A 64,711-nucleotide genomic window follows, 5' to 3' on the forward strand; every position below is an offset into this window, starting at 1 on the left:
TAAAAACTTCCGAATTCGTTACTGTTCATGTTTTGGTAATTAATATGAACAGTGAGCCAGAATCGTAAATTTGTCAAAAGTTGATAACTTTTTCGTAAATATCTCAACCTTTCAATCAATTATCTTCTTTTCACCTTCTGTTCCCATGGATAGCTAGAAAACCTACATTGAGCCCATGGTGTCGCCTCTATTTCCTTTAAAACTGGTCAATGGAGCTTGCTTAGGGATTCAAATCTGGCCTGCGAGCCCATAATCCAATCTATTTTTATCTGGCCAAAGTCTAGCCTAGCCTGATTCCAGGTCAGGCTTGGGTAGAGTTGGGCTGGGTATGGGCCTTTTCTTTTGAAACCCAGCTTGAATCTAGCCTGAGTCCGATCCGAATCTAACTCGGCCCCCCAGGGTACAGGTTTTAGGAATTTTTTCTTTAAAATTGACTTAAAATTTTTCTTGTAAGTATGTTTTTATTGTGAAATAGATCAATAGAGACTGAATTACAAAATAATATTTTATATAGATCACAAACACTTAGATTATTAAAAATTAATTAACCCACTTGGATTTTCATGAACAAGTTCATGGTAAGATTTTCAAAATATCGGACGAGTCAACTAAATATCGAATGAATCAACATTATGGATGATTCACAATGATATTCTACCTCCGTTTTTTTTGTTTACAATATGATATAAAGTTAATTTTCTTCTATGTCGGAATGTTTGGGTTAGATATTTTGATTTCGACTGAAAAAACATTAACCCCAAAATAATTTTTTTCAAGATTATCTTGAAATGTCTCGAAATACTTATGTCAAGATAGTCTCAAATTTTCTTCTAATCAAATCATTCCCTTCAAAATGAATTTTAAACGATTTCACAATGAGTTGCTCTGTAGATTCTTTTTGCAAGTTTATCATGAAAAAATATAAGAAAGAAAACTGGTTTTCGACCTCTCTTGATCCCCAAAATCCATTGATGCAGCTTTCTTATAAATGTATATAATAATAAATTTTGAAAAAAAAAAAAAAACAATATATATTACTAACAAAATAAGATATATTATCAAAGGATCGGATCAGCTCCAAAACCCAATTCGATAACTCTGGGTCCAAATCAAGGATTTAGGTTCCAATAAGTACCCAATTAGATAGTTTAGCTAATCACTTTTCAATCAACCATGTTTAGAAATGATAAGGGCCCACTTTGCTATAATTTTTTTATGGTTTTATTGCGAGGGGGATAAATATCCCATCGTTGGGTCCACACTCCACATTACCTGCTTTGTTGTATTTCCTATTTACTCTTTCCATTTTTTAATATTTTTTCTCAGACCCCATTTTTAATAAAATCCCTCAAATTTTACTATCTTTCCTCTTTTATTATCCTATTTAACCCATTTTATTATTTTCTCTCATCTCTCCCTTTCTTAATATATATATATATATGGGGACGGTTCGAGGGACGTGTTAGAAAACATATGAGAAGCCTATGTTTCTCGTGCGTTAGATATTGAGAAAGCAACGGTTGAGATCTACACTTGTAATTAAAAGAGACATTACCGCTGGTTTGGATGATCAGACTGAATGACTGCATATTTCAGTATAATTCGGTCTTCATCCCTCTTAAAGTTTTTATTTAAAAAAAAATAAATAAATAAATTTAAAAACAAAACATCACGTTTACTATTTCATTTTCGTTCTCTGTTCTCCAAAGCTTTTACCTGTACATACATATATTTTTTTTTATCCAAATTCAGTTTGATTAGCTATCAAATGGGGAACTTTTTGGAAACCCAAATCTTTGATCTGGATCCTGAGCAATTAGATCATGATGGATTAGATTTTGGGACTGATCTAAACCATTGACAGCCTAGAAAACCCTCCTTAAAAACCCACTCATTCACTGAATTTTGACATGGTTGAACTACTTTTTAAATCTTTATTTCCAGTATAACAAATCAAATACGTGATGTACTATGAACTAAAAGCATCAAATCTGTTACAAATTTATGAGAAATGCATTGAATGTTTAGAGTTCGTCCTTAAGAGGAAGACGATCTTTTGGGAGAGCACTTCATGAAAAAAAAATGCCTCCATGGCTATCCCACACAACCCCTTTTTAGCAGAGATGTCACAGTTCATCCTTACGATTTACTTTGTGAAAATTTATAAACAATTTGTCTCTTCCATGGCTATCCCACACAGCCCCTCTTTGGATTTTCTGTCGAGACGAATGGGTTGGATTTTCTGTCGAGACTCGAGAGAGAGAGAATTCAGTTGATCAAGAGAGAAGAGAGATGGTTTTTAGTCGTTCTGTCGAGACAAAGGGTTGGGTTCTCTGTCAAGAGAGAGAGAGAGAGATGATGTTAATTGAAACAATGAGTTTGTTTTATAAAAAAAAAATGAAGGAGTTTTCTCTAAAATTCTAAAACTTAAATTTTAATTTGGACAGCTGTAAAGTCTCTTTTAATTACAAGTGTAGATCTCAACCGTTGTTTTCTCAATATCTAACGCACGAGAAATATAGGCTTCCCATATGTTTTCTAACACGTCCCTCGAACCGTCCCCTATATATATATATATATATATATATATATATCTCAAAGGTTGGTAGCAATGAATTCTTTTATAGGAAAATCAAGTCTTTTTTGAATTCTCGTTGTATTCAATGTCTCCAAAACCCTAACATAACTTGAGGTTTGAGGGTTGAAGGAGATAAAATCTTTTGGTTGAATATTTAGTAGAAGTTGAAGGTTGAGTTTTGCTACTCTCTTACGACAGACCGAAGTCAAGGGTTTGATTATCATTTAATGGTAGTATCTTATGAAAGACCAAAGTCAAGGTGTAAGTCATCAGTTTGAAGACAATATTACTCCTTACCTCTAATTTTTACCAAAACATGAAGTGGTTGTTCAAAATTACTTAACTTTAAATAATTGGTGTGATTATATAACATTAAAAATAATAATTTAATTATATAATAAGACAATTTGTAGTCATTATCATCACAGCCCTTAAATTAAATGGAGGTCCGTACGGTGCACATGAGTACACATGTCACGCGAGTTTGGGACATCTCTATATAGGTCTAGTAGACAACAAATTTTATACCACCCTCCCAGCATTTTGCGGAATATTTGAGATACCCCTTGTGTTTTCAAACTGATGATATGTCCCTTGACCTCAGTCTACTCTAATAGATTAATAAACAAATCACTTAAATGCCCCCATCTTCAATTTATATAGTAAAAAACTCCTAATTTTTATCTTCAAAATTAATCATTTTCAACCTCTTAGAAAGAAAAAAAAAAAATTACCTTTATTTTCAACTTTAATATTTTACCTACTTTCATCTCCAAAACTCAACAATGAGTAGGATTTTTGGGTAAAAAAATAAAAGGCCTTCTAAAAACAGTTAACGTAAAGTTGAAAATTTTCTAGAGGTTGAAAATGAAATATGAAGAAAGATCAAGGGTTTTTAGCTAAAATTGAAGATGAGGGCATTTCCATTTTCTATGAGACGACCGAAGTCAGATGGGTATGTCATAAGTTTGAAAATATAGAGGGATATCTCAAATATTCACCACCCCAAAAGTATAAATGGATTTATATCTAAAATGATCTTAACCATCCAATTTATTTAGATTAGATTATTGTGGCACCAAATGTTAGGTTTGTACATTATTTTTTTTTTCCCACAATACCCCCTCATCCTAATAAAAAAAAAAAGAGGTATTTTTGTTACTTCAAAACTTTTGTTATGGTAAGAAGACACTTAGTAAGAAAAAGTTTAGTAACTGAACTGTCAAGTATAGAAAAAAGTCCCTTTCAGGGTGCATTTAGTAATTTTCTTTATAAAAAAATTATAAAGAATGTGGTAGTGGTGGCCTATCTGTAAAGGCAAACCAACTCCTGAATGGAAGATAGTAAAACCCAATTAAAGATATATATAATTATTTGGATTATATTCCTTTATATAACATGTGCAAATCTTTGCTTTTTGGGTTACGTATGCAAAAGAATCGATAGCAGACCAAACAAACTGTAATCACGGTGTGCTCATTATGGGCAGCTGTGAAGCCCCATGAAACGTACAAAGATACCTTCCCCAAGTGTCATGATTTTAAATAAAGAGATCCTATTGCCACATCCACTTTTACTAAGAGCACTCCAAGTCATATGACTTGCCTAAAACAATCAATATAGTTTATATATTTTATAAAAGAGATAATTTTCAAAAAAAATAAATAATAATAATAAAATAAGATTTCCTTTTTTCCCTTCTTTCCAGAAAAATGAAACTTTATTTGTGTTTTTTTGAGGTTATAAATCTAAGTCCTCAACATGTGTGATCAAAAGATACAAGAATGATATAGTGCATCTCATCTATGTTATTATGATGTATTTAACTTATCTCTATCATCCTCCCACAATTGCACGTCTTTCGAAAAATGCACATTATGGTGGTGTCAAACCGTGTTGATACTACCAAAGTAAGGCATGCCTTTATCTTTCCTAACTTATCTCTATCATTCTTCTTTGACTCATGTTGGAGTGACATTGTTCCACACATTGCTGACGTCGCATCCATGGCTTTGTACACACCCACGTCAGCAACGTGTGAAATAATGTCATTTCAACATTTTCCTTCTTCTTTTGACTCACATATCTTAAAGAATAATGATAATCTGATGCTCTTCTTTCAGATGCTCTTTGAACTGGAAGTTACAGAATCATAAATCTTTTTCTTATGTATCCCAAAGCAAAGGATGAATGACTTGGTGTGGAAGCGTGCAAAGAATGTCAGATTATCATGACTATATCTTAAATAGACTTAAAAATCATCATAGATCGGGATGACTCACCTCACTTATCTTGACATCGTTCATGAACAAGACAAGACACGGAATTACTCTGAATTTCGATAGAATACACACACACACACACATACAAAAAAAAAATACTACTCACAGTGTGCTCACAGAAAGATTATCATCTAGCAAGAATAGTAAATTCATTCTTTTGTACACAAATTCTGTAAATATACCCCTCTCTTCCTCTCTATCATCTTCTTTTACAATGATTGACTGCAAAAATTAAAATTAAAAAAAAAAAAATTATCTAAAACAAAACAGTAAGAAAAGAGTGAATGAGAGAGAGTGGCAAGAGAAAAACCCTACAAAAATAAAGATAACTCCATATGAGCAAAGCTTTTTCTTCCAATTCTCATTGAAGAATCATTTGTTCTGAGTTGGGTTGGGAACACTAGGCGGCGCCTTGCGTAAGCTTGTCTCCACAGCTTTCTTGGGCTCTTTATTCATTACTCCCTTCAATTTGTTTAGATTTGCAGAAACTGAAACCACAGAAAGTAACAATCTTCTTGAATGGTTTGTTTGGCTTAGAATGTTTGTTTCAGGATGGAAAGATAATAGAGAGAAGATGAGAAGGTGAATTAGAAGCAACAAGGCAAGGAGAGCAGCCCAAGCCTTGGATCTGTCCTTCATAATGGACATTGTTGGGGTTTGTTGAGTGAAACCAAGTTGGGTTAATAGAGATGGAATGGATGCAGTTGGGTTTATATATATGGTTATTGGCTATGAGGTCATTTTTTATCTTTTTAAGTTCAAGTAGGAATTGGGTAGTATACATGTGGTCATATATATAATTCAAGTGTCACTATAATTAAGAAAAACTTGGTTATCTTTTAGACATTTTACATATTTAAAAAAATAAAAATAAATAACCAATTGTATCACCAAATTTTGGGTGAACTTAATGGGTCTTGGGCAACTCTTTTTTTCTTACAAGTAGGGTTGTTCATGGATAAGGTCAGAATTGGATTGGGTTAGACCAATAATGATAGGATAAGGTTAGACCATGGTCGGAGCCTGGTTTTATTGGAACTAAATTGTAATTTTAAGGCATATATAGTAAGTGTATTAAAGGGTAAATTTCTTAGCATATTATATGTTTTACTAGATCATTGGGGAAATAATAATTAAGAAATAATATATAGTTTGTTTAATAGGTTGGAACTTGGAAGCAGCTGATCATGTGATGCTGATTTGACTCTGACTCCAAACATTAGACTATATGAGACTCATGTGACAAGTACATCACTCCAAATCGGCAAACTTAGTTTTTTATTTTCTTTATTTTTTGTCTTTTTTTAGATCTCTAATTATCAGCACTTCTAGATTTAGTTAATCCAGATAAATTTAGCTGGCAGTCATGACCATGTTACCTTCTAGCCTAGGACATGTTTTTATCTGTTACTGTTAAAAACAACAACATCCAATTTCTAACTATCAAATACATCCTCTAAATTAAGTTAAGCTAAATGCAAGTTTCCTTTGTGTTTATTTATGAAATGTCTTGTGCCATATGAGATGCTTCAAGTTAATCGGAATTAAAAATAATTCAAGTTTCCTTAATAAATTCATCATATTATGTTAAAAGGTTTTGTTGGGAAGGTGAACATCTTATATATTGAAGAATTAAACTCCTATGACTCATGAACAAATGTTATTTATATGAAACAATGAAATAGTAAAGACAACACAATCGCACAAAACACAAGGATTTATGTGGTTCGATAATATGCCTATGTTCACGGAACAAAACAATAACAATTACTTTTTTCTCATAAGTTTTTCAGTCCTAGAAATCTCTATTTATATAATTAAGAGTTACTAAAACATGTAAAACTCCCCAAAAATAAAAAAATTCTTAAGAAAATATTACATTATTGTCCTTTTTAGACCCTTGATGGGGGCGCTACCCCTACACCTCCGCAACTTTGTGTTACGCGACAGAATACAAGACATTTATACAACATTTTGGACTATGGGGGGGCTAATTCAAATGGCATATGGACAAAAAGTGTGGAGAGGCTAGGTCCGTTACAAGTGTTGAGATTTGTCTGGAATAGCTTTCTCAATCAAGTTTTTGCTCTTTATTAGTAATATTTTTTTAGTTTTGAAGTTCTGAAATTTCAAGTTGTATGCTCGCAATACCACTCCTAACCCATGAATTTTTGGCCTCATCTGTTATTCCCATACGTTGGATTCCAGCAATTTTGTGGTGGTGGTGGTGGGGTGTAATTTTTACCAAACAGGGTATCCATCATACTAAAATATATTTAAATACACTTTTATGCCCTTTTTCAAATTTGAATAAATGCCTATGCCTAAGGATATAAATGTAGATTTAAATCAATATAAGTGTAATATGTATTCTATCCTGAAAAATTCCATTACCCAAACTAAAAGGTGGCATCTGCAAACACACATCTATCATGAGAGCCTATTTGTAATTTAAAATATAAATTAGAAGGTTATTAAAGGATATTTTGTAAGTTTGAAAACTAACCATAGGGTTATGGGATTTGCAATTTTCTTGATTTTTTAACTAGAAATACCCTAATTTGATTGTATTAAATTTAAGAGTCATGATAATCATATTGAGATGGATTCTCCTAATCTAGGACTAGTCTTCACGTTGGTATTCAGTTCCCATTCTTAATGTACCTACTATTGAAGGTCCTTCTGATCTATCTTACTCCACATCATAGGATCGCACTCTCATTAATAGACTGCTTGCTCTCGGGGATATAAAATTGTCCCAACCTTCACAAGCCAAATGAAGGATGATGAATAGTAGATCGGTACTTATTTTTTGTCTTCTCTAGAAATTGATCGATTGGGTCTTTCGTTCCGTTTTCTTTGTTTCATGTGATATTTTCATACGCTCTTTGTACACTCCCATCACTGAACCGTAAGTTCTTTGCTTTGGGATATTCAAGAAAAAGATTTATGATTCTATAATTGCTAGGCCAGGGAGCATTCAAAGAGAGTATGAAAAAAAAAAGAGTCAGAAAATCATGATTCTAATTTTAAATATAAATGTGTGGAGGTGATCCAAATTTTGTTGTCAAACTCATTAGGGTCTTGTTAACTTGTGCCCTAAGGGCACACATTAAAGTGCATTGATTACACTAGAGAAATTGAATTTTGTACTAAAAATGCCCTTAATTTTTTTTTTTTTTTTTACCAAAATACTCCCAAATGCTTATTTCCTAGTTGTATTTATTGCACTTTAACGTATGCTCTCAAAACACACATTACAAGGGCCCTCTCATTATAATAGTAAAGATATGTTAAATATTTATAAAATGGGTATGACACATTAATTTTGACTTTTCGCTCACCCTATTTCCTAAAACAATCTTTTTTTTTTTTTTACATTGTATGTGCTTGTTCATATATAATAATAAAAAACATCCCAAATCAACACTTACACTGATTTTTGTGTAAATTATTAAATTTCACATGTTGAGAAATCCCACGCTTTGGATTCCAATCTACGAAAATGTGATTTTCTTCCCTTAAAGAGCCGTTGATTTTCCCAAGTTTCAAATATGGGTAAAAATAGAATATAGAAGAACATGAGCTTCATCAACTTGGCATGCTTTTTATATGAAAGCCCCACCCCCACCCCCACCCCCCCCCCACCCCACCTGCCATAATCCCATCATCACCTATCTTTACTGAAAATATAAAATTTATACTTCACTGAAAACACTGGGTTTTCTTCATATAATTAAGAGAAATTTTAGTCTCACTCCAAATTTTACTTCTAACACACCAATCCTTTTGTAATTAACCACATATAGATTACTGTGTTATAACTAAAAGTTGGTGTGCTAATAGCAGCTCATAATTAATTATAGTTGTTTCATCACTATTGGTTTAGTAGGTGTTGTTTGTTCTTTATTTGTTTAAAGTAATTTAGATCCCATCTCATCTCATCACTCTTAGTAAATACATTTGGTAGTCAACATTCAAGAAAGAAAATAGTATTTTTTTTTGTAAGATTTTATCAACTAGGAAATTGGGTTTGAATGAGGACTTTGCTTTGGAGTTTTGTATTTTAGCTATTCATGATATTTTGATTCAAGTACACGTGAATTCTTTTCTATTTTTGCAAACCTTGTGTTGTGTTAGTCATACTTTTAAAACTTGTAAAATGGATTCGAAACTCAACCATGTCAACTCAACTCGACTTGATAGGATCTTTTGATGATTCGGCCCAAAACACGATGGAATCAATTCACCAAATCAACTCATTAACTTAGTCTATTTATCTCAAAGCAAAGGATCTACAGTTATGTAAAAGGAGTCTACAAAAAAGAGAGTCAGATTATCTCGACTCTTTTTTAAAATATTTGTCAAAAATGATGTATTCTTATTTTGACATTTATTTATTTTTATCAAAATGAATACCTTTTTTATGATCATTTTATATTGAATTTACCTTTATACATTTATTTTGAATTTCATTCAAATAATATGGGGTTGAAGGGACCCTTCCCTAAAAATAGATCAATGAGAATAATTGTTGAAAAATTCATAGTTTTATTATGTATTTTATTCTTATGTTTTGTTGGGGGACAGGGTTTGAACTCAAGACCTCTTGAGTGTTGTAAAAAATAAAAATTTCCTTAATTGTTGAAATATAAGTTAAAAGTGTTATTCCATTTTTTTGTATAAGTTGAAAGTTCAAGATTTTCTTAGTTTTCTTGTTTATGAGAATTGTAGAAATAACTATTCTAAATTTTAGTCTCACATCGGTACAAGAGTGATGCTCATTTAACAAAGGATTCCTCTCTCTCTCTATTGCTTGAGTGTGAGTAAGAAAGAGAATGGGCCTCGAGCACACATGGAAGCCCAAGGCACCGTGGGACTGCAGCCCATTGTGTTTGGGATCAACTAGTTGGAAAACCTTAGTACGTGTGTCACATGCGATGAGAGCGCAAGGGAGTGCAAATCACGAATTTAAGCCTCATGTGGGTGTGCATGAAAGGCCCACTTTTGCTGTTGTGGATCTATTATTTTTGAGTGCATGGTTAACAGATAGTGACAAAATCAGATGCTTAAGACCAACTGCACTAAGGATTCATTCCTAAGTCACTGATTCTTCAAATTTCTTCATCTGTTTATATCATCCCCAAACAAATCCAATTTGGCCAAAAAATCAGCTATTCTGTTTGCTTCTCGCCACTGAAATTCAAATGTACAAGATAAAAAATTTGTGTTCATGATCTTATTTCGTTTATCTTTTCCACATACTTCCAAGAGGCTTTAATCTCTTTGTTGATACACTTTATTGAATAAAGTGAATCCGATGAAACAATCACTAATGGAAAATTCTTCAAGTGTGCAAATCTTAGAGCTTCAAGATTTGCCTGCAATTCTATGCAAATAATGTCATCATTATAAATTCTTGACCAACCTTCAAATCTAATCCACCATTAGCATCCCTCCCAATAAATCTTAAACCAACTCGAGTTGTAGTTAAGGATCCATCCGTATTGATCTTTATAACTCCCTCATATGGGCATCGCCAAAAGAAATGGGTAACATGTGGGCATTGGAAATGAGTGGTACAATTCCGATTGCTGAAAAATGGTATAACATCTTCCTTTTCAACTTCAAAATCTTCAAAAACTGTGACCATGCTTTCTTCTATTTGGTGCATAATAGCATTCTTCACCTCTCCGATTTCATTCTCACCATATAATACATACGAAAGCATTGAAGCATAGATTCAATAGTTTTTCTTTTACAAATAATCCTTTGTTTGATGTTGAAACAAAAGACGGAACATCAATTGTGGATTAGCAAAGCCTTCTGGGGGTTTGCTTAAGAATAAGAAAAAGAATCTCGTGTACATAACATAGAGTAAGATTTGATCTTGTTCATGGGATTCCATAAATACCCCAAGAAGGTTATAGAAGTAAGTCTCAAAAGTGACTGTTCATCATGTAACACTTATTGGTAAAAATAAATATGTGATACTAACTCCCAAGGGTAGGTGAGATGGCCAAGACAGTGCCTTACCAAGCAAACGGAGCCACCCTCTGTGATTTATCCCAGAAATTACCCAGTGTGTGTGAGGGGAGGGGACTGCACATGCCCGAGGATTAGTCGGGGTGATCTAAGATGTCCGAGTACTCCAGTTTCAAAGTAATAATAATAATTTAGATATTCCCCTCTATGATTTGGTCTGACAGGCCTTGACTTAGGTTTTGTGTGACACTAAGAAAATAACATAAATGCCCTTGTATTCAACCTCGAGCCAAGACACTTCAATTTTTCTTCAAGAAAATCTGTCATTTTCCTTGAAAATTTGCTATTTTCAAGCAGTTAACATCTAGGGGTAAACTATTTTTAACTTATGCAATTCATCATCCTCAATGTATTATAGAAAATCCTTGATTTTTCCTTGAAAATTTGCTATTTTCAAGCAGTTAACATCTAGGGGTAAACTATTTTTAACTTATGCAATTCATCATCCTCAATGTATTATAGAAAATCCTTGATTTTTCTACTCGAAGATCAATCATTCTTCAAAAATGCCATCTTGTACTTGAGGTTTGAAGGTTGAAAGAGATACAATCTTAATGTTGAGAATGAAGGTAAAAATCTTCATTCCTCAAGCTGTTGAACTTTCCGATAAACTGTTTTCCTGTGTATGCATAAGATTTCTAACCAGTCAGTATCAAACACGTGTACAACAAATATAATTATTAAAGCCTCATGTGAAAACACGTGTGGAAGGAATGATGCGGAATCGTGCAAATATTATGATTCCATCCAATTTCCAAATACAATTTCAATTAAGTTGCAAACAATGAGCTCTGAAGGCAGTATCAAGTGTAGAGATCGACATTTTGGAGACCCAGAGCGACCACACATTTCCATTGTTTTACATGTATTGAAAAGACATCCAAAAATTTCAAAAATACCCACGTTATTCACATGGGATAGCCTTCAATACACATGGACCAATGGGATTGTATAGTCTCCAAAATTGCACTCAAAAGTATTGCCCACTGAACATAGCAGGTAAAAGCAATTACCAATAGTTGAAGAAATTATAGATCAGTCAACAGTCGTGAAAGAGGTTTAAGGCCCATTCACGACCATGATTATAAGGAGGAAACTGCGTGGAGCAGCCTATTTAAACTAGGATTAAAAAAATATGATAAAATATTAACAAGAATTCCTCTTTAACTTGAGCATTGGAATGTCTGTTTGCGAGGACCCACCCAAATAGATGGGGAGGTCTCAAAAATATTTACTCGGTGAGTCTAGAAACTCCCTGAATTGACATCTAAATTTGTATGATTGAGAAAAGAACACACGTCACACGTAACCTATTCAATCTCGTTTTCATTTCCTTGTAGGATTCAATTGATTTTTCAACCAAAAAATCCATCTGTCTTCTACTTGTCAAAAAATCCTATCTTGTTCTTGAAGTTTGAAAATTGAAGAAGATACGGTCTTAAGCTTGAATAAGAGGGTAAAATGCTTTACCCTAATGTTGAAGATGATTGATTTTTAAGGAGAAAGTAAGCTAGAGGTTGAAGACAAGGGTATTTAAGTTATTTACACTTAGCCTCTCATAGTCAAATTCTTTTGAAGATATAAATATAAATACCAAAAGGGTATGTGCTCTGTTTTGGTAAGATTAATCTTGCAGTTGGTAAGCCAGACTATTTGCAAGGTAAAAGAAACAGTTAATCTTTTTAGATAAAGGATCTTAAAACGCCAATAATGTTTTAAGAAAAATATTTCTTCCAACAAAAGGGGCTGCCCCATTCTTCATCGCCGCCAACAGACCTGCCAATATATTCGTATTGAAAATGTTGTATCAGTTCAAGTCCTTGCTCATGGGTAAAACAGGTTTTGTAAGATCATTTAAGATTTATCATTCCTAAAACCATATACCATATGTTTGTCGAAACTCGAAAGCAAGTATTATCACTGCGGATCTTGATTTGCTTTGTGTGGGAACTGGAATTGGAGAGCATTAAACATGAACCATTTGTGTTACCTTTGGTTTGGAAAAAATTTAATGGATGATCCATGGGACTGGTAATGGTGGTTTGGTCTCCTCTCCATCGGTCTGCCTGAAAGTTAAAGCTTTTGATTGCTTCCTACAGTTCTCAAAGATATGCAAATGAAAACCAAAGCTGTCGCTAATGTTGAATGTCAGAAAATCGAAAATATTCCAAGCTGTGGTGGTTGGTTGGAGGTGGTTCTCACCCTAGAATAATATCATTAGGTTCTAACATATTTCAAATATGTGACTGCATCCAAAGACTCGACACAGATCTATATAGAAGCTGTCGATCGTCTTATACTTGAATTCAAAAACATGTCTCTTTCGATGTTAGATTATAGGCTATTTTATTTTTAAACCACAAATTATCTGTAGATGGAACTTATGATCATTTCAAACAATGGGTAAAAATAAAAAATTTACGAGACAGATCCAAGAAGCCAGTAAATGAGAGATTCAAACTGACAAGTATTGTTGTGTGTCAGCAAACAAATCAAACTGAACATAATTCTGTTCTGTAATGAAAAAACAATTCAAGTGTAATTACACTTCCCACCCATTAAAGAAACGAAAAAAAAAAAAAAAACAGAAAAGAAAAAAACAAAGGGCAGCACAAGTCTCTGAAACAGTATGAACAAAGGTAGCTATGACAAAGTTTCAATGTTAGATCCTATTTAAAGTTCATTCGAGTCTGAACTCATGCAACGATTTGGGACTGTAGAGTATGTCAAAGGGTTTGTTGTCCAAACTGTCCTTTAGAATTGTGATTTGACCTTCTTTGAGAAGTATATCTTCATCAAGGGCTTCTATCTTCTTCCTCAGTAAGTTCACCTCGGAGTTCAGTAACATGTTCTTCTCGCTGTATTGCTTCACTTCCTCCCACATAAGATCTCTCTCTTCAGAAACTTTTGGAAGTATACCCTTTGTGATCGTCAGCTCCTTTGTACATTCTTGCAAGTCACTTTTAAGATGGTTTATGGACTCATCCTTCCTCAGCATCTGTTTTTTAATCATAAAGAAGTGCACGACAGATTTAAGAAATTATTATTCTAAACAAAACAATCATAGTCATTATGCCAAAACATATTAATTTCAAAATTGAATAAACATGAATATACTCGGAGCCAATGAACCTGAGATGAATTGTTGACCATACAATAAAGATTAGAAGTGTGTCGGCTATCTAATAGATATTTAATGTGGTTGACGAGGTTGATATATGAGGGCTGTAAGAAGGTGAAGGGTAAGGGAGCTGTCACATCATATCTAAAATGAGAAGTGCTACCCTTTCTTTAACATGTCTGGTGCTTTGAAATATACGTACTTCACATGGCATTTACGGATACGGAGGAACAAATGTCAAACAGAAGGCAAGGAGAGGCCTTGTTCTGCTCATGTGAGGATGGATATCATTCATCTTCTAAAATTGAACTAAAAATGAATTTATTGCAAATTCGCACTTTGTTCCTATTAATCAGATTAGATGAACATTGACATTAGAATTCTATAAATTCTCAGATTTCAAATTCCATGGCCTTTTCAACTCATATGCCCAACTCGTTATGTATAGCTCCTAATGTTACATGATTGAATAATTCTTGCCATGTAAGGTATAAGCACGTGCAAAATAACATACATGCAATGGAAATATACAGAACTGCATGCATACATATAAAATTTGCATAAGTTTGTATGTTTACATCAAACATACATATCTACAGAAATAGAAGACCTACATTACAAACATGTGCATAAATAAATGAGATTAGATGCAGATTCATTCAGCAGAGGTAAGGATGCACACTCACCTGCAGTTCAAGATCCTTCATCTTGTGAGATATGGAGGAAAGGGCATCTAGTGAAGCCTGGACTTCACATCTGAGGATATCATGACCCCTTACTGCTGTTGCCAACTCAGCTTCTAATTGCTCAACTTCCTGCTGTTTGGAAAACAGCTTTTCTCGTAGTGCACTTGTCAGTAGAGTTTCTGCCTTAAGCTCAAATCTAATATTGTCCTATAGAAGCAAAATTTGAACATCAATCCCAAAACAACTAAAAGTCAATATATCATCAACTAAGAACCCGAGTTCAGCTTCATCTGGAGAAAACAAAAAAACAAAAAACAGTTTTAAAAGATGAAATTTAAGCACCAATTTACCTCGACCTGACTATTCAGTTTCCCTGATCCACCCCCTTCAGTAATCTGTGACTGAGATTCCAAAGTAACTGGGATAGATTTCTCGTGCAACAACGAAGAAACTGTCAGCAAAGTTCTCTTCAGATTTTCAAACCCCCTCTTCAAACTCTGAACTTTCATATCAGATTCTACTAGAAAATAACTATCTAAACCATTTCTGTTAACTTCTTGTCCAGGTTCGGTGCCTGTTTTCACTTTAATGAGTTCCAGGAACTTTGCACATAATCGACAGCTCTCATCGATCAACGACAACCCTTGATTCTGTAAGTAATTAACCCGAGCCTGTAACTCCTGATCAAGCTTGAAGGATGTAAACCCATCATCGTTTCCGCTGCCACGTAGGCGGTCTAATAGATTAATATTCTCGTGCCGAAGTGTCTCAACTTCAAGCCTGTATGATTCCACCTCCCTTCTCAAACTATGTTCCACACCTGTCAACCTCACCAGCTCCATTTGCAATTTACCTACAACATTATCAAACTTCTCTGAGGATTGCTTTTTTTCAATTTCGTCGCTAAGTCCCTGCCTCATCCCAATAATTGTCTTCTCTTGTTCACTGCAAGTCCTTCGTAATCTAGAAACAGCTTTCTGCAATTCCTTGTTTTCCTTCTCCTTCTCTTTGTAGCTTCTTTGGATGGAATCCCGTTCTGTCTCTGCCTCAGTAAACCGCTCCCGCAACTCCAACAAGGTTTGCTGAAGATCCTGACTTCCTTCTCTTGCTTCTTCAAACCTTGCCATCAAATCCTTCAGTTGTAGCTCTGAATGTGTTATCCTGCTTTTGCTCTCAACCTCCTTACCATTGAGGGAAGAGACTTCTCGTTGAAGGGAAACATTCTGCTCGGCCAACTCCCTTACCCGCTCCCGTAACCTCTGCTCTTCTGATTGGTATTTCTCAAACTTGAATGACCAATCACTTGATCGTCTGTCTAGTTCCTTCTCCAGTCCCAACTGCAACTCATTCTTCTCCCTCTCTAGTCTCCATGTCTGTGAGTCTAATTCCACTTTTGCCACTCTAAGTGCTTCTTTAGCAGAGGCCCTATCAGCAATTCGACATTGCAATTGGGCCGACACTTCAAGAGCCAAACTTCTCCTTTCTTCAGTAAGGTTTCTAATTGTTTGAATCAAAACCGATACACTGAAGTTACTATCTCGAAAAAGGTTATCATGTTCAATTTCCTCTGAAATTAGCACAACCCTATCCGCAGCTTCCTTGGCTTTTCTACGTAATTCAGTATCAACATTTTCTTCAGTTTGCACTGAATAAGTGCCCACTGGAACGTCTTCAAGAAAATGGCTATGTTTCTGGCAGCCTAAGATTTCCTCCCCACGATACTCATTTAGGGTTCTGCAAGGACCATCTGAAAGACAATTTTTTTGCGTGAACCCATCTGAATTTGAACTTTGATGGTGTTCTAAGTAGTCCTCGTGAATATCTTCTACAGTTGTTGGAGTGTCAGGGTCCAAATCCCGGGAATTTATATTAGGCTTCTTGGGAAATACCTGTGTGAGTCTCTCAATCACATTCTTCGCAAGTTTCTGTGGAGATTCGGACCCAAATTCATTTCTTGCTGAGAGGCGAATGTGGCAATCTCTCATTTCCCTAAATGAATAAGACCTCGGCGCCTCTTTAGTACCAGTTGGTGAAGTTGGTGCTGTAGATTGAACTCTTGGGGGTCGCCAACGAACACTATTGCCATTACTGGATAGTTTTCTTTGAGAAGAACTGTTCTTTGGCCTCAAGCTCCTGTCCTGCTGTTCCCCATCAATATAGAGGTCTAGGACCTTGTTTGAGGCATGATTTAAGCGTGAAGACCCACATTTGAGTGGGACAGGTGGAGAGCTATAAGAAGAGTTCCCAGATGAATCGATGTAACCTTTTGATGAAGAACTAGGAGAATCTAGCTTCTCTACTCCACATGCCTTCCGAGTAGCTGCCCTTTCACCTATCTTAGCCTTGGATCGATGCCTCTCTGGAGTAAGGGAACGACGGCTGTACAAATCACAAGTGCAATAAAATTAACAAATTAATGAGAAAAGAAGTATCCTCCAAAGAAGAAAAACAGATATACCAACTACATAATTATTGATTTGGGGCCAGAAATGTAGTTAAATAAAAAACCTTACCAAACTGGATAATCAGACGGATGGAGCGGAACATTGCTGCTAGTTGTAGAAGGAGATATACTTCGATGGTCACACGAAGAAATCAAATTCCTTTCCCCAAATGATGCTGATGAAAATGAAAGGCTCCTTCTAAGACCTAAAGTTGGAGGACAATTTTGGCTTGAAAACTGTTTTTGAGATTTGGAAAACAAGTCCTTTGGGCTCCGAGAGCCGTTCTCAAGTTTGTCACTAACTTGATTGTTCACTCCATTTTCCCATGGAGTCTCCCAATAAGTTTTCTCATCAGTTGGCGGTGAAGGAACCGTCTTGTTGTTTCCGTTGTTAGATGTGGAAGATCTAAAGAAGAAGAGCTTCCTCATGTGTAAATACTCAACAGAAAATGCTACAAATTCTTAAGACTCCTGGTCCTGGACATACATTAGCATTGAAACCCAAAAGTAAGGATGAAGGAAACTTGTCTTATTAAGAAATGTTGTTAGCTACACAAGCGTCATCATGGAAAGCTTAGGGAACCATTGATATCAGATACAGTGTTATCTACGATTTCCAACAGAATCTAATCTTAAAAGACTTCATTAACAAAAAACAAGGGTTTCAGAGCCATTGACCCAGAAAGAGATAGAGTGGTTTCAGCAATGTTTACTCATTTTTGAATCATTTGAGATAGAGAAAAAGAAATAAGAGAAACAGGGTTCTGCCTCAATCTTATAAACAAATAGAAACTGCAGTCCCTGTCTCCTTGATTTCTAAGATAGAGAATACCCCTTAAAAAAATGGGATCATCAATCTATATCCCATAAATGAAAGGAAGAACTAGGTATGAAGCTCAACAGGAATCAAATGACCAAACTACCCTTAATCCTTCCTTTCTGCATCCCATTGTACCATTAAACTCTCTCTCCCTAGAATGAGGATGCCATGGTGGTGATGCTAACTACATGTTCAACTTCAAATAATTTAAGAAAAACTTAGAATTTTTTTTTAATTTTTCTTTTTTTTGCCTAATTCAAGAAAACTATAAGAAATCTCATAAGAACATAAATAACCTAATTCATCTTTTCACTGTTTCTCTAATCCAAAACTACAAAATTCCCTGAAACACAAAAGAATGGAAAATCCAGTACAGAGTGGCCTTCAAAATCTCTGAAATGTTCAACATATTTTGTTCCAAGAAAGTGTAACACAAAATTCAGTAAAAAAAATAAAAGACACAATTGGGATTTTTATCATTTTATATAAATTAAAGCTAATAAGATCATAAAAAAAGAAAAAAGAAAAAGGAAACCCAGTAAAATCGTCTTGAAATTGTCTACAATTCTAATTATTTTTATCCACTTCAAGAAAACTATAGCAAAATTCAGTTTAAAGAAAAGAAAAAATGGACCCCAATTGAGATTTTTTTCCTCAATTTCTATAAGTCAAACCTAACCTACTTAGATCATCTAAAGCAAAAGAAACAGAAAATCCAGTAAAATGGTCTTCAAGTACTCAAAAATTATAATTTCTGATCTTAATTTATAAATAATAATAAATAAAAAAATCTATAATCTAAAGTAACCCAAGATCATTTTTGTGAATCTCTTTTCTTTAACTAAAAATGAAAAAGAAATTACCTCATAAATTGTTAACAAACCTTTGAAACTCGTTTCCTATTCTCTCAAAGAACAAGTAGAAATCAATCCAAATCTTCGCGATGTTATTTCTCTGAATTAAGAATAGTTTCGAAATCCGAACATCGAATTATCGAATCAAACAAAAAAAGAAAGAAAGAAAGAAAGAAGTGAAGTTACCGTTAACTAGTAACCGATTTCCTCGGCTTTGAAATTCGAAAAATATCCGAATTTTCAGGACGTTTAAATGCAAAATGTGAGAAAATCGGCGATTCGATCGCGGGAAGCGAGCGCTCCGATTAACTTAGGCGTTAAAAGTTTGAAGTTCGAAGCTTTGCGGCGATGGATGAAAAGATTTGAGGATTTTTATTGGAGAGGACGAATTGATCGACAGTAGACTGTAGTCCCAGTGACTGACGGAGCGTTACAAACTTATAATTTAAAATTAGGGCATTTCACTCACACCCCTGATAAATTGGTTCAATAAGAAAGAGCCTCATCTACTTTATCAAATTAATGAAACCCCCTCTTATTAGTAGTTAATACTTAATACTGACTACTGTCATTTGATTTCAATTTTTTTTTCTTAATTTTGTTTGAAGTTTTACATTAAATAGATCTTCATGAAACATACAAAATACATATATTATAATTACAAAATGGATGCACAGATCAAACATTACAATTAAATCATCAAAATTATGAATATATTATTTTCTACTTGTCATTTATATTTGCAAATAGGCGAAATGGATCAAAAGTAATATCTAAAATTTTAAAATTATAATTTTATAGAAAAAAAAAAAAAGTGAAGTAAATATTAATCCTTCATGTGTAAAAACTTTGTGAAGATTTGGACACTAAGTTGACTGATTTCTAGATGGGTTAAGTTTGTAGTGCATTAAGATAAAGCAACCCTACTCAGTCTTGAGGACATAATAGAATCCATATACTAGAGCACGGGATTGTTAAAGTTATTTTTCAGGGTGGAAGGAATTTTCAAGGAAAAAGATCTCTACAATAAGTATATCATTCTCTATCGTAAAATCAATAGAATAGATCATAATCGTCATTGAAAATTTTAGGCACGTTAAAAAAGGCGAGGAAGGAGCATTTAGAATTGTAGAAGATAAAATTAAAAAAAAAACTTACTAATTGAGTCATAAGTTACTGCCCAAAAGTTAAGGGGCATTTAGAAAAAAATCCCTCTTGTATGGTGTAATTAAGTAATTTCTCGATGTACCTATTAGTTGTTTATGGATAAGATCAAATCTAAAATCCGATCAGTTTCTTATAACTTGAAGTCCGGATTGGGAATTTGGATTTCAATAAGGATTTGACATTATAGATTTTAATCTAGTATCATATCAGATCAATTATGGATCAACCATGTATTAATTCGATAGAGACAAATCCTATAAAATGTGTGAAAGTATATAATTATAATATATATTTGAAGTTTTGTTAGTTATTGTATATCAAATCGGATTGACCCAATCCAATTGCTATTTGATTGGGATTGGATCCTAATACTGAGAATTGAGATCTAATAAAAATCCGATCGGATAAGAATTTGTTCCTATGCTAATTAGACTAGTTTCGGTTCAATCCAATTCCTATCGAATCGACCATGATCCGATCCGGATCTGATCCATTGTCTACCCTAGTCGAATGATGGGTGCTGACGTTAAGGTTTTCGGGGTGATTAATAATAAAGGAGGTTTATGTATTTCAGAAAGTTGGTGGAGGTGGAGGTTTGCCTAATTAATGATATTGCCTAAAGGGTAATAATAAAAGGTCAGTGAATGTCGGCGGAAACGGCTCTTTTTGCTGCCTGGAGCCTTCCCTTACTATCAAGTACCCATCATTTATGAAAAAAATACGAAAATGCCATTCCTTTTTCGTACAAAAAGTTACTGACCAAGTGAAGACTTTTTTTCAGTATTTCGGTCTGAAATCCGAGGTATTTTTGTAATTTTCCATGAGAGTAACCTTCATTTTGAAGATGTAAATTTACTGGGACACCCTTTCACCTGAGTGCCCTACAATTATTAAGTTATTTAAAGGTTATTATTTATTGACGAAGTCCACTTAATTGCTGGCATGCTAATCCAATGTGGATTTTTTTCATAGAAAATGTGTGAAGTGCTAGAATGAGAATAGATACTTAGGGTTGTCAATGAATTCGATAAAATCCAAAATCCAATTCATTCCAATAACATTATATGTGAATTATAGATTGGGATTTCAATAAGGATCTCATCAGACAAAAAGATTATTGAATTGAGTAAATTTAAAGGTGATAAAAAACATTTTGATCTAAGGTTGTGGGATCAAAAGTCCATACATCTTTATTGAATATGCTCTTCATTTTAAAGAAAATTGTTGCAGATGCTATTAACTAAATTAACACCTTTAATTAACATTTTTAATTACAATAGTGATATATTTGAGATAAAAGAGGAAATATAATAAAAAGGGATATTATTGAAAAAAGATAGAAAATAGAAGGTTGAAGACAATAAAGTTGAAGAGTATCATTGAAAAATGAGAGAAGAGAAAAATGAATAAAATTTAATGGGTATTATTGTAAATGAGGTAGATGAGAAAATGTAATAAACTTAAAAGATATTTTCTTATATGTTATTATCATTTTTTTTTTCTAAGTACATGAAAGTTAATTATGTTTTGCATATTGAATTGGATTCGATTAACTCTAGATCCAATCCAATTGTTATAACATGAATTTAGATACTAATATTGAGATCCGATAAAATTTTAATCCAAAAAAGATCCAATCCAAATTTTATTAGATAGGTCTGGGTCCTAATCCGATCCTTTTTGGATTGGTCCCAACTTAACCCCAATCTAAACCCAATTATTTGAGAGCTTTAATGTAAACTTAATGCGTACCTTAACATAATTGAAATTACTGTATATTAGCATAAAGATATGGAAGGAGGAATTAAAAAATATATTTTAAGGGTATTTTAGTAATTTAAGTAAAATTTAATGGATTATTGGAATAATTCAAAATTTCAAGTTTTTAAAGGCGCGGACTACTTGCATCGAATTGACTTGTACAAATCATATGTAACATCACAATAGATAAATGACAAAACATTTGGCCGATTATTGGAAGGGCCACCAAATGACACACTTTTCTCCTCCCCACATGAAAATATCTTTCTTGTTTGACTCTTTTGAATTTTCCTCCATTTGCATGGAGTAAAAGCATCGAAAAAATAACTGATTTAAGAGAATTTCTATTGCCACATTGACTTTTCCTCATAAATTGGATGATTGAGAGATAGATACGGTTTTAAAATTCTTATGAAGATGATCAATTTGATTATTTGAATAGTTCTCTCGCATTTGGAAAATAAAAAATTACAAGTTGTCTCTAACTTATTAGTTTTATTATTCACATAGATGAATAGATGTTTAGCATTGTTCAACTACACAATAATGTCTGATGAATGGTATCTATGTCAGTTGGATAATTAGTAAGCTCGTTTATGTAGTTGGGTAAAATCGAATAAGGGTTTTATGTTCAAATTGTTAATATTAATTATATCATATTTTATTACTAGAATTCACATGTGCCTAAGGCTTGGTATCCTCTTTGGGGTTAAGAGGGTAAAAAAGAAAAATAATAAAGTTAGAGGTATTATTATAAGTCTTCAAGATTAATGAGGTAAAAGAACAAAAATAACAAAGTTGAAAAGATATTATTAAGAAGAGAAACATTTTTCTTAATAACTTAATAAGATTTTAACTTTTACTAAGGATCATTTTCCTCAAATGGATTATCACGTTAGCAATCTAACACTACATCCCTCTAAATTTTATAAAAAACTCATATCCAAATCCTTTTGTTTTTTTTTTTCAACGAACAATTTATTTTGGGCTTGATCCAAGGTTTTGAACATGGACGGATGCCAAACTTCTACCTAACTCCAAAAGTTAAAATTAAAATTCAACTGTGAAAAGTAACTTATTTTTCTCAAAGTAAATAGAATTTTGTCCTCTACAACACTGAATCATTGGATCATGTTTTTTTTTTGGGTAAAGGGGGCATTGGTACCCCCTTTGGGGTTCAAGGAGCAAAAGAGCAAAAGCCAGTAAACTTGCGAGAGGTATTATTGAAAAATAAAATAAAAGGGAAGAGATAATAAATTTGGAGGACTATTTTATTGAAAAAAAAGGGAAGGAGAGGAAAGATAATATAAAATAGAAGGGGGAGAGAAAAGGAATAAAATTTGTCGGGTGGATCCTAATATCCTACAAAACTGTAATTGGATGAAATGTTTATCCACCACAAAATTGTGATAACGTGGATCTTATAATTGTATTTCATTATATAAATATAACTTTTGGATTTTTACAAATATTTTATAAATCTTAGACAAGAAACATAATTTGACAAAATCATATTTGAAATTATAACAATTATTATATTAAAAGATTGATTATTTTCAAAACTTATTGTCACATAGAGGATATTTTCAAAAGATTGATTTCTTGAGTTGGTATTGTGGATTTTAATCTCAAGTATTTTAGAGGGAAAGGTGCTTTTGTAAATTTGACAGAAAATGGAGGATTAAAAAGTAATTCCAATTTATTTATTTAGATTTTTAGATTTTTTTTTTCATATTAGGATTAAATGTATTTTATAATTTTAAAATAAAAAATAAAATTAAAAAGGTGGACCTCAGCTGAAATTTTGTAAAAGTCTGGGATCAAGAAAAGGGTAAGAGCAAGTGTTGGAATAAGTAGACCTCAGCTGCAAAGAACATGCAGAGTACAAGACACAATGATTTGTGATGGAGCGATTAGATATGGAAATAAAGTTGGTAGGGTCAACCAACTCTTCCTTTTGTCCATCAAAACCCCATCTCATATTGATTTCTTTAGTGAGGGTTAAAACATTCACTTCTTTTGTTTTCTTCACGTTATGTAATGGGTGTTACCCCCCTCTCTTTACCAAAAAACAAAAAAAAAAAAAAGTATATTTTTGTATTTTATTGAGAGCTGATGCAAAAAAAACTTTTGTCCAACTCTTAATATATGTAAATTTGTTTCTTTATCCATATTTTAATATTAGAATTTTGTCCATGAAATATATATCTTAGATGTATAAATAGAAAGTAAGAAGAAAGACTATTAGAATGTGCTACTGCTAGCTAAGTTAGTTGGTAAGTTTAAGGGACGTAATATCATGGATTTGGGTTCGATTCATATCTTCGCCGAGTTATTGATCTCATTAGAAACATATTTAATCCATGGTAACACCAAAAACTTTAGAATAATGTTGAAGTGACCTCAATATTATACCTCATATCTCACTTTCCACTTTTCTATGGTTCTTACACCATTATAGATGAGAGTTTTCTCCTTTGATATTACCACACCATTATAATATATGCCTATATCCCAAGCTTTTCATATAATGACTAGGACATGTATATCATGATATCAAATCACAAGTGATTACTTTTTTCATAAATAGATCACATGCGTAATTGTGAAGGATACCCCCATATTTTCAATTTGGTGAGATTTCCCTTGAATTTGGTCTTTAATGAGAGATTAATATAAAATGACTAAAATGCCTTCATCTTCCACCTTTGCCCAAAATCTTGATTTTCCCAAAAACCCATTGGCTTCAACTTTCAAAGGAGAACATTTTTTACTCACATCTTTGTTGAATATTTTCAAAATAAAAATTTAGATTTTGTGACTTAATTTTGTGATTTTTCTTAAATTAGATTTTGAGGATTTTTGTGTATATAAGATTTAGCCCCACATTGCTCACAAGTGAGAAAGATGAATACCTTATAAGTAGTAATCAATATAGTTAGTTATATTTGTGTCACACTTTTAAGACTTTGATTCGATACTTCAAGGTGATGCACGCACATGTGCGTCGTGCGAAAGGGTGATTGGAGAGTCTTAAAGTTTTCGAAATACGAAATCATCAAACGGTTGTGGTAGATTTGTCACGCATGATGGATTGGATGCAATCTGCACCACATGATTTGGTGCATTGGAACAAGTTAGTACCCGATCAGAATCGATAATCGATCAGGTGTGTGATCGGATCCTTTAGATCAAATTATAACTAATCGGACACGATCAAAGTCATTAGATCATGCAAATTCAACTAATAGGTGTTGATTAAAAATGCATGAGACACATATCTTTGATAGGATGCAATTTGGATCGTTAGATCTAAGATCAGACAAAATTCAACTGCTATTAAACTAAGAAACATTAAATCATAGTCATTGATTAACAAACAAAAAAATTACTATAAAAACCAATCAGAAATCAGATTTCTTAAGTAAAAATTTTTGTCTTCTCCTTTTTATATGCTTATGCACTTGACATCCTCAGTTTCTAATTATTCCCGAGTGTTCTATATTAAATTGGACCGTACATAATCTGATTTAGTAACTAAAATATAGATTTCTCTGTATCTTGAAGGCACTTATTTTTTGACCCCTTGTGTACCATGGTTCTAACCAATAAAGGATAATATTTGTCTAAAAGAGATCGAACCAAATTTGAGCATAGAAGTTATTTTCTTTATTGAATTACTCACGATTTTAAAGTCATAATTTCCAACAGTTTTAGACAAATATTTGTATTCGATGGAGCTGGGTTCGACATTTCATTATTTTTAAATCATGAACCAAGATTTGTCTCATCTAGATCATTTTGATGGACAACACTTCACTCGATGGCAACAAAAAATATTGTTCTTTATCACTACATTGAACATAACATATGTTCTAGAAGATGATCTGGAACTCATTCCTGATGCTACTCCAGAAGACAGTGCTAAATTAAAAAAAGGCGTAAGAAGTAGAAGGCATATGTTTTCTTGTGCAAAAACCATATTCTCAATGCACTCTCCAATTCGATTTACGATATCTACTGCACTGTCAACTCAACCAAAAAACTTTGGGAAGCTTTGAAAAATAAATACAAAATAAAATAGGCAAGTATCCAAAAATATCTTCTTAGTAATTATTTTAAATTTAAGAAATCCAACGACAAACCGATTTTGTCCCAAGTACCTGAACTTCAATTAATCGTTAGGAATCTTAAGATTGTCAGGATTGATCTTCCAAAAGATTTTCAAGTGGGAGCTATCATTTCGAAGTTTCCTCAGTCTTAGAAATGTTAAAAGAAAAAGATGAAAAATGAGGAGAAGAAGTATACTTTGAAGTCTCTACAACGTCATCTTCGTATAGAAAAATATGCTCGTAATAGGGAGCATAAAGATGACTAAATAGAGAAAATCAAAGTAAACATAATTGAGGGTAATAAGCCTAATAATATTAATTTTAGGTTAAAACCTAAGAAGACTTCCTCCTTCAAGAAGAAAGTTTATAAAAATAAAAATAAAAATAGTAAGTATTTTTATTGTAATAAACCTAGCCATTATGCACGAGAATGCCAACATCGAAAGAAGCAATTCAAGAAAGAGACAAATACGATAACGATAGAGGAAAAACTAATTTTAAAATTAAAGAGACAAATACAATCATTGACTCAGTTATGTCTAAAACAAACCTCTTAATCCCTAAATCCCATGACCTATAATCACAACCATTTATCTGGGTTTGGAGCACAAGCAAACTTACCCTAACCTAATCGTAATTATATAATGTCAATCCTTTATTAAACCCTAGACTAGGACATGTAATTAATTACCTAAACCCGATAAACTATAGCCTCAACCCTTTAATATCATGGCTTATCACACAGATAAAATAACCCTAATTTGAATTTAATCATGTCGCCTCAACCCTAAATTTAACTCTATAGTCTAAAATAAAATTTACCCTAACCTAACCGTGATCGTATAATCTCAACCCTTAATTAAACAATAAATTCTAAAATAAGTCTTAATCCCTAAAGCTAAGTATCGAAATATATGTAGAGAGTAGAGAATGAAACAATGGTTTTGAATACTTACAAATAATTCCATCAATCAATCGATGTCTTTCTTCTTGTTACCATGAATTAGTGTAATAAACTTCATATATTTCACAGATTTCATACTAATATTGATAAAACAAAAAAGCAAGCAATTCAGCCATTGTGTAATTTTAAAATTATCATATTTGTCTTGAACTAGATAAACAAGGTTCAATGGGTATAAACAAGTCAAATGGGTGGTTTAACAGGATACTAGAACTAATTTACCTCATTTTCAATATCTAGTGTTGGTTTCTGCAAAATAAAAAATGGATGCAAATTCTTAATAAATTCTAAAATTTTAAGTAGTGACTCGTAGAATTACTTCAAATGAATTTACCTATATGAGTGAGGAAATCAGGTCATTTCCTATGATAATTAGACCGTTTCTAAAAGCACTCATGAAAATAAGATATAACGCATAGTCATTAATGTGCAAAGCAAATATAACACTCAACCTCATAGAAAAAAGTATGTATGAAAAATATTGCTCGTCTCTAAGGGTCCTTGGTTCAAGATAAATTCACCACAGCACATTGACAATGCTTTGATTATTTACACTAAGTAAATGTTCAAATCCAAAAGATATATCTTATCCATGCACTAGTTTTTACAATGATGCCAATTTTTTTGTAAACCAATGTAATTATTTAATCGTTCTTTAGTTGTAAGAACTACGAAAGCTCGATCCCTATTGGGTACGTAGGCAGCCAATTAAGTGGTGCAGTTGTTTTAATAATATATATATATATTTTTACTATTTATATTTTGAAATAGTGGGGGTTTGTTGGATATTTTCAAAATAAAAATTTAGATTTTGTAATTTAATTTTTTGATTTTTCTTAAGTTAAATTTTGAGGATTTTTATGTATATAAGATTTAGTCCCACATTACTCACAAGTGAAAAAGTGGTGTACTTTATAAGTAGTAGTCAACATAGTTAATTGTATTTGTATCACAATGTTAAAGCTTTGATTCGATGCTTCGAAGAGGTATGAAACACCATCCATGCATGCAAAGGCGGAGCTAGAATTTTGCTCATGTGGGGGCAACCAAGAGTAGAAATTTTTTTATAGGGACAACTAAAAATTAAAAAAAAATATAGTTGTGGGGGCAACTAAGATTAGAAAAAAAAAATTGTGAGGGTAATAGTGGTAGATTTTTTTATTCGTTGATAAAATCTGTTGCAATATCTCACTGATTCATAAACTTTGAAAATTCTTGTGGGGGCAAGTGCCCCACTCTAAATCCGCCCCCGTATGCATGTGCACACACACACGTATATGCGTAATGCAAAAGAGTGATTGGGCTCTTTGAGACGTACTTTGCACTTCACATCGTCACGATGAACTGGAAAACCTTAAAGTTTTTGAGATACGAAATCATCCAACAATTGTAGATGATTTGTCACGTGTGATAGATAGGGTGTGATCTGCACCGCACGATCAAAATAATTCCTAATCGAGAACGATCTGATGCGTTGATCAAGTTAGTACCCGATCATAATCAATCAGGTGTATTGATTCATGATTGGTATTCGATCGTGGATGATCGAATTCATTAGATCAAATGGCAACTGATTGTACGCGATCAGAGCTATTAGATCATGCAGATTCAATTAATAGATGTTGATTAAAAAGGCACGAGACACATACCTTCAATAGGATGCGATTTAGATCGTTAGATCTAAGATTAGACACAATCCAACAGCTATTAAACCAAAAGCCATTAAATCATGATTTTTGGTAACAAACAAAAAAATAACTATAAAATGCCAATCAAAAATTAAATTTCTTTGCTGAAAATTTTTATGTTATCCTTTTTCTAAGATTAAGCACTTGGCATCCTCAATTTTTAATTATTCTCGAATGTTCTAGGTTAAATCGGACCATATATAATCCGATTTAGTAATTTGAGTGTAGACTTCTCTGTTTCCTAAAAATACTTATTCTTTGACCCCTTGTGTATTGTGATTATTGTCAAAGAGATCGAACTAGATTCGAGCCTAGAAGTTATTTTATTCCTTCATTAAATTACTCCCTATTTTAAAGTCATAATTTCCAACAATCTTAAGCCAACAAATTCATTCTCCTTTGGCCATCAAACCTAAAAGACCAAAATAGGATTTTAAGAGAGGCCCAAGTTAAAAAAAAAAAAAAAAAAAAAATGAAGCTTTTATGAATATTGGTTGTGTGATGGTATAATATTTGGAGTGGTATTATAACAGCCCAAAATAAAAGAAGACGCAATACTTGATAATTTCTGTCCAATATTGGCAAAATTAAGCCCAGATGTCCCTCTTTGTACCCATCTTATTTGTCCGGTTGTAAAAGAAAAAAAGGCCCAGCTAAGCTGAATGAAGCTGCAGTTCGTAACTCTTTGCCTTTTGGCCATAATATGTAGCATCTCTTATGAATCAGATTGAGGTCTTCATTTGAACACGTTGACCAAATGTACCTAATGAGTTTAGATTAGATTTAAAATTAAATTTCCTAATTTCTTTTACCTATTTTTAAGGTTTGCATCATTGTTGAATTTTTTGTCAAAAATTTGTGTTGGATGGGAGAGAAATTCTACAGTTTTAAGCCATCATTTAAATTTGATCTCCAAAATTTATAGGTCTTGTCCCATCGAATTTTTCAGCTTTAGTGTTCGAAAGTGTACCTTTTTCCAAAATTCAAAAATGAAATTTCAAAATGCATTGATCAACTGTTCATGGCTGACTGATCTTAGGCGAGACAAATGGCCTCTAAGGTTGACACTCAAGAAGTCCGTTTTTTAAGAGAAGCCATGGTCACATCATTGATATCTCAATACAACCAAAACTCACACTATCTCAACGCTATCCATATAACACGTCTTCAACATTTTCAATATCACATTCATACCTATCCTCAGCCTACATTATAGCGATTTAATATAGCGACTTATTTCATTTTCACTATTATTATATTTCATATTAAAATTTGTTTGTTTTGTTTAATATTTTTCCCTGATTTTCTTGAAATTTTACATTGTCTAATTTTCCCAAATGATCAATATACATATATATATATATATATATATATATATATATATATTTTAATTTTTATTTCTATGTTTCATTATTTTTCTCATTTCCCCCCCTTATCTCTCTCTCTCTCTCTCTCTGTCTCTTAGTTCTTTTTCCTCTTCTTCAAAGATAAAAATAGGGTGTGCAAGTGATAGTTTTTGTAGATTTCTCTACAACGATATCTATACTCTACAATGGCAAAAACCCTAAGATGTTTTTATTTTTATTTTTAAAATCAATCATATTTAATATTTCCCTAAAGCTTTTGTTAAAGAATTAAAATTAATTAAAAATATTTATTTACTAAATATATATTATAGCCTAAGTTCAAGTTGAGATATTTCTCTAACTCGATTGATTACTCTTTTAGTTTAGAGATTTCACAGAAACATTATACTCTCTAAATAAAATAAAATAAAATAAAATAAAATAAAAATAGAGTAGGAGGAGGAGGAGAAAATGATCAGGTAGAGCTAATACTTAAGCCATCATACTGGCGATCAAACCAATAGGAAACAATTATATTCATCATCTCATTCTCTCCCTCTCCCTTTCCCATCTCTAATCACAAATAAATACATCATCATAATAATTCCATAAATCCAAAACAATAACTTTTCAAAATAAACCCAAAACATTAACACATCATTATCATCTTCAAAAGCCTATTTCAAATCTAATAATTTTTATTTATTTATATATAACAAAAATTAGATACCATCTTAATATCCAAATCTACATCAGAAAATAAATTAAGGTTTTAAAACAAAAAAAAAAAATTAAACTAAATAGTTAAGAGTGGGGGGTAAAGAAAGAGGCATCAGATCTCCAAGGTGTTAGCATCAATGAAAAATTCAGACGCAAATTACCCATTAATATGAGTTTCCTCATTTGCACCCCCAACCCCTCATCAAATCCTAAATCTAAATCACAGTAACATAAAAATACAAAAATATAGGAAAGAAAGAAAGATTTCAGAACTCAAGATGGATAGAAAGCCAACTCTAACTATGTATGATAAAGTGCGCAAGGAGGAAGAAAGGTAGATTAAATAGTGAAGATTGAATAAGAGAGGGTTGTGAGGATATAATTTATAGACAAGATTTTTAGGGTTAGGGTTTTGTTTCCTATTTGAGTGAGTCTGGCAGGCTCCTTCTGAAATCTCAATCGTCCATTACACAGAATAATATAGACCGTAGGATTTGTCTAACCTAAGCTCTGTCGCTCTGGATTCCTAAATCGGATAGGTAAGTATATGGTGCTCTTCTGGACCATTTCAAATGATACTCCGCATATCCCATATCTCCTCTGTTTGTGGGCCAAAATTTTCCATCATACTTTGGCCCATCCAAAAATAAGATAAGTCAGTCAGCTTATGTTTGAGACGCAAAAATATAGCCCAAGCCCATATCATTATTACCCTGACCCTTTTTAGGCCAATTCATGTCGGGCTTGGACTGGCCTTCCTGATGTTGAGTCGTTGCCCCCCAAAAGACCTGCAAATAAAAAAAAACCTGACCCAACATACCCAAAATCATGTCAACGGGGTCCTCTCAAGTTGAGGCCTAAGGCAAAATCTTACAGTAAGGCCTTTTTTTACATTTAACATAAAAATAAAAATTAATTATTTAAATAATAAAAAATTATTATTATTATTATTATTTTTTTAACTTTTTGAGATGAAAAATTACTTTTATATTCAAACTTTGTTCATACAGGTTTAAAAGATTTTAATTTTATTTTTTAAAGTTTAAAGATAGGGTTGTTTAATTTAGGTTTTTTTTACTAACAATTTTTTGGGGAATCTGAATGTGGATTTGAGTTTTTTTTTTTATTATATCTTTTGATGGAATAGTCTAAATGGAATCATGATTCATGAATAGGGGTGTCAATGGGCCGATTCTGATTTGGTTCCTAAGGAATTTAGAGCCATAACCATTATATTTAATTTGGTTCCGGTTCTTGTTGGTCCCGGATCCGATTTCAAAATAAATGGAATTGAAACAGCCAAAAATCATGGGTACCCATCAACATAGTTTAAAATCTCGTTTTCGGATCAATGTTTTGATTTTTACGAAAATTCAAACGATATCGAAACATACCCGAAATCTTCTCTCTCCCTTTCCCTTCTTCTCTGATTTTTTCATAAAAGAGTCCAAACATAGAATATTTTCGGTTTCCAACCTGTTTCGTCTCGGGATTTGAAAGTATCACAATGTTTCGTATAAAACATTAAGATGCAAACTGAAATTTTGAAAATACCTAGAGAGAAGTAACGTTGTTCTTGCTCTCATCTTTTCTCCTCCAACTTCACTGGTAGAGACAAGACGTCTCTCTCGTCTCAAGTGATTTAGGTGATTTAAGTCTTTTGTTTTGCAAATATATGAGTTACAATGACAAGTCCTTGGCATCTTTTGAAATAATCTATATTTTTTTTCAAGATTTGCATGAATGTTTCAGAATCTTCAGATAATGTTTCCTTATCATTTCAATTTTTGAGCAAATTAAAATAAACAAAACATTCATTTTCAAGCTTAAGATTTAACCAATTTCAAATTTCAAGGACAAGATATGATTTTTGGACAAATAGAAAATATAGAATTTTGATTTTTCAAAAGGGTTAAGATGGGGTTCAAAATGACGAATTGAAGGTGAGATTGGAGAGACTAAAAATAATTTATCAATAGAAATGTAATTTTTCCATATGCCCTTCCACTTAAAAGTGGCTGTATTTAATTGTTGAACACGTGCTAAAGTAGTTGGTATGTGTGACCTGCCAAAAAAAGAAAAAGAAAAAAATAGAGAGTACTTAAATCATTTTATCAGTTTATAAGAGGAGGCCGAGGTCGATGGGACATATCATCCATGGTTTCAAAATTCGATTTGACGTCTGGTCTAGTCCATGGGTGAGTGAACTTGTCTTGAACTAGATAAAACAAAATAATTATAAATTTTTAATAAAGTAAGGTATATTAAAAGATGTTCAGTTATAACATTATGTTTTATTTGTGTTATTTTTTTAAAAGAAATTAATGATTTTAATCAAAATATACAAAATCCTGATTGACTCAGATGAGTTTTGTTGAGTCATTCAAGATTTTTAAAATATTGTCCGAGTTATCTTGTTTATCTCGTTTGTGAAGTCTGAGATGCCTTGTAAAGCTGTCTTCGAGCATGGTTTTAAAACTCATTTTGACAGCTCGTCTCACCCATGAATGAGACTGAGTCATCTCGGATGAGTTTTTCGATACATTTGAGTTGTTTTGTTCAACAATGAGAAAAAAATGAACCATGGTTTTACATCTGATACGTTTGACTTGTTTATCCATCTTGTTGATGGACGATATCGAGACATATCAGTCTAGTCATCTCGTTCTCGGACAAGATTTAAGACTATGTCTCTGAATCTTCATCGTGGATAAGATTCAAAATCATGATAACATCTATTTGAAAAACTCGATCATAGAAATGTCTAAAAAAATCATTAATCAATGCATTAATACGTGGCATGTGTCGTGGTCCTTGTTAACAATTTGGAATACAACAAAAATTCAATACATGAAAAATTCCAGTTATATTTGATTTTGGATTGCAAAATTCCAGTCTAAAATTCGATAAATCGAAAATATGCAGCACATGCTTCATACGTGTATTATTCATCTCATTTCAAAAATTCATAAACCAAAATTTTTGGTTATATGATAGTGGTGGTGAAGGTGATGATATAGTGGTGATGGTAATAATGATGGTGGTGATAACGAGGGCATTGAGGTTATTATTCCATTTTTTTTATAAAAAAAATACCAAAATCAAGGGACAAATCATCAATTTGAAAAATTAAAGTATAATCTCAAATAAATGTCAAGGGTGATGTCATTATTTTTTTTAAAAGATAAAAGGGACATTTGCCACCTACAAATAGGGGTGTCAATGGGTACCCATTTAATCGGAATCGAAAACCGAATCTCTTTTTATTAGAGCCGATTAGAGTCGGGTCTAAAATGGAATCGAACTGTGGGTACCCGGAACTAATTTATTTTGTCATTTATTTCCATACTATATAAGATTTAATGTATTTTTTATTTCAAAATAAATGCATATTATATACAATTCTTCAATTTTTGGTCTAAATTATTGATTGAAACTTAAAATGAGTTATTCTTTTAAAAATTTATTACTTTTAACAAAGATAAATTATTTACTTTTGAAAAAAATCATTAATTTTTATCTTTAATATAACAAATTATAACTAAGTTTATAATTTTGTTGATGATATGTTAATTTTTTGAAGGAAAATTTTTGTTATAATGATTTGAAATACTTTTTTTCTCATTCAATTTTTGAGAATCGAAATCGATGGGTACTCGTGATTTATGGCGGTTCCTATTCCTATTCCATTTATTTTAGAATCGGAATCGAATTAATATTAATGGTTATGGTTCTAAATTCCTTAATAACAGATCCATTGACACCCCTACTTACGAAGGTGGATTCCTCCAAAATTTTGAAGTATAATCACTTTTAAGTCAACTTGTATTACATGTCACAACTTACAAATTTACACTTTACAAGAATAAGTTACAATAGTCAAAATATTTTGTTTTATGGGTTAAAAGTTTTGGAATGAATTGATTTTTGGTGAGGATGATCCCCATGGTGAAGAGATCATACTCACCAAAACCAGCTCATTCTAAAATTTTTAACCCCGTCAAAACAAATTCAAGAATCGTAAATCATACATTTTTTTTTATAAACTAGTTTTGACAGATTAAAAGTTTTAGAATGAACTTAGTTTCATCGTAAAGATAATTCTCACTAAAAATTACTAAATTTTTTAACTCATATAAGACAAAACAAAATTGGCTGGTGGGGGTGCCTTTAACATTACTCGTGGTACTTTCATTAAAAAAAAACAAAGGAAAATTCGTGAATTTGTGGAGAATTAAACGGGTTAACGTGCTACATTTACTGAGTTAGACACTGTGTTCAATATTTCGATGACGTGGCAGTGCACGGACAACTATAGAGCGTAGTGTTGAACAAAGTATCCAACGAAGTCCAGGTCAGGATTTTTTTTATCAAATTTGGACGAAAACATTAATGAATGACACGTGGTAGATTCCCATGTGTCCAATTGTCCTTTGCCAAAGAAAAAAAACAAAGCCGGCTTTGCGCTTGAAAAATTCAAACATAGAGAAGTCTCACTCTCTCTCACCGTCATGCTTTCTCTCATATTTCTAGTTTTCCGTCAATCTCTTCTGTCTCTCCATCTCCCCTAAACCTCTCCATCTCCCATCTCCAAACAAGAGCTTCAAACCCTAACTCTTCTTTAAAACTTGAACTATCAGAACCAGTTTCCGATGGAGGAAACGGAATATTCGGCCGTGGTACCGGCGGATACGATAATGGTGGTGGTGGTGGTTGGAGTTCAGGCCATAATAGGAGCGGTGATGGAGATTTTGAAGATCGATCGAGTTTTGGAATTATTGGAATTTTCTTGAGTGGTTGGAGATCTAGGGTTTCTGCAGATCCACAGTTCCCTTTCAAGGTTTTAATGGAGGAAGTTGTTGGACTTAGTGCTTGTGTTCTTGGTGACATGGCATCTCGCCCTAATTTCGGACTCGATGAGCTCGATTTCGTTTTCTCTACTCTTGTTGTTGGAGCAATTTTGAATTTCGTCCTTATGTATCTCTTAGCTCTTACTACCTCAATTTCAACTTCATCCCCAAATCTCCCTTCGATCTTCTCTACTTGTCCTAAAAGCCACATGTTTGAAAAAGGATCGTATGGTGTAATTGATCGGTTTGGGACTTTTGTGTATAAAGGAATTTTGTTTTCTGTTGTTGGATTTGCAGCTGGACTGGTTGGAACTTCGATTTCGAATGGGTTGATTAAGATGAGGAAGAAGATGGATCCTAATTTTGAGACGCCGAATAAGCCTCCACCGACATTGTTGAATTCTCTAACTTGGGCAATTCATATGGGTTTGAGCTGTAATTTGAGGTATCAGACTTTGAATGGGATAGAGTTTTTGTTGGAGAAAGGGCTGCCTTCATTGGGATTTAAGGTGGCGGTTGTGATTTTAAGGTGCTTGAATAATGTTGTTGGAGGAGTTTCATTCGTGGCATTGGCGAGATTGACGGGATCACAGAAGAAGGTTGTTGATGAAGAGGAGGCAAATGGATTGGTAGAAGAGAAGAAGAAATTGGTGGTGGAGGGGATCCAAGATTATACAACCATTCAGCCTAATTCCAAGTGATTAGGAGGTTGTAATGTAATGTATCTTCTTCTTGTCTCATCTTGCCTACTATAAGGTTTACTTCACTTTTATAAGAACAAGGAGATACATTATCTTTTCTTAATCCTTACCAACTAATCTGATCATTGTAGAGAAATCGAACCAAGAACAATAAAGAAGGAAAAATAATCAAGATGCAATCACACAAAGAAAATACAAAGATTTGACATAGTTCCCTCAAGATTGAGGTACATCCATCTATCACACCAATTCCATTATGAAGAGAAAAATCTCAGTGGAAGAAAAACCTACTTAGGGTTTTACACAGTGCTTAACCAACAAGCATTGTATTAAATGATGAATAGTACTCTTTGCTGACCAACAAGCCATAACAATCCTAATGCCGTGAAGACACCTTATTAGTTATTATAATGCTAGTGTCATAATTTTATACTCAATTAGTCTTCCTCGAACTTATGGTGATCAACGATCATATTGTGTTTGTTGGTATTAATTGTCTATTTTGCGTGAGGATGCATGTTATTAATGAGATGATGAATGTGACCGGCCTTTTAAAATGAGTAGTGGTTGAGGATGATTGATAGAAAAATTTATTGTGTCAAACAGAATATGTTGATTTTATTGTGTGTTGGCGCTTTGAGATGTTGAACTAGTAATTGTTGAGGAATGTGTCTTCCATGAATCCGATGTTAGGACAATTTTCAATGACCCAGTCCTTAAGCGAGCTCACAACATTGCATGCATGGATGGATCATTTTTTTCTCAACTGAAAAGTTTGATGCATCGGGAGCAACGACTCATGGTAGGAGCAAATAGGGTTGTTTGCAACAAATCAAAAAATAGATTTGAACACTCCTTTGGATACAGACAGATTAATGCAAACTCTGACCCTGATACTGGTAGTTGATCATTGTCCAAGCGCAATTCTGAAATCTTTGCTTGTCTGTTGAATGGGACTTCCATCTATTCCCCTTGATCTTTTATTTTTAGGATGATTTATCAAAGTGGTGCTGTCCGTGGAATGGTTTTTTTTAAAATAAAAATAACAACTTTGAAGATGCAAACTTGCTAAATTGGTTAAAATTTAGGGAAAATTATTTAAAAGATCCTTGTGGAAGGGAGTCTTTCTAAGTAGTCCATAAGTTTTGCACAATAGCTAGATAGGACATTTAGTAAACTTCATCTTTCTTAATGGTCTCTCGAGGAACTTGATGTTTTTTTTATTTACTATCAAGTTCACCACTTTTTATTATTGTTGAACCTGACGTTTTTTAATTTAGTGTTGAATTCATAATTTTTACTGTCCAACTCACTACTATTTACTATCGAGTTTACCACTTTTATTTATTGTCGAACTTGACACTTCTTAATTACTGTTGAGTTCATCACTTTTTAAATAAAAAGCGGTGAACTCGACACTAGTAAAACTCATCCATTTTCAATTTTCAAAAATTTTAAACTAAAATACATGAAAAGATCAACTAAAAACTCGAGATAACGACTTGTTTAGATGATTTCAACTTAAAAGAATCATTTTTGATAAATTTTATCCAAAAATCAAGAAAAAAAAAGTGACAGGATTCTAGTTTTTTCCATACATCTTCAAAATATTTGAAAAAAATCCTTGACAATGGTTTATTCTTTTTTCTTAAATCCATTTCGAAGGAATGGAGTCTCCGAAACTTGATTGAAATGTTAAAAATCCATTTTGGATGAAAACAATGAGTTCCACTGGTTAAGGCATTCAATCATGAGAAATGCATGAGATGAGGTCCATGGACCATTTAGAAAGAAAAAGTTTACTAAATGTCATGCAAAGCTATCGTAAAACATTTATAAATTATTTAGAAAGAAACCCTTCCATAAGGATCCTTTAAGTAATTTTTTCTAAAATTTATGAGAATCGATGCCGAAAGTGAGTTTAAAATCCATCTTTCACTTAATAATTAACCACTATTAATAAAAGAAGAAGAAAAGAAGATACATCTTATGATTGAAGATGATGGCTAAAAATACCATCCAATCTCAAGGGTAAACATATCCCTCAAAGTGTTGGTGAATATTTGAGATACATGTGTGTTCTCAAATTGATGACATGCCCTTTGACTTCCATCTATTCCACTAAGCTAATAAAAAATGATTTAAATGGTATAGTCTTTAACATACAACCAAAATAAAAACATTTCATTTTTTTTTTTTTTTTTTCTCAAAATCAATCATCTTCAATCTCAAGATTGATAAAAATTTTAGCCCTCATCTTCAATCTTAAGATTCTATTTATTTCAGCTTTGAAATCTTAATAACAAGATATGATTTTTGGAAAAGTAGAAGCAACATAATTTTTAGTAGAAAAATCAAGACAAGGGATTAAGGTGAGATCAAAACGACGAATTGAATAGGTTAAACATAATTTAACATCAGTTTGGTTAGCTTTATCTGATTATTGTTAAGACTTTATATTATTAACAGACCAATTTTTTTATATATACTTATAATGCACCAATCAAACATTAAGTGGTATGTCTAAATTAATCTTTCCTGATTATTGTTAAGAGTTTCTTATAACACACCAATCTATAGCTCAAAATAATTGGTGTGTATTTAGTAAAAGTTGGTGTGCCAATAGAATAAATAAATAAATAAATAATTCTGTAATTTTGTGACTATGGTACGGTGATATTTATTTTCTTCCAAAAATATCCCAAGTATTATTGGTCTTAGTTCAATCATCAATGGATAATGTTTCCACCACTATTTGAGTATTGATCGCTACTCGCTTATCGATATAATTTCGTAGACTGATACCAGAGGGAGGGAGAAGGAGAGAGTGAGAGATATGGAGACCCTTCTCAAAGTTGGATTGTTTAGCATTTTTAATTCTGGAGAGTTGAGAAGAACCCAATCTCCTCTGCTCATCAGAACATCTGGGTTTCAACATCCTTCAAGGAGGAAGAGTACAAGCGTCTCAGTCCTCAGAACCTCAACACCTGGTATTTTTTATCCCAATTTTTTTTCTTCTTTTTAAAATTTATTTGTTGAAATTTAAGCTATGAAAATGTAAGAATTTGAGGATTCCTTTCTAATTATTATATTATGTAATATTTTAATTTGGTATTGGTATGATGGAATATTTCTGTAATAGCAAATTTGAACTTATTTCTTTTATTTTAGATTTTATTTGATCAATTGGGTTTTCTATTTTTCTTTCTGTGGTCTATCTAAACATGCAGTAACCCATCTATATTTATGTTTCTCATCTTACCCTTTATTAAATGATGAATAACTAGGCGTCTTTGGGCTTCTGTTCTTTCTTTACTATTGTAATTTACTCCCCTGATTCATGAAATGCAGCATTTCTCTTTATTACATTCACAATTCACCACTTTAATTGTATTTTTTTTTCAAAGATAATCTTGGAAATTTGTCCATATGGTAATTGTGATTCAGCACAAAATGGCATTCAGAGGAAGTTGAGATTGCATTGAATTCTTGTGTAGGACTTGTCTCTTTTGTTAGTTTCTAATTGTGGTAGGACTTGACTAGGAGTTATGTTAGAGGACTCGTCTGGTATTTAGGATATTCCCTATCTTAATATTTGAATAAGACTATGAAAACTTTTTTTAAAAACTAATTCTATAAGAGTTGCTATCCAGAACGGTGTCTACGTGACACATTTTGATTGCAGAATAAACACATTGGGCTGTCTTCACGGCTATTGGTCAGGAGCCCAAGGTGTTTTAAACTCCAATTAAAGCATGCCACATAGACACGACACCTTACTGGATCCTGAGTCATTCTATAAATATAAACATATATGTACAAGGAAGTTCCTAGACATGTTTTGTTTGAATTTAGTAGATTTATTTTTCTTTTGATTTTTTTGTGTGTGAGTGTGTGTGCTTGCGTGTGAAAATCCAAATTTGTAAGAGTAGTGCGTGTGTGTGAAAATCCAAATTTGGAAGAGTGATTCTTCTTAGAGGAGTGAGTCTACATAGTGATGGAATGATGTCATTGAAGTTTCTTGACTGAAGAGAGGGGCCTTTCATTACCTATCAAGTTATTGCAATGGATGACAGTGGACTTCCTTTTCCAAGTTAAATGGGTAATATTATAAGTTTGGATTTTTCTTCATCTCCAGTGTGATTTGCTACAAGTCTAGGGAATCCCTGATCTATTTCTCTCTCCTACTCCACTACCACACAAAATAATTTGTCCTATATGCTTTGTTTACCAACTAATTTGTTCCTGTTTCTTGTTACTGCTCAGTGGTGCTCACACTATGAATTTTGTTTCAGCCTTGTTACCTTAGAGTTTCTGTCAATGGATCAGGTGTATCCAATAATGCCGAATCTGGATCTAGTTAGGGTCCATTGGATTGGATGTAGACCAAGAAAATGTGTTCCGATAGGCTTTCAAATCAGGATCCCTGATCCTCTTTGGGAATGACTTAGTCCGATCTAATGTATATGTACTTATTATAAATGAAAGCCATTGTATCTATGAAATGTATGTTGATAAAACCTTTCCTTTTTTTTGTTTGACATGAAAATTGATAAGTTTTGTATTCTCTACATCAAAAATTAAAATAGATTGGCTCAATGGTGCATCACCCTGATCCAGCCCCAAAAGTTTCGATAACATATGGGATCGGGGTTTGTTTCCATCTATTGAAATTTATCAGATCCACAAAATTTATCGATACCATTCTACCTAGGATCTTAACTCTGGTTAATTCAGAGGTCCTATATATCCAAAGCCTGCACGATGTTCTTTAGGTAAAAACTTAATCCAAGGGTTCGTTTCTTCAAATCTTAATTGAGAAATCTTAAAGAATTCTTCTCTAACTTCTGTTAATTTTTGATGGTTTTCCCAATATTCTTCGTCTCTAGGTCTACCTTCTCTTGAATAAGATAATTCTTTTAAAACTAAATCAGAAAAATAAACTCTTAACAACTTGTATCTTTCTTCAATATTAAAATTATATCGAGGCATAAGAAAACATAAAAGAACAATTATAGAGCAAAATATAAACAGTTTACTAAATATAGACTTGTTTACAAAATACAAGATTAACTTTGGAAAGGAAATAAAATTTTACCTAAGTAATTTCTTTTCTGGATTCTGAAGGCTTTGATGAAGGTGATGATTGGGTCGTGGTCGAGGATTGGACTGTGTTTGATGGATGGGTTAAGGAGTAAGTTTGAAGGCTGTAAATTCGGTATCTTGCACTTGAAGTTTTCTCCTCCATTTAAAGAAGACGGATTCGAAAATAAACTTTAAAGTCCGAATAGTTTAGGACGCGTGTAGTTTTTCTTTTGATTGGAGAAAAGGAGATATTGAATTTTTGGACAACTGGCTTGAATTGAATTATTAAAGGTCTTTTGAAAGGATAAGATAAGGATGGGCAGGACAGCTGGCTTGAATAATTGAAGGTTATGGATGAGTCTGAATTGGCTTTTGGTAGTGGGACAGCTGGAGGGGTCTTATTGATAGAATCTAAAAGAGAAATTATTTAAGTAAAGAAAGATGTCTCTAACAGCACATGGGTGGCTGCCTTTGGGTGGTTTCCCACTAGAGATCTTTCTGGAGACTTTTCCTCTAATAATTTACATTTTATCTGGCAATATTCTGGATTTTTCTTGATTCATCTTAACTTGTTTCAACTTGACTTGTTTCTTCTTGACTTGTTTTCAACTTGACTTGATTCTTCTTGATTTGTTTCAACTTGACTTGTTTCTTCTTGACTTGTTTCCCTTGCTTAAATATTTGGAAAATGGCAGGGAGGAAGAATTCCTTCACAATCATCTTCATTAAGAGGGGTGTAGTCTTCAAAGTTTTCTGGCTCTTCTTCTTCATCAACTTGGGACAGTGCTTCTAGTAGATACTTGTGCATTTCTGCTTTGGATGATGCTCCTGCCAACTTTGATTGGAGCTGTGACTTGGATAGTGGAAATTCTGATGAACTTGGTGCAATAATTCTTGACTGTTGAGGGTGACTGTGTAACCATGCCATAACTCCTGTTTTGGTGGCTTTTTCAAAACGTAAGTTTGCCCACCATTTGACTTTGAATTTTCTTGAAAATGCAGGAATTGGATGAAATTGAGAAATGGAACCTATGCAATATTCCCAGCAAGAGATCCATGCTAGGGAAAATTGTGCAAAGAAAATCAACAAATTTGGAGTTTGATTCAGGTAATCTGGGGCCATGAAGTTTTGGATAAAATATTGAAATCCTTCTTGAACGGGTGCAGGGAGAATAGCTGGTATTGGTCCATATTGGTTCCACCATTCAGCAAACCAATTTGGGAACTGGATTTTTATTTGGTCATTGAATAGGAAAAACCAGTAATGGTTATAATGGTCATTTTGAAAGGTGAAAGTGTTAAACCATACTTTTTGATAGTCCCAATAGTTGTAGTACTGGGGGTTGAAGGGTTGTGATAATCTTTTCATTGTGTTGGGATTTTGTCCCCAAGTGGTAAGGGTGAGAACTTTTAAGATTTGGCACTTGGAATGAGAAATTCTACTTGGGTCATTCTTGTCTGGAGTATGAGTTATGAGAGCAGAATCTGAGTCTACTAAGATGAACTCATAGAATCTTTGGGTTTTTGTATGGACTGAAGAAATAAACTAATTTGGTTTTATGAAGATTGATTGGGCAATAGTTTTTGGACAAGATTTTTCTAATTCTGGTTCTATGGTCATAATTGGGCTTAGATTGGGCTTGTAAATGTATTGTGGTCTCAGGGAAAATGTAGGAATGGGTTCTTGTTCTGTCTGATTTTGTGAAAAAGAGGCCGTTACTGTTTGAGAATAAGATTTTATAGGACTTGTGGTACCTAGAACTTGAAACTTGTTTGAAAGGTTACTTGGAGAACTAAATTGGAGAGGGTTTACTGGAGTTACTTTAGGAGCTGTGGGTGCCATTGCATAAGAACTCTTGGACTTGGGTTTCAATGGATTATCACTCATCTTTTTTACCTTTTAGGAATTCTCTGGTAAGAAAATCTGGTATGGAGTTAGTTTCTCCCTTTATATATTCTATTTTGGAATAAAAAATAGATAGTATAGCTTGCCACCTAGCAAAAATATGTTTTGAAGCTATATTTTTCACATCTTTTTTTAAAACAAATTTTGCTGACTTACAATCTATTCTTAAAAGAAATTCTTGATTTAGTAAATCTTCTTGGAATTTTGAAATACATAAGACAATAGATAAAATCTCCTTTTTGACCGTTGAATATTTTTGTTGTGTGGGGTTCCATGCACCAGAGGTATATCTCACTAATTGTTCTAGATTTTTCTTTATTTCTTGTTTCAATATTCCTCCATATCCTAATTCACTGGCATCAGTTTCTACTATTTTTAATAGTTTGGGATCTGGGATATTTAAACAAGGTATTTCTTGTAATCTTAGTTTTAATTTTTTGACTGCTTCTGTATGTTCTTCTTTCCATTCGGGGGCCTTTTTCCTTAGTCTTTTGAATAGTGGTTTTGCTATTATATGAAGATTTTGATAAAAGTCTTTTATATAATTGAGACTACCTAAGAATCTTTGTAGCTGTTTTTTATCTTTTATTTCATCTGGAAATTTGTTTGCAAATTGCAATGATCTATCTATAGGTATTATTGTTCCATTTTTGATATTGTGTCCTAAAAATTCACTGTCCCAAGTTGATGAAGAAGAGCCAGAAAACTTTGAAGACTACACCCCTCTTAATGAAGATGATTGTGAAGGAATTCTTCCTCCCTGCCATTTTCCAAATATTTAAGCAAGGGAAACAAGTCAAGAAGAAACAAGTCAAGTTGAAACAAATCAAGAAGAATCAAGTCAAGTTGAAAACAAGTCAAGAAAAATCAAGTCAAGTTGAAACAAGTCAAGATGAATCAAGAAAGATCCAGAATATTGCCAGATAAAATGTAAATTATTAGAGGATAAGTCTTCAGAAAGATCTCTAGTGGGAAACCACTCAAAGGCAGCCACCCATGTGCTGTTAGAGACATCTTTCTTTACTTAAATAATTTCTCTTTTGGATTCTATCAATAAGACCCCTCCAGCTGTCCCACTACCAAAAGCTAATTCAGACTCATCCATAACCTTCAATTATTCAAGCCACTCCTTTTCTCCAATCAAAAGAAAACCTACACGCGTCCTAAACTATTCGGACTTCAAAGTTTATTTTCGAATCCGTCTTCTTTAAATGGAGGAGAAAACTTCAAGTGCAAGATACCGAATTTATAGCCTTCAAACTTGCTCCTTAACCCATCCATCGAACACAATCCAATCCTCGACCACGACCCAATCATCAACTAAAATCCAATCATCACCTTCATCAAACCCTTCAGAATCCAGAAAAGAAATTACTTAGGTAAAATTTTATTTCCTTTCCAAAGTTAATCTTGTATTTTGTAAACAAGTCTATATTTAGTAAACTAGTTTATATTTTGCTCTATAACTGTTCTTTTATGTTTTCTTATGCCTCGATATAATTTTAATATTGAAGAAAGATACGAGTTGTTAAGAGTTTATTTTTCTGATTTAGTTTTAAAAGAATTATCTTATTCAAGAGAAGGTAGACCTAGAGACGAAGAATATTGGGAAAACCATCAAAAATTAACAGAAGTTAGAGAAGAATCCTTTAAGATTTCTCAATTAAGATTTGAAGAAAGGAACCCTTGGATTAAGTTTTTACCTGAAGAACATCGTGCAGGCTTTGGATATATAGGACCTCAGAATTAACCAGAGTTAAGATCCATTTTGATTGCAGAATAAACACATTGGGCTGTCTGCACGGCTATTGGTTAGGAGCCCAAGGTGTTTTAAACTCCAATTAAAGCATGCCACATAGACACGACACCTTACTGGATCCTGAGTCATTCTATAAATATAAACATATATGTACAAGGAAGTTCCTAGACATGTTTTGTTTGAATTTAGTAGATTTATTTTTCTTTTGATTTTTTTGTGTGTGAGTGTGTGTGCTTGCGTGTGAAATTCCAAATTTGTAAGAGTAGTGCGTGTGTGTGAAAATCCAAATTTGGAAGAGTGATTCTTCTTAGAGGAGTGAGTCTACATAGTGATGGAATGATGTCATTGAAGTTTCTTGACTGAAGAGAGGGGCCTTTCATTACCTATCAAGTTATTGCAATGGATGACAGTGGACTTCCTTTTCCAAGTTAAATGGGTAATATTATAAGTTTGGATTTTTCTTCATCTCCAGTGTGATTTGCTACAAGTCTAGGGAATCCCTGATCTATTTCTCTCTCCCACTCCACTACCACACAAAATAATTTGTCCTGTATGCTTTGTTTACCAACTAATTTGTTCCTGTTTCTTGTTACTGTTCAGTGGTGCTCACACTATGAATTTTGTTTCAGCCTTGTTACCTTAGAGTTTCTGTCAATGGATCAGGTGTATCCAATAATGCCGAATCTGGATCTAGTTAGGGTCCATTGGATTGGATGTAGACCAAGAAAATGTGTTCCGATAGGCTTTCAAATCAGGATCCCTGATCCTCTTTGGGAATGACTTAGTCCGATCTAATGTATATGTACTTATTATAAATGAAAGCCATTGTATCTATGAAATGTATGTTGATAAAACCTTTCCTTTTTTTTGTTTGACATGAAAATTGATAAGTTTTGTATTCTCTACATCAAAAATTACAATAGATTGGCTCAATGGTGCATCACCCTGATCCAGCCCCAAAAGTTTCGATAACATATGGGATCGGGGTTTGTTTCCATCTATTGAAATTTATCAGATCCACAAAACTCCTGATTAATTGATCATTTATCCACCCTGATCCCATCCAAACCTGATTCATTAACATCCCCAGTACATAAGTTCTTTCCGTTATGTAGAGCTTAGTACGATCCTTTGAGGTCTTCGATGTATAAAGTCTCATAGCTAGAAATGGTGACCTTTATTTTCCTTTTCAGTGAATGAATTTTCAGGAGAGGATGTTTTGCAAATGTTTTTGAAGGAGAGACAATTGACAGGGGATTTTGTATCAAAAGTTTCTGACATGCTATGGAGGAGGGATGACTTGAAATTTGTTGATACAGATACTAGCATGTTGGGTGAAATTCCTCAACAGTTACAGGAGGTATGTTGGACTTTACAATATTTATTTGCTATGGGTGTAGGTTCTTGGCTTTGCAGCATATTTTCTGTGACTCTAACAAAGTTATCGTATTTTATTGTAATAAAAATAATTCCTCATCAAACACTTTCCTTATTGCACCCAACTTTTCTTAAGCTCTATGTTTATTTTGAAACCTCCATTTGATTTAGTTTCCATTCAAAAAGATTTGTTGATTCAAATTTTAATATCCCTATGAATTTGTTAGACAATGCACTTGATTCCCAGAAGAAACTAAACTGTTAGTTATTTTTGCAAACTTTTTCAATGCCTCATAATTGGTATGCATCCTAATCTGTATAGGTCGTGGAAAGCGAGAATGATTATGGGTTTTTGAAGCTGACTGGGACCCATGAGTGGGTCTTGGGTGACAAAACTGCACCAATCAATAAGAAAGCTTCTGCTAAGGTCTGCTTTTAAGTGGTTATCCTTTAATTATCAATATTATGTACTGTCTCGGGCATAGTCACTTCTCTTTTTTACAGGTTTATCTAGATAAGTCAAAATAAGCTAGTCCTTTACAAGAAAAAAACTTTGAATGTGACTTTAACTTTTTGAGACATGTGATGGTAGGAGTTGCGGAATGACAGCGAAAGAAGAAAGAGACTTAACTTCCTCCAATATGATGCTGTACGTACTTCTCTTGAACTCAATAGCTCATTCTGATGGTTGTACTTTGAAGTTGAGTGGTTTTGGAGCCTGCCTCGTTTGGCTCTTAATTTTCTAATAGCCCATGTAAAACATACATGGGCTTGCAGCTTCAGTTTTCTGTGTTTGGGAGAAGCAGAAGCCCAGAGTCTAGGAAGCTGATTCCCAGAAAAGCTTGTTCGTTAAAGAAGCTGAAAAAATACTGGGCTTGATGCAAAAGCCTGAAATTAATGTTTGTTTGACAATTTCCAGCTGCTGGATTCTGACAAATTGACCAGATTGCTCTTACCTTTACAGAAACTATCAAATGACATTTTTTAACTTTTGAGGACCACAAATATTAAAATAAAATAAAATAATTATAAGATAATTAATTTAAAAAATCAAGAATAATTCAACTAGTATCTACATTAAATATCTAAACAACATGTTATCATCTACATTAACATTAAAATAGACATATAATTCGTTCATCACCATGTTTTAGTCTATTTCCCTTCTTAACCAATTCCATTGCAATCCAATAAAATCTTTAATCACCTAACAAATTTTGGTGATTTGTTGCACAAAAATATGATCACATTGAAAAAATAATAATTAGGTGAGGTGTTGATCGAGTAAATTCCAAACACACAAAAAGCCCTTTAGTAGGAAGCATGAGGTTGTTATTCAATAAACAAGACCATCACCAAAAAACAAATGACCTTAGTAAAAAAGAGGTCATTACAACAAATCTTATTAAAACTGGGCACACTCTAAGGTAGCATAACATGTAATAGAATCCCAAATTACTTTTAAGAGAGTGTAATTGGTTTATGATGAACTTTCACAGCATACGCTTCAAACTATGCAACACAAATATGAATTCTTAAAGATGGTAACACAGATTTGAACCCTTTGTAATTATAAATTACCCTTTTATCTCAAATTCTTAATGATTGTAACCTTGGCCTTAGGAGAAGACTGAACGATTGGGAGGTTGAGGACACAATTTTTATCGTTGACTTGTTATCCTCAACGAGTCTTTCTCTTGATAGGGTGGATCGCCGGATTTGGAAAGGAAGTGATGATGGGCGCTTCTCGGTCAAATCTTTCTATTCGTTAATTGAAGGAATGCAACACGGTTGTTTCCCTTTGTTTATTTGGAGTTCTAAGGTTCCTTCAAAAGTATCTTTTTTCCTTGTGGTTGGCAGCTTTGAATAAGCTTCCAATTGTCGATCATCTTAAGCGGAAGGGTCTTATCTTGGTTGACTATTGTTGTATGTGTAAAACGAGTGGGGAGTGTATGGAACACCTTTTTATTCATTGAGAGGTGACATTCTGTGTTTGGTCTCACTTTCTTTCCCTATTTAAGGTCCCTAGGTGCCATCCTAGTACAGTGGTTCCTCTTCTTTTTGGTTGGAAATCCCCTTCATTTTCTAGCAGGTTGAAGATTTTGTGGAATTTAATGCCCTTTGCTGTCTGTTGGGGTTTGTGGAATTTAATGCCCTTTGCTATTTGAAGTCGCCTAGACCCTGCTTCGTGGTGGAGCTTGTGCTGCTTTTCAAAGACCAAAAAACAGCTTTGATCAAAAGACAAGTATGCCCCTCTGAAAACATAAATCCCTTTTCTCTAATCTAGAGCTCAGATTCACATGACAAGGGTCTAGGCGACTTCAAATAGCAAAGGGCATCTCCAATTGAACATGCATTCATGGGTTTTTCTGGCTTAAAAGCGCGGAAAGCCCTGCAAGAAGCCCAAACAAACAACCCCTTAACTACCTCAAATATGATGTTGTATGTACTTCTCTTGAACTCAATAGCTCATCCCGATGGTTGTACTTTGAAGTTGTGTGGTTTTGGATCCTGCTTCGTCTGGCTCTTAATTTTCTAATAGCCCATGTAAAACATACACCCCATTTTTTATTTTTTTTAAGAGGTTTCTTTTTTTGTAGTGCGAGGCATTCCAGCTTCTTTGTTAGGGCAGATTTAACTTTTTTCCTCCCTTGTTATTCTATTATTTATATAATTTCAGTATGATCATGTCCTTCGAGATACATTTTCTCTTATGTTGCATATTTACATGTGGTATACCTAGTAATTTGTCCAATATTAATTACCAATCCCAGCAGTGGGGGTGTGGGGGCCGGTGGTTCCTTCTAAGGTTGCTTTCTGTATATGAGTGGCGGTTAAAGGTAAGATTCTTACCTTGGATAATGTTATGAAACAGAGCATCATCTCAGTCAACTTTTGTAGCTTTGTGCAAGTCGGATGGAGAATCTTTGAACCACGTCCTTCTCCATTGTGTAGTGGCCTCCAATCTTTGGTCCTTTTTTGGTCTATTCGGTGTGGTGAGGTACCTCCCAAGGACGTTGTGGGATGTTTTCAAAAGTTGGTCACAATTAGGTGTTGGTTTTCTAGCTTTCAAGAGGAAGTTGTGGAACCTTGTCCCTTTTGCAGTTTGTTGGGGAGTTTGGCTGGAAAGAAATGAAAGGGTCTTTGAGGTGAAGTAGTGTGGAATCCGTGAGTTAATAATGGATGTTTTAGGCATCATATTCTATCAGAGCTCGGTTTTTGTCAAATCCAGAGGGTCTTTTTTGAGGATTTCATGTGTAGATGGGAGTGGGTTTGTAATCGGGTGGGAAGTTCTTAAGTTTTGTTTCTTTCCCTTTTGTATTTCTCTATTGGAATGGTCACCTCGACCATTCCCGTTTTAATAAAATATGTTCTCATAATTTTTTTTAATTACCAAATAAATGGAGAGGAGTTGCAAGATTATAAAATGTTCCTAGGTCGGTGTGTTCGCCACCTTGTGTACTTTCCTGGTACTGATATGGGTTTTCTTGTCAAAATCACGTAGCTTAGTAAAACTGCCTGGTCATTTCAGCCATATTTGGGATATTGAAGGACTTCACCTATCTTGAGAAAAGGACAAAAGCAAGATGTTTTTGCTGGGTTTCATGAAAAATATAGGTAGAATGTTTTTCTATGCTAAAACTAGTTTTATCTTAGTTTAATGTTCAAGGATGCATTGACCAACTTTTTTAAATCACTAATTCTTGAATCATTATTATGCTTTCTAACTTTACAACCATTAAATTAGAAGTTGTTCACGTGTTTGAGGATGATGCTGATATTTACTGTCTTTCAGATTAAGAGGGAGATGATGCTTCTCACTATTGGTATTGGAACTATATGCAGCGGATATTGTTTGGTAGCCTTTTCAATTCAGGTAAATTGTTGACAAAGAAGGAAAACACAAAAAAGAAAGAAAGAAAGAAAGAAAAAATACCGTAGTTACTGAAGAGGGAAACAGGTGCGCAGGAAATGATGAAAAAAAATGGACCAAACAAATGTACGTGACGCGGAAATGGGAAATGTCTAGGGCAGCACAAATCCACGAGTTTCCTGTGTGTTTCACCTCTAATTTCATACAGATTTCCCAACTTTTGGGAATTTGGATCACATATTTATTTCACATTTATCTTGGTTTGAAAGTGTTGAGTGTATATTTTTCTCCACTCTCAGGTGTGTCATACCCCAGTTAAGCCCCGTGACGCTCTTATGTTTATAGTTCTCCCTCATTTCCCTGGATCTGTCTTTTGGTGTAGTTGGTTCGTTAACAGAAAGAAGTTTCTGTGATGTTTTTATCCTAGTAGTGAGAATAACTTGGGTTTTAAATGTGAGGGATTGTTTGAAATATTTACCACACCACTGACTTTTCTTATGAACTGCGTAGGTTGCTATCTGTTATGCCGCAGGAGTTCTTTTCAGGTCAGTCGAAACATTTGTTTTTTTTCCTCATATTCATGTTATATTCTATATTCAAATACTTCATCGGGAACCAATGTTGGAAAACTAGTGAGCACAAAATTACTTGCCTCTGTATGATAAATTTTGAGAGACCTATTGGAGACTCTTTTTCCCGTCTGAGGTTAATTAGTGATTTAATGAGTCAGATTTATCTAAAATATTCAAGCAACAGAAAAAATATATTTCATTGAAATAATATATTATGGAGATGATTATTATTGTATTTCCTTGTTTAAAAATTCCTTCCTTCAGATGATTCACTATCAATCAGATGAGGAATCTCAGTTTTCAAGCAAAATTCAGTCTATTCATTGGCCTTCTTCAACCTGAAGTCAATGTTATGTCCTGAAATTTTCAACTATACATTGTACATTAAGGCCTATTGTATGATTATTTTTCCCTTCTAAAAGATTTTACCTTTTGGCCTTTTTAAAAAAAATCATCTCTTGTTTGTACTGCAGTTGTTTGTATCTCCAGCTCTTGTGCTACCATGTGGACAACTTATCGAGGGAAGCGGTTCCTCAGATATTCATGCAGAAGAAATCAAAGAAGTAGGAGCACACCTTTTATTTATATTTGTTCTTTTAAAAAAAAAAAACTAATATGTTAACCATATGTTAAGTTTATTTGCATAAAAAAGTTTCTTTTTCTGAATCAGAATTGGAATAAGAAGTGAGGACCTGACAAATGCATTAGAGAGATCAGTGAAGGGTTGTGCTATGGCTCTTTCATCCCCAAGGCTCGTGATACCTGCCGCAATATATGGAATTTGGGGTCTCTCTCAGCATTTCTCCAATGATTATTTTGGTTTCCAGGTAGCAGCTTCTTATGGATCATCTTTCTTCTTTTCATATGCTTGGAACCATGGTTTAAAATCTCGTCTTGAGGCAATGTTTTGGTTAAAGAGAAAATCCGAGACTATCTTGACCAAAGCATTCTGTCAATGTTATGTTCCGGTCTCGGCTGAAACATTCTGAAATGGTCCAAAACTTTAAACCATGGTTGGAAGTTTTTTTTTTTTTTTGTCCTTTTCTTATTGTGCAGGACTTTTTACGTTATTCATAGAAATACCCTGAAAGCTCAAAAGATAGATGGCAAAAGGAATTTCTTTTATTCTGAGTATTAAATAATAAAATGATTGGAGCCATACACAACGATAACGGATTTGCACATGTCCAGTGATCTTGTTTTGCATTCTTTCTTCTTGCAATGCGCAGCTTGTTCCAGCAATGTTTGGGATGTTTGCATATAAGGCTGCTGCCCTGGTTCAAGTTTATAGAGACAATGAAGACTTGAGATTTATCTTTCCAGAGAATGATATTGATGAAGGCTCAAATTATTGACTAAAGAGTTCAACCCTTTATTTTGGAGTTCCCAAAGAAAATTTGATTCCTTATGAGAGTTCATTTTGGTGGATTAGCGCTCCTCCCTGAGTACCTCAAGGTCAGATTTCAGCAATAACATCTCCTTTGTTTGGGATTACTGATTGCTTCATTGAAAGAAAACCCACATAGGAAAAGTGGATCACCTGCATTGTTGAAGCCAAGTAAGATGGTCCAGAAATTGAGCTTCCATCATGCCTGAAGTTGAAAGTTATACCATGTATTTCTTGCTGAGTCCTTCTGGGAATGATAACCTGTATCAACATTTATGTAAACCGGCTCTGTTGATAGTGTATTAAATTTGAGGACACATCCAGAACCAAGATGGCGAACTCCCTTGGCTTCCCATTTTTCTCTCCAATACTGGCAAATCGCTAGGACAGGCAGTTTATTTTTAATGAGTTATTAACAACCAGATCTCAGTTTGCATAATTGTTCTGGAATTCTTGGGTTTTTTTGTTTTTTCGCTTTAGTGGGCCACACGTACCACCACCCTGTACTGTACAGCATTTAAATTTAGCCACATGGTGGAAGGGCATATAGAGATTCCAAGTCAGGCCCTGGGCAGCCATACCCAGGCCGCCCTTACCATCTCAACTAACCTTGGGTAATGTTTGGCTTATGTAAAAGCCAAGAAACCTGTTAAAAGCAAACCAGGCCACGATGGTTTTTGCCTTAACTCTTAAACATGATGATTGGGCATGGTGAAACAATTACTGTGAGGTACCATGAACCGATTACTCTTAAAAGATGAGTATAAATGTCAATAAATAACAAAGCAGACAGAGGCGAAGTAGACCCTGGAACCCCATATCATGATATCTAAACACAAGTTGAGCAGCTATGCTGCTGTGTAAATTTTGAAGTAGCAAATAATAAATGTACATAATACATAGGGAGACACCAACAACAAGAAGGAAAAAACTAACAAGCAGCACTTTGAGAAGCAAAGTTCCTGGACACCTTATACACTTACATGGATTTCCTTAAAGTCGGAGGAAGTTGTGATACTAGGGATACCATTCATTTTTTAAAGCAAATAAGCACCCATTCAACTCTACAAAACTTTCTACGAACATGCAAGTCAATAAGGAGCTGAGCTCGTTCTTCGAAGCTGAAATTTTGGTTCTGGTATTGGTGCACTTGGCAAAATCTTTTCCTGCTCCTGCAAGGAAAAAGGAAAAGAAAAGACCTGTAACATAGGTATTTCTTTCATCGGCAAAATACTGAGGAGATTAACTGAAAAGCCCTGTCTTTTTGTGGACACAACTCGAAAAGATTTGTATGGTTAAACACCAATGTAGTATCAGACATAATTAAGAAATTAATGCTCTTAAATTTCCTCCCCCCCACCCCCAAGTTGCTGTCATCTTATATTAGTAGCAACTGATTGAGGATTCATGAATTAAATACACCCTACTTGAGATGCTTCTGAGTTCATGTGACTCAGGTTGGCAACCATTCAGTATAAAATCAGATGATATATATCATTATATTGTCCAACAAAGTATCTCACAAAATTATCTTTTCTAGAATTTGACACGATTTGGGACAGCTCAATCAAGGTGACTTGGTATCATACACTTCAACTCCTGAATGGGTACATAAAAAAAGGAAATAATGGAACAGCAAAGAAGCCTTGGAAATTTGAAGAGATTCAAGTAATGACAAAAACTACACTAGAAGCATCACAAGATGTTCATGCAGCCAACAATGGAATTGAACCAGTGTAATGTGCTCTGGTCCTACCAGATGCCCAAAAGCACATTCAGCCATTTCACCTGAACTCACCTTGGAGATTCATCGGATATGTTTCTCAGCTACTAGTCTACAACCCTTAAGTTAGAGATTGATATATATAAACTATGTCAGTTATTGACATATGATATCATGGATGTGGGCAAGTGGGAAGGGACTAGTTTGTCCCTCCGTCCTTCCCTCTTGTAAACTTAAAGTTGAGATGGTGGAGACTAGATAACTTTCCACATATTGAAGAACTCAAGTACCTGAAGATGGATTCAGCTGCAAGCATAAGAGTACTCCATCTGTGGGGAAGCGCAACCTAGAACAGTTCTTCACAAGCAATGGGGAAAACCCTAGAACTAGGGAGTTCAAGCTCTTCTTCCTTGAAAAATCTTTAAAAGTTCAAGTGCCCCTTTTAATTGAGCCTTTTCTTTCTATTATTAAGATAGTAATTGCCGTTAGTTAAAAGTTGGATATAGCTACCTAAAAGGACCTTATGTTGAATCTCACTAACGAGGACAATACTGTGTTTCGCCCTCAATGCAATGCGACCTTGATTTCCACTGCTGGATGATTTCGGTTGAAGACTAGGCCTTGGAAACTGTATCTGTCCATGACAAGCCCTCAGGTTGGGCATTGTCCAACATGGACTACTTGTGACTTGGGCCATTCATCACACAGATTTGTTTCATCATAGGTACATGCTCTATAGGTTAGTGCTTTGAGGTGCTTTGTGCTATGATCTGACTTCATGTGTTCTGGGATGCATCACGCTCTCTCCCTTCCAAGTTTGTCAAACAAGATTTCTATAATTCCATCACAGATAACCAAGAATGGTTTCTTTTGATGTCCTCACCAGGTCTATGATTCCGGAAGGTTAATAATGTAGTACTCTTGGACCTCACAAGTAGAGACTATGAACTGTAAATCACTAAAAACCTTGTCAGAAGAAAAAAAAAAGATTTCTGTGCAGTTTTGTTCCTAATTTCTATTCACTCTACATATTTTTGAAACCTAAGGAATTTACAAGTTCTCCCCCCTTTCTGCACAGCAATAATTCAAGTTAAGTTTTGTTTCGTACAATCCAAGTTAACAATATCCTTTCTGCATATTAATAATTCAAGTTGAGCTTTGTTTCGTACAATCCAAGTTAAGAATAGTTCATTCGATTCAGTTGAGCAGAATCCAATGTGAAAGTACTAATTGTGTTAAAATCTGCAGCAATGTATATCTTTCGAATGAAACAGGGTATTGAGTTTAGATAGGATGTAACTCTATCATGGTATCCTTCGTTAAGAGGAAAAAGGAGAAAAAAAAGAGTTACATGTTACAACAATGGACTTTATGAAACACAAAAGTTCTATTCAACTGCTGTGGAAACAAATGCAAGGTATCCGCGAGGAACAGCAACAGTTATCTTTCTCTGATTCACAAAGTTATGCAATAATCAAATTCTACATTTATCCCAAATATTTGACATATAAGAGCATCAATTTATTTTACTCAGGGCAATAGTTATGCAAATGCTAATCTTAGTCTATATATAAAATAAATAAATAAAAATAGGTCATATCAAGGTAGATCTAGATCCTGATTGACTTTAAATCTGTTGACCCACCTCTAGATCCAATTTGGATCAATATCATAAGTTTTAAACCTGACCCACGTTATGTGATCTGGACCAGATAGATGAGAAAAGTTATGGTTTGGGTCCACTATTTTTGTTTGTAGGCCCACAATTTTCTTTACAAAAAACACTTAAAACTATCCAACCTTGTCCAATGACCAGATCTGGATCTACCTCATATAGGACCACTAAACACCGTTCAAACCTGATCCACATCTAACTCTGATCATTTAAGGTTCTGTTGAGCCCTTACTTTTTCATGTCTACAACCCAGTTCATACGATTACTACAGGGATGAACCCAATCCGGAATATGAACCGTAAAAGAAAACACCTAGTGAACCGATCACAGGAATACCAGTTACAGTACCTATCAGCCAAAGAGGAATCCTTCCAGTAGTATCGGCCATTTACCCCATTTCCCTCCATATTTCATCAAGTGGTCATGCTAGAGACATAAACAGTCATGGATAATTATAATAATGAGATACTTTCAAATAGGATAAGAGACTTCCCACTACATCTCATATCCAAACTATTTAATCTATTTTCACTTTAAGCATATCTGGACAGTTTGGATCATGAGTCCAACCTGCTCCCTTCATGCCTAGTCGTGGGGGTGGAGTGGTTGAAGATGACGAGAACCCAAGAGCGGAAAATGACACCCTCTTTTCTCAAAATATGGAGAGAGCCCTCTTCTGGGAAACCATTTTGTTTTCATTTTCTAGTGAATTATATGTAACCAGTATATATATATGGTGTGCTTACCATATTTTATTTTTGGTACAAGTACGTGAATGAAGGAGAGGTGTTTTGATCCCAGTGGTGTTACCACTCACAGACTTTACCAACTCACCAAGCAGGCATCTTCATGCTTATGTTGGAGCTAATATTCTAGTTTTCTGGTTGCTTGTGAAGATGGGAGGCAATCGGCTTATGCATGCACATCAACTTTGCAATTCTCAATCATCATCTATGCCTTCTCTCAAAGTCATTGAGGTCACCATGATGTTCCTATTTTGCCATTCAACTGTATTATAAGCCATATCTTCAGTCAAGGCATGTCTTTGTATCTTTTTTATTACTTCCATCCCCAATCATTCAGTGTACCTCTCCCACTTTTAGAACCTTCAACTTGCACCCAAAATGTCTTCATTGTACATGCCCAAATCATCTCAATCTACTTACCTTCAATTTTTTTCTCTCCTACTGGGACTATTCTTAAATTCCCTCAAATGTACATAAACCTGATTTTGTCTTTCCTAGTCTTACCACTCATACATCTCAACATATAATCAAACGTATTGTTTCTCGACTGCCAATAAAATTGCATCAGATGTTGCAACAGCCTGACCTCTCCTCTAGTTGATAACAGCAGTTTAGTAATTAGTTATGACTAAAACTGATTATATAGTACAAGGGTCAGACAACATGTTTAAATGACTTTTCAATACATGATGATGATGACGGTCGTCATTGTCATCATCAACACCTTATCCCAAAAATGTGGAGTCGGCTGAGTGAGTCTTATTCTTCCATTCAATTCTCTCTAAAGCCACATCTCTAGTTAGCTATAGTGTATTCATATCTGCTCTTACTGCCTCAATCCCCATTCTTTTTTATCTTCCTAGCGCCCTTTCAGAACCTTCAACTAGTAGATTCCTTCTAACAAGTTCAGTGCACAACGCCAAACCATCTCAATCAACTATTCTAAGTTTATCACCTATTGGGGCTACTCCTGCACTTTTCCAAATGTGTCCATTCCAATGTTATCTATTGTAGTATTATCATTCGCCCAACTTAGCATCATCATCTATGTTACACTCATTTTTGCACATGTTCCTTGGTTACCCAACATTTAGCTAGAATATCCGGTGTTACCACAGTCTTATAAAATGTTCAATTTAGTTTGATTGGGACTTGTGGGTCACATAGCATTTTGCATTCCAGAATCACACCTCCACTTTAATCATTCAGCTTGAATTCCATGAACGATGTCCTCCACATTCTCTACACCATTATGCTAGGTAATGAAAAAGAACCCTATGGGGTATTTCTTGGCCATCGATTTTCATCTCTATAGGTGTCATCACTATAGTTGCCCTGCATATATTCTGTCTCAGTTCTACTTATTCTAGCATTTTTCCAATGTAGAAGCATATTTGTTATAGCAGAAGAGCGAAACAATATTTTAAGCTTTATTTATTCCTAATTTCAAAACAACCCAGACCTTGTTTTGAGGGAGAGATTTGGGTGGTCACATGGAGGGATTACAGCCTACATTTTGATATGAAAAGAGTGCTATAAAAAAAGAGTTAGTAGTACATGAAGGTTTAGGAAATCAGTATGGAATCCAGATAATGCACGAGAGAGGATGCAAAATACGAAAAAGACTTGATAATATTAGAAATATGCAAAACCCAGGGCCATCTGTACAATAATCACTTGTGCTAAAATTATCATATGCACGTATAATTGAATGCATATAATAAACACAGCCTAAATGGTCTACATACATACAACTTTATTGTTCGATACAATAAGGCCGATCTACATACACTAAGTATTACATAATACACACATGAACACACACTATTGTCCAACCTATAATCTTTCTAGCTTTCTTCCCATCTATTCCCTCACTATCACTTTCTGTATATTATATCCCCTCAATTCCAAAGAAATCAACCAAATCATCTAGTCTTAACATATAAATCCTTTATAATTATACAACCCAAAAAACTAATCTAAAGCCTGCCATAATAACTTCCAGATTTTTACATGCTTTGTCCTACATCAGAAGAAGCTCTTAACAAGAAACTGAAGGAAAAAAAAAAAAAGGTTTTCAGTGCAGGATGGTACCCTTTTTGCAACGAGCTGATGGGTAAAAAAACTGAAAACATTGTTAACAAGAACGAGGATAGAACCGTACCTTCTGCTTCTTAAGCCTTTCGTTCTCTTCTTCAAGGCGTGAAACCTTGTTCTCCAGCTCACTTGTGTAAGCCTGTCCATAGTATCGATTAATAATATAGAAAAATGCGATAATGGTATGAAGAACCAAGAACAATGTTAATGGCATTTCAAATAGACAACATATTCAGAAGCATTGTCACAAAATTCTCCCAATTTAATTCCCCATATAAGGGGGCCAGCCCATTAAATAGGTTAAATAAAAATTTTACCCTTCAACCCCAACATTATGTATCTTCTTCAACCTTCAAACCTCAAGAACAAGATAGGGTTTTTAGGGATGTTGAAGATGATGGGATTTGGGAAAGACACCCAAAAACATCATTTGTATAATCTCCAAAAACTTTCCTCCGCAGAATAATTGCCAAGTTGGTTACTATGTACAGAAGCCCACCTGCTTTCTGGCTCGTGACCGTGCCGCAGACTCCCTATTCTTAATCATTCTCTTCTGCCTCCTCTCCACAGTTTTCTCAACAAAAACACCAGATGCAAGCCGTTTCCGCCCAGGTGTCTGAGTATCTGAAAGGGTACCCATCAATGGTGACAGCGACATTTGATTCTCCAAAAGAGGGCTTCCAACCATGGCCAAAGGCTGCACAACCGGCCGTACAGGCATGAAAACCCCCATCATATTTTGCTGTGTATGTTGTTGAGATTGTTGTTGGTGCTGATGAAACTGCAACCACTGAGTTTGCTGTTGTTGTGGGAAATTTTGTGGGGTTATCTGATTTTTCTTATCTTCAGAAACAACCCCAGCTTTCACCAAGAAATCTTCCAATGTCATCTCACCCAAAGTGGGTTTCCTTTCTTTTGCTTTCTTCTTCTCTTCATCTTCAACATCATTCTTCTTCTTAAACCCTTGTTGTTGGATATCTCTCCAAACCTCGTCTACAGTTTTCTTGCTCAAAGAACCTGTTAATGTCAAACTTTGTTGACGCTGAAGAGCATTAGAAGTTGAAGCAACATTATTATTATTCTCTCTCTCTTTCTCTGTCTCTGTTTCAACAACTTGGTTTGCTTCAGCAGTCCAAACGTTCTGGAGAAGCTCATCAAGGTTCATGCTTGTTAAAGGTTTCCCCAAATCCCCTAACTGGTTCTCAACCTCATCTAGGGTTAGACTGTAAAAGGAACCCTGACGACCCAATGGAAGGAACTGTGATTGTTGTTGGCTACCGCCACCATCACCACCTTCAGACCCCATTCTCTGAAACAAAGCACCCGCCTTTTTACCTGTCCTGATATACCATCCCAGACTCAGAAAGAAACCCTAGAATCCAAATCCCCCAAACTTCTCCCTCTCTTTCTATGTCTCTCAACCCAATAATCTGCAAAAGCAAGCTTGAAAAAGAAAATAAAAATAGTAAAAAATTACAACAGAGATCAAACCAACCTGGTAATCCTGGGAGAATGTTTAAGTTCCTGACTCCTGATTCCTGAGCCTGAATCCTTATTCATAAGAAACTGTATATAAAACTAGCTTAAAAGGGAAGATTGATTTTGACATGCCCCTTTACATTTTGATCAATATTTAATATACCCCTTATATTTTATAAATGATGATATACACCCCTTGACTTGGGTCTACTATAACTAAAATGATTTAAATACCCTTACCTTCCATTTGTAGTCAAAATCCCTAGATTTTCTTTTTAACTTCATCTTCAATCTTCACATCTTAAGAACAAGATAGGATTACATAAGAAATAGAACACAATTTAATTTTGGGTTAGAAAATATCAAGGGTTTTCTTAGGGGAGTTAAGGTGAGATTGAATACTTAAAGGACCCAGACAAACGACCTTTTTTATTAAAAGTCCATAAGTTTTGGGTGGTTTTCTGAACCTTATCTCTTGCGTTTCTCACGATTGAATGTCCTAATCGTTCAAACTTATTATTTTCATCCAAAAAATTGGATTTTTTTGCATCTCAATCAGGTTTGGAGACTTAATTCCGTCGGAAAAACGATCAATAATTATTTTTCTTAGTTTTTGAATGAAAATCGATCAAGAATGATTTTTTTGGGTTGAAATCATCTAAACTAATCGTTATCTCAAGTTTTTAGTCGATCTTTCCATATAAGTTAGTCGAAAAAAACTCAAAAATTAAAAATAGGTGGATTTTACCAGCGTCGAGTTCACCACTTTTTACTTTAAAAGTGGTGAATTCAATATTAAATAAAAAAGCACCGAATTTAATAGTAAATCAAAACTGGTGAACTTTACTTTAAATAGTGGTGCGTTCAACAATAAAAATTGTGAACCCGACATAAAATAAAATAAAAAAGCGTCAAGTTCAATAGTAAAAATTATGAACTCGACAATAATGAGGGACCATTAAGAAAGCAAAAAAAATTATTAAATATCCTATTAAGCTACCATGCAAAACTTAAGGACTATTTAGATAATTTTCCCATAGATAGATCAAATATAATATACATAGCAGTTGAAGATGTCGAGTTTTCTTGGAAAAAAAAAAAATCAATTGTTTTGAGTGACAAGATGAGATCAAACATGAGGTTATTTAGGTCATTCTCCATTAATTTACTAAAGAAAACCAAAGTCAAGGTAACATATCATTAGTTTGAAAAGTTAGGGGGATATGCTTAAATTACTCATAAAACAATAAAAATAAAAATAAAAAGATAAAAATAAAATTGATGTTGATTTGAGGTATACGCTTCCAAATTTAAAAAGGGATTTCTCAAATCTCAGTACAATTCCCATTCAACCGAAAAAATATTAAAATATAAGTCATAATGATAATTCATGAGATTAATTAATCCCACTTTTTTTATATTATTATTATTAATTGTAAATTACATTCTACTCCTTCCTAAGTATATATAATATGTTTTATAGTACAAACTTTCAACCCCAAATGATACTACCCTAGCTCCTCCCTAATTATATGTGATGCAAGCACTACAACCTTCATCATATGTGAGCATGGTTTTAAATCTCGTCCTAGACCAAGATGACTCGTTTGATATGTTTTGGTATCATCCACCAATGAGACAGATAGATAAGTCAAATGTATTAGACGAAATTTAAAATCCCAATTTATTTTTCTCATTGTTGAACTAGACGATTCAAATGTATTGGAAAACTTGTCCAAGACGATTCGATCTCGTTCATGAACGAGACGAGACATCAAAACGAGTTTTAAAACTATGTTTGTGAGTCATTTCTAATGATCAAGCATCATGCATGTCAAAACAAATAGTGATTGATTCTTTGTTGTGTTGTTAATACCATCCCCAATAATTTTTACCTTTCCTAAACTCTCTAGAATTAGTGATGATGTTGAGTTCATAATCCTTGATCTAAAGTGAAAAAATCTTTATGTTTTTTAATTGTATTATGTTGGCAGATGTAACTCTATACAAAGAGTGGATTGGATTTCACAGGGAAATATGGTATTTTGGAAATGAAAAAAAAAAAAAGTTGATTATGATTTGGGTAACAAAAAGAATAGTTAGTTTTAGATTGAGAAATCAACGATTTTATAAGGGTTGTAAACATTCTCAATTGCGGTAATAAAAACTTTCTCATCACTCATTCGTGGGCGTAGGCATGGTATTTATTTCTCGATTGTATTTATTTTATTTTTCATCGACCATAATATGGGATCATATTCTAATATATTCGACAATATTTCTTAAAATCAATAAAATTTGTGGCTTATAGCGTAATAGAAGAAATAATTTCAACACGTATTAATAGAAGAAAGCTTGTGAACCATACTATTAAAGATGATTCTTAAATTACTAGTATCATCTGATCCAATAGACCCTCAATCACCATTATATTCAGTTCCTACCTTCTTTTTTTATTGAAAAACAAAAAATGATTTGCAAAAAGGAGGAAGGAAGATGTAATCTGAATAAACTCACAAATAAACTTGAGAGTGGTTTCTGAAGTAAGATATGTAATCGTGGGCTTGAGTAAGCTTAGAATGTCTCGCTTTATGTTACTATGGTTGAATTTAATGGGTTTTAAGAGGTGGGATAATCTTTTCAATTTGTTGTAATTATACAAATTCCATTTTCCTAAGTCATGATAATTTTGAAACTAGAACCAAAAAGAAAAGAGAGAGAGAGAGAGAGAGAGAGAGAGAGAGAGTTCAATTATTCTAAGTCACGATTTCTTTGCAACTAGAACCAAAAGAGAGAGAGATAGCCATGTGTATATCTCTTTTTAATATAATAAACATAGTTTATATGTTGTAATTAAAAGTTAGTGGAACAATAAACATTGTAATTATTAGGGCCGCAACTTGGGCAGGTTGGCCCAAACTCAACGCAAGCCAAACTAGAATTGATGGGCAAGCCTGGGCCAAGTTATGTAGAACATGAGTTGAGCCTGGATTAGAGTAACTTAACCTAACCTTAATTCTGGTTGAACTCGAGTTGAGGGTTCAAGCAATCCAACTAACCCTAACCCAAGGATATACAACAATTATAATTTTTCTATATATTAAATGTGTATATTTTGATTTTAAAGCATTTTTAATAGTTTTTTGTTTAAGATGTAAATTTTTGTTTATATTAATTATATTTTTATTTAATAGATAAAATATATTTTCTAATTAAAGCAAAATTAGACTTGTTCAACGAGCCCAATCCATCCAAAACTACTTAATTCGTGCTAGCTCAAGCTCAACTAAAGTTTTGAAAGCCGGGCTTAATGCTCAAGTTTACAGGTTTAGGACTTTGCCACTTGTGTTGAGCCTAGTTGTACCTTTCAACCCGCGTGCCCATGATATCACTACTAATTTTATGAGCTATGATGACTTTGAATTCGAACATATATTCAATATGGGCATGGCCCAAAGAAAATTGGGTTTGTTGGACTTGGTCTTATAGTTTAACTTATCGACTTCAATAAAATTTATTAGGGTTTAGAATATTAATTTATTTTTTTACAAAATTTGGCACATCATAAAGACCTATGTGTTCAGTGGCCCACCAAGAAGTTTTAAGACATATTATGTGTGCAAATTCAACTCATTATGGTAATGGTAGAGAATTGTACATTTTAGGGTGATGTAGACATGCCCCTCCAAGTTTTAGTGAATATTAGAGATGTCCCTTGTGATTTCAAAATGATGACAATTTCCCATCGATGTTGGTTTGCTATGAAAGAGTTACAAAAGTAATCCAAAATGCTTTAACTTTCAACTCTTGCCCAAAAACCCTTGATTTTTCTTCAAAAACCCATCGGCTTCAACCTCTTTACTAAGATCCTTTGATTCATCATCTCCTGTTATTCAAAAGTCTTAACTTGTTCACGAGATTAGATGCTTAAGAGAAATAAAATTGAAGACAAAGGTAAAAAAATATATATATATTTATACTAGAGATTAAAGATGAGGATCTGTAAGTCATTTTTATTAACCTCTCATTGAAGATCGAGGTCAAGGTATATATCATCATTTTGAAAATACAGGAGGGGTATCTAAAATAATCATCAAAAATGTGATGGATCACCTACATTTTACATATTTAATACAAAAAATCGGTGGCACTAAATATATTTTTTTAAGTCCAAGGAATTATATAAGAGAAGGCTCCATAAATAGAGGTATTTAAGTAGTTTCTTTATTCTTTTGCAGGCGAACTTGTCTTCATATGACATAACATTCTTGAGAACCACAAGGAATGTGATTATGCGCATACACGCACATAGACCCAAACAGTCATGCATCAGCCCATAGGTACTCACCCAACCATATGTTTTTGAAAAATGTTGGAGTGACATTAAAATTCACATCGTTTCACACATGGTTGATGTGGATATGTGTAAGGAACCACAGATGCATTTCATCGAGAGAAACGAGTGAGAAGTATCTATGGTTATGTGTGACCTCTACCATTCCACATCAACAATGTGTGAAATGATGTCCGTTGTAATGTCACTCCAGCATGACTCTACGTTTTTTAAATTACTATTGATGACCTGACCCCCTAAAAATGGGTGTTTTAGAGTATTTTGAAAAAAACTCAGGAGTACTGTTTAAAGACTAATGATAATCTGACTTGAGAAAACTTACTCAGTCGGTGGATGTGGCAAGTTGTGTATCCCGAAGAAAAATATCTATGATTTTGTGCACTTGTTACATGATAGACAAAGTGAAAATTTTTGAGTCTGACTATCACGAATACATTTTTAACGGGTGTTTTATAAAAATTATACGAGTATTTTGCAACAATTACTGAATCAGTCATTTTTTGAAAAAGTTACCCGAGCTGAACCTTTTCTAATATTTA

General features: G+C 33.7%; 3 protein-coding genes, 2 non-coding genes and 1 pseudogene across 7 annotated transcripts; 2 read left to right on the forward strand and 4 right to left on the reverse strand.

Moving 5' to 3' along the window:
- Positions 1 to 13,352: 13,352 nt before the first annotated feature.
- Positions 13,353 to 19,247, reverse strand: LOC147400685 (CAP-gly domain linker). Of its 2 annotated transcripts, none has more exons than XM_086446488.1 (5): positions 19,016 to 19,247; positions 17,226 to 17,632; positions 15,063 to 17,091; positions 14,713 to 14,919; positions 13,353 to 13,903 (listed from the first exon to the last, which is right to left on the reverse strand). In XM_086446488.1, exons 2-5 carry the CDS (start codon positions 17,582 to 17,584, stop codon positions 13,586 to 13,588), a joined length of 2,913 nt encoding a protein of 970 aa, XP_086302614.1. In that variant the 5' UTR covers positions 17,585 to 17,632; positions 19,016 to 19,247; the 3' UTR covers positions 13,353 to 13,585. The 2 variants fall into 2 exon arrangements, with proteins under 2 accessions (XP_086302614.1, XP_086302615.1); XM_086446489.1 differs by lacking the exon at positions 19,016 to 19,247 and adding an exon at positions 18,839 to 18,998.
- Positions 19,248 to 30,336: 11,089 nt separating this feature from the next.
- Positions 30,337 to 30,418, reverse strand: LOC147400686 (small nucleolar RNA Z102/R77). The gene has a single exon (XR_015179562.1). It is a non-coding gene; the product is annotated as a small nucleolar RNA Z102/R77 (small nucleolar RNA).
- Positions 30,419 to 30,691: 273 nt separating this feature from the next.
- On the reverse strand, positions 30,692 to 30,779 carry LOC147400687 (small nucleolar RNA Z101). The gene has a single exon (XR_015179561.1). It is a non-coding gene; the product is annotated as a small nucleolar RNA Z101 (small nucleolar RNA).
- Positions 30,780 to 34,252: 3,473 nt separating this feature from the next.
- On the forward strand, positions 34,253 to 36,317 carry LOC147400688 (protein RETICULATA-RELATED 3, chloroplastic pseudogene; annotated as a pseudogene).
- Positions 36,318 to 38,882: 2,565 nt separating this feature from the next.
- Positions 38,883 to 52,415, forward strand: LOC147400689 (NF-kappa-B inhibitor-like protein). Its single transcript, XM_086446490.1, has 9 exons — positions 38,883 to 39,128; positions 46,082 to 46,248; positions 46,588 to 46,692; positions 46,858 to 46,914; positions 50,062 to 50,142; positions 50,650 to 50,684; positions 51,185 to 51,274; positions 51,382 to 51,538; positions 51,941 to 52,415. The coding sequence occupies exons 1-9, from the start codon at positions 38,975 to 38,977 to the stop codon at positions 52,064 to 52,066; spliced, it is 972 nt and encodes a 323-aa protein (XP_086302616.1). The 5' UTR covers positions 38,883 to 38,974; the 3' UTR covers positions 52,067 to 52,415.
- A 484-nt stretch (positions 52,416 to 52,899) lies between these two features.
- LOC147400690 (ABSCISIC ACID-INSENSITIVE 5-like protein 2) lies at positions 52,900 to 59,943 on the reverse strand. 2 transcript variants are annotated; one of them, XR_015179472.1, is made up of 4 exons: positions 58,839 to 59,900; positions 58,407 to 58,478; positions 54,112 to 55,271; positions 52,900 to 53,270 (listed from the first exon to the last, which is right to left on the reverse strand). XR_015179472.1 is itself a non-coding variant. In XM_086446492.1 (4 exons), exons 2-4 carry the CDS (start codon positions 59,643 to 59,645, stop codon positions 53,190 to 53,192), a joined length of 960 nt encoding a protein of 319 aa, XP_086302618.1. In that variant the 5' UTR covers positions 59,646 to 59,674; positions 59,835 to 59,943; the 3' UTR covers positions 52,900 to 53,189. The 2 variants fall into 2 exon arrangements, 1 of the variants encoding a protein (XP_086302618.1); XM_086446492.1 differs by lacking the exon at positions 54,112 to 55,271 and having other exon boundaries at positions 58,839 to 59,674; positions 59,835 to 59,943.
- Positions 59,944 to 64,711: the final 4,768 nt, after the last annotated feature.

Source organism: Akebia trifoliata, chromosome 6 (genome assembly GCF_017979445.1).
Source record: "Akebia trifoliata isolate Shusen 1 chromosome 6, ASM1797944v1, whole genome shotgun sequence".
In the NCBI taxonomy this organism is placed as follows: Eukaryota; Viridiplantae; Streptophyta; class Magnoliopsida; order Ranunculales; family Lardizabalaceae; genus Akebia; species Akebia trifoliata.

What these genes read in the sequence shown, in the direction of transcription:
- LOC147400685 (XM_086446488.1), bottom strand. Translation starts at nt 17,584, where the DNA reads ATGAGGAAGCTCTTCTTCTTTAGATCTTCCACATCTAACAACGGAAAC. An exon ending in AACTGAATAGTCAGGTCGAG is followed by an intron (nt 14,920 to 15,062) that starts GTAAATTGGTGC and finishes TTGCTTCTATAG; the next exon opens with GACAATATTAGATTTGAGCT. An exon ending in TGAAGGATCTTGAACTGCAG is followed by an intron (nt 13,904 to 14,712) that starts GTGAGTGTGCAT and finishes ATTAAAAAACAG; the next exon opens with ATGCTGAGGAAGGATGAGTC.
- LOC147400689 (XM_086446490.1), top strand. Translation starts at nt 38,975, where the DNA reads ATGGAGACCCTTCTCAAAGTTGGATTGTTTAGCATTTTTAATTCTGGA. An exon ending in ATAAGAAAGCTTCTGCTAAG is followed by an intron (nt 46,693 to 46,857) that starts GTCTGCTTTTAA and finishes ATGTGATGGTAG; the next exon opens with GAGTTGCGGAATGACAGCGA. An exon ending in TGGTAGCCTTTTCAATTCAG is followed by an intron (nt 50,143 to 50,649) that starts GTAAATTGTTGA and finishes TGAACTGCGTAG; the next exon opens with GTTGCTATCTGTTATGCCGC.
- LOC147400690 (XM_086446492.1), bottom strand. Translation starts at nt 59,645, where the DNA reads ATGGGGTCTGAAGGTGGTGATGGTGGCGGTAGCCAACAACAATCACAG. An exon ending in GGTCACGAGCCAGAAAGCAG is followed by an intron (nt 58,479 to 58,838) that starts GTGGGCTTCTGT and finishes TACTATGGACAG; the next exon opens with GCTTACACAAGTGAGCTGGA. An exon ending in AAAGGCTTAAGAAGCAGAAG is followed by an intron (nt 53,271 to 58,406) that starts GTACGGTTCTAT and finishes TTTTCCTTGCAG; the next exon opens with GAGCAGGAAAAGATTTTGCC.